Below are 72,089 nucleotides of genomic sequence, written 5' to 3' on the forward strand. Positions count from 1 at the left end.
CAAGATCTTGAAAAGAGCCTCAAGTATCTCCTCATCTTTATCTCACGGTCCTCATGTATGCCTTATGGCCAAGGGTTCCACGGTACCTCCTACCATGGAACCTAATATGTCTCGTGGTGATAAGGATGGGGATGAATATGAAGAAGAGGATTGGGTTGTCTCTCTACGCGATAAGGGTAAGAGTGTATTCAAGGTTCTTTGCAAAGATAAAATTGCTAGCACTCACTTCTTTGAAATCTTGACTACCGCTATTGAGAGCCAAAAACTTATTTGGATGCATGAGAACACCATTGATAAAATGGGTGCTCTTGAACGTGAGTACGCCAATGATGTGGCATCTCTAAAGGATGAACTTGAAGAAGAACAAACCACCAAGGAAGCTCTTGAGGAAACCTTTGCTCTAGAATTGTCTAGAGAAAAGGAAACCCATGATAAAGCTCTTGAGGTGGCAAATGAACTAAAGCTAAAAAATGATAAGCTTGTGTTTGTTAAGGCTAAACTCCTTGAGGATTTTGAGCAACTCAAAACGGGCTCAAGGGTTATTGAGAGTGCGCTCACCAAACTCACCGAGTCGCATGAGCAACTTAAAGCTTCTTAACTAAAAGAGCATGACAACTTGCCTATTCATAATGATGCTTGTGCTACTAACACTACTTCTTGTGAAGCATCTATCTTGAAGGAGAATGTTGAGCTAAAGGCTCAACTTAAATTGCTAACTAGCAATTATGGGAAATTGGAAGAAAATCATGGAAAGATTTCTAGCTCCTATGAGGATCTTCTAGCCTCTCATGATAGGCTAAAGTTAGCTCATGAGGCTATAATATCTAAGGCAACACCTTATGAGCGTCATGTGGGTACTAGCACTACTACTCAAAATGTTATATTGCCATGTGCTAGTTCTAGTAATTCATCCACTCATAATATTGCTAAATCTTGTGATGAATTATCTTCCTTGCCTTGTTGCTCTAACAATGAAGGTTCTACTTCCTCTAGTACTTGTGTTGTTACTAACCATGTAGAGGAAATAAAAGAGCTCAAGGCCCAAGTCTCTTCTTTGAAGAACGACTTGGTAAAGAGTCATGAAGGGAAATCCAAACTTGACAAGATGTTGAGTGTGCAACAATCCCCCAATGACAAGAGTGGACTTGGATTCAACTCCAACAACAAGAACAAGTCTAAGAACAACAATAAGAAGAAGGGCCAATTACAAGTCAAAGACCCGGCCAAGATTGTTTGCTTCAAGTGCAAAATTGAAGGGCACCATGTTAGATCTTGCCCTTTGAAGAAGAAGAAAAAGGGGAAGCGGCCTCAAGCTCAAACTCATATTCAACCTCAAGTTGAAGAAATGCCACTTCCCAAGAAGAATCAAGCCAATGCTCCCATTGTGGAGAAATCTAGTGAGAAGAAGGAGAAGAAAAGAACTTGCTACATATGCCGTGAGAAGGGTCACATCTCCTCCTTTTGCACTATTGGTACCTCATCCAACTCTATCACCATTGATGATGTTTATTCTCTTCGTAAGGATGAGGGTGGCAATGTGTTTGCCAAATTTGTTGGTGCTCAAAGTGGTGTCAAGAAAAGAACCATTTGGGTTGCCAAGCCTATTGTGAGTAACCTCTTAGGACCCAACTTAGTTGGGGACCAACAATCCAAAACTTGATCAATAGGTGCATGTTGGAGGGCATTGGAGACTTGGCTACATCATGAAGAATTAATGGATCTTCATCATTTGTATTATCTCAAGCCAAGTTTTGGTTATCTTGCTTCTATCATATGATCAATGTTCCTCCTTGCGGTAACATGTGCTCAACTCATTTATATTGAAAGTTACTCGCCCCTTTGCATGTGTTAGTTTTTGTTCCTAACATGTGTTTGTATATGTTGTGCTCCCTAATTGTTTTGCTTGAGAAATCAAGTCTATGCATATTGGGTTGCACACCATGTATTTGTGTTTGTGTTGGAGCCTCTTTGCATCTTGTTGTATCTTATACGGCTCTTATGAGCGATTAATGGACTATCCCATTTTGGGGGAGTGATATTCCTTTGGGAATTTCATGATCCTAAGCAATGTGTGTACATGAGGAATATCACTTAGAATTGATATTGCGAGATTATCTAGTCGCTATGTGATATGTCATCTTCATGAGAAATTCAAATTCTAATGTCCATTAATATCTCTAGTTGGATCTTATTTGCCTCTTGTGAAATAAAATTCCTTATCACATTATGGGGGAGTAATAAGCTTTGTGCATATTACAAGCCTAGAAAATGTGAACATTTGAGGTTGTGTCACATAGAATTGATACCGTAATTTATCTCTCTCCTATGTGGCATGTTTGCTCAAACAAGTTCCAATTTGCTTAAATGGCTTCATTGCTAATATTTTTGTGGATCTTATTTGTGAAAGTTTTTCTTGGCATGGTTTTTCACAACGTGTCCCTCAATACATTTTTGGAAAACCATGTGCTTCAAGTCATACTATTAATTGTAGGGATTCGTTGCATAGAAAACAAAAAAATTCCTACCGCGAACACGCAATCCAAGCCAAGATGCAATCTAGAAGACGGTAGCAACGAGGGGATTATCGAGTCTCACCCTTGAAGAGATTCCAAAGCCTACAAGATGAGGCTCTTGTTGCTGCGGTAGACGTTCACTTGCCGCTTGCAAAAGCGCGTAGAAGATCTTGATCACGGCGCCACGAACGGGCAGCACCTCCGTACTCGGTCACACGTTCGGTTGTTGATGAAGACGACGTCCACCTCCCCGTTCCAGCGAGCAGCGGAAGTAGTAGCTCCTCTTGAATCCGACAGCACGACGGCGTGGTGTCGGTGGTGGTGGAGAATCCCGGCGGAGCTTCGCTAAGCGTGCGGGGAAGAAGGAGTAGTGGGGTGGCTAGGGTTTGGGGAGAGGGGGGCGCCGGCCATCTAGGTGGTGCGGCCACCTTGTGTTGTTGGGGTGGCCGGCCCCCTCCCCTTGGCCCTCATTATATAGGTGGAACACCCAAGAGTTGGTCTACAAGTCTTCGAATAAGACCCCAAACCAAAACCTTCCATATCACATGAAACCTACCCAATCTAGGACTCCCACTAGAGGTGGGATTCCCACCCTTCCTTGGGAGGGGGTGGCCGGCCCCCTTAGGGGAGTCCACTTGGGACTCCTCCCCCTTTAGGGTTGGCCGGCCATGGTGGTGGAGTCCCTTTGGGACTCCGCCTTCCAAAGTGGTTTCTTCCAGACTTTTCTAGAACCTTCTAGAACCTTCCATAGAACCTTCCGGATCATTTTAAATCTTATAAAATGACTTCCTATATATGAATCTTATTCTCCGGACCATTCCGGAACTCCTCGTGATGTCCGGGATCTCATCCGGGACTCCGAACAAATCTTCGAACTCCATTCCATATTCAAGTTCTACCATTTCAACATCCAACCTTAAGTGTGTCACCCTACGGTTCGCGAACTATGTGGACATGATTGAGTACTAACTCCGACCAATAACCAATAGCGGGATCTGGAGATCCATAATGGCTCCCACATATTCAACGATGACTTTAGTGATCGAATGAACCATTCACATACGATACCAATTCCCTTTGTCACGCGATATTTTACTTGTCCGAGGTTTGATCATCGGTATCACTCTATACCTTGTTCAACCTCGTCTCCTGACAAGTACTATTTACTCGTACCGTGGTATGTGGTCTCTTATGAACTTATTCATATGCTTGCAAGACATTAGACGACATTCCACCGAGAGGGCCCAGAGTATATCTATCTGTCATCGGGATGGACAAATCCCACTGTTGATCCATATGCCTCAACTCATAATTTCCGGATACTTAATCCCACCTTTATAACCACCCATTTACGCAGTGGCGTTTGATGTAATCAAAGTACCTTTCCGGTATAAGTGATTTACATGATCTCATGGTCATAAGGACTAGGTAACTATGTATTGAAAGCTTATAGCAAATAACTTAATGACGTGATCTTATGCTACGCTTAATTGGGTGTGTCCATTACATCATTCATACAATGATATAACCTTGCTATTAATAACATCCAATGTTCATGATTATGAAACTAATCATCCATTAATCAACAAGCTAGTTAATAGGCATACTAGGGACTCTTTGTTGTTTACATATCACACATGTATCAATGTTTCGGTTAATACAATTATAGCATGGTATATAAACATTTATCATAAACATAAAGATATATAATAACCACTTTATTATTGCCTCTAGGGCATATCTCCTTCAGTCTCCCACTTGCACTAGAGTCAATAATCTAGATTACATTGTAATATACCTAACACCCATGGCATTCTGGTGTTGGTCATGCTTTGCCCTAGGGAGAGCTTTAGTCAACGGATCTGCTACATTCAGGTCAGTGTGTACTTTGCAAATCTTTACTTCTCCATCTTCGATATACTCTTGAATCGAGTGGTAACGCAGCTTGATATGCTTCAGCCTCTTGTGTGACCTTGGTTCTTGTGCATTGGCGATGGCACCCATGTTGTCACAGTAAATGACTAATGGGTCCAATGCACTAGGAACCACACCGAGCTCTACAATGAACCTCTTCATCCATACCGCTTCTGATGAAGCCTCTGAAGCCGCTATGTACTCTGATTCTGTTGAAGACTTCGCCACCATGCACTGCTTCGAGCTTGCCCAGCTATCGCAGCACCATTCAATATAAACACGTACCCGCATCGTGACTTAGAGTCATCAGGATCAGTGTTCCAACTTGCATCGGTGTAACCGCTTACAACGAGCTCTTGGTCACCTCCATAACAAATAAACATATCCTTAGTTCTTTTCAAGTACTTCAGGATATTCTTGACCGCTGTCCAGTGTTCCATTCCTGGATCACTTTGATATCTGCTAGTCAAACTAACAGCATGTGCTATATCCGGTCTAGTACATAGCATGGCATACATGATAGATCCTATCGCGAGGCATAGGGGATATTACTCATCCTTTCTCTTTCTTCTGCGTAGCCGGTCCTTGAGTCTTACTCAAGACCTTGCACAGTAACATAGGTAAGAACCCTTTCTTACTTTCGTCCATTCTAAACTTCTTTAGAATCTTGTCCAGGTATGTACTCTGTGACAGCCCTATTAGGCGTCTTGATCTATCTCTATAAATCTTGATGCCTAATATATATGATGCTTCACCAAGGTCTTTCATTGAAAAACTATTATTCAAATAACCTTTTACACTGCTTAATAGTTCTATATCATTCCCAATAAATAATATGTCATCTACATATAATATCAGGAATGCTACAGAGCTCCCACTCACTTTCTTGTAAATACAGGCCTCTCCATGACACTGTATAAACCCGAAGTCTTTGATCACCTTATCAAAGCGTCGGTTCCAACTTCTTGATGCTTGCTTCAGTCCATAGATTGAACGCTGAAGTTTGCATACTTTGTCAGCATTTTTAGGATCGACAAAACCTTTGGGTTGTACCATATACAACTCTTCCTCAATGTCTCCATTAAGGAATGCCGTTTTGACATCCATCTGCCAAATCTCATAATCGAAAAATGCAGTTATTGCTAACAAAATCCTCACAGATTTTAGCTTCGCTACAGGTGAGAAAGTCTCATTGTAGTCAACTCCTTGAATTTGTCGGAAACCCTTTGCGACAAGTCGAGCTTTATAGACAGTAATATTACCATCATCATCTGTTTTTCTCGTGAAGATCCATTTATTCTCGACAGCCTTGCCGCTATCAGGTAAGTCTACCAAAGTCCATACTTTGTTATCATACATGGATCCCATTTCGGATTTCATGGCTTCTTGCCATTTGTTGGAATCTGGGCTCATCATCGCTTCTTCATACGTTGCAGGGTCCTCATCATTGTTATCCACAATCATGACATTTAGACAAGGATCATACCAATCAGGAGTGGCACGTTCCCTTGTCGATCTGCGAGGTTCAGTAGTTTCCTCGTTCGAAGTTTCATGATCATTATCATTAGCTTCCTCTGTTGCCGGTGTAGGCGGTGCAGTACAACTTCCGGTCTTGCGCTACTCGATCAACGAGTATAGATTCATCAATCTCATCGAGTTCTACTTTTCTTCCAGTCACTTCTTTAGTGAGAAATTCTTTCTCAAGAAAGGTTCCGTTCTTAGCAACAAAGATTTTGCCTTCGGATCTGTGATAGAAAGTGTACCCTATAGTTTCCTTAGGATATCCTATGAAGACACATTTCTCCGCTTTGGGTTCTAGCTTGTCCTGTTGTAACTTCTTTACATAGGCTTCGCAACCCCAAACTTTAAGGAACGACAGCTTAGGTTTCTTATTAAACCATAATTCATACGGTGTCGTTTCTACGGATTTTGATGGTGCTCTATTTAAAGTGAATGCGGCTGTCTCTAATGCATAACTCCAAAATGATAACGACAAATCAGTAAGAGACATCATAGAACGAACCATATCTAAGAGAGTTCGATTACGACGTTCGGACACACCGTTTCGCTGTGGTGTTCCCGGCGGTGTCAATTGTGAAAGTATTCCGCATTTCTTTAAATGCATGCCAAACTCATAACTCAGATATTCACCTCCGCGATCAGATCGTAGAAATTTAATCTTCTTGTTACGTTGATTCTCTATTTCACTTTGGAATTCCTTAAACTTCTCGAAAGTTTCGGATTTATGTTTCATGAAATAGATATACCCATATCTACTCAGATCATCTGTGAAGGTTAGAACATAACGATAACCACCGCGCGATGCTACACTCATTGGTCCGCACACATCGGTATGTATGATTTCCAATAAGTCAGTAGCTCGCTCCATCATACCAGAAAATGGAGTCTTAGTCATTTTTCCCATTAGACATGCTTCGCATCTATCAAGTGACACAAAGTCAAGTGATTCAAGTAATCCATCGGTATGGAGTTTCTTCATGCGTTTCACTCCAATATGACCAAGACGACAGTGCCACATATAAGTAGAATTATCATTCAATTTAATTCGCTTAGCATCAATGTTATGTATATGCGTATCACTACTATCGAGATCTAACAGAAATAAGCCATTCTTTTCAGCTGCTCGACCATAAAAGATATTATTCATAAAAATAGAACAACCATTATTCTCAGACTTAAATGAATAACCGTCTTGCATTAAACAAGATCCAGATACAATGTTCATGCTCAACGCGGGTACAAAATAACAATTATTTAGGCTTAAAACTAATCCCGAAGGTAGATGTAGAGGAAGTGTGCCGACAGCGATCACATCGACTTTGGATCCGTTTCCAACGCGCATCGTCACTTCATCTTTCAGTAGTCTTCGTTTATTCTTTAGTTCCTGTTTCGAGTTACAAATATGAGCAACCGAACCAGTATCAAATACCCAGGTACTAGAACGAGAACCAGTGAGATAAACATCTATAACATGTATATCGGATATACCTTCTTTCTTCTTCTTGACAAGGCCGCTCTTCAGATCAGCCAGTTACTTGGAGCAATTACGCTTCCAGTGTCCCTTCTCCTTGCAGTAATAGCACTCAGCATCAGGCTTAGGGCCGTTCTTAGGTTTCATAGGAGGCGTGGCAGCTTTCTTGCCACCCTTCTTGAATTTTCCCTTAGACTTGCCCTGTTTCTTGAAACTGGTGGTCTTGTTGACCATCAACACTTGGTGCTCTTTCTTGATCTCAATCTCAGCAGCTTTTAGCATGCCAAAAAATTCAGGTAACTCCTTGTTCATGTTCTGCATATTGTAGTTCATCACAAAGTTCTTGTAACTTGGTGGCAGTGATTGAAGGACACGATTAATCCCCAGTCTATTAGGAATCACTATTCCCAAGTCACTGAGTTTCTTCGCATGCCCGGTCATAACGAGCATGTGCTCACTGACGGAGCTGCCTTCTTCCATCATACAGCTGAAGAAGTGTTTCGATGCTTCATAGCATTCCACGGCCGCATGAGTCTCAAATATAGCTTTCAGCTCATTGACCAACTCATGAGGATCGTGGTGCTCAAAACGTTTTTGAAGATCGGCTTCCAGACTGCACAGGAGGGCACACTGAACTTGAGAGTACCGAGTTTTCCGAGTTGCGTAAACATTCTTTACTTCCTCGGTTTCAGTTTCTGCAGGAGGGTCACCTAGCGGCGCATCAAGCACAAATTGCAGATTTCCGCCAGCGAGGAAGATCCTCACATGACGGAACCAGTCGGTGAAGTTGCTATCGTTGCTTTTAAGCTTTTCTTTCTCTAGGAACTGGTTAAAATTGATTGGGGACGCCATCTCTACAACATATATTTGCAAAAGTTTAGACTAAGTTTATGACAAATTGAGTTCAAATTTTAATTCAACATAATTAAAAATCTAGGTGAACTCCCACTCAAAACAATATCCCTCGCATTGTCTTAGTGATCACACGAACCAAATCCACCACACCTAAGTCCGATCATCACGAGACAAGGTGTAATTTCAATGGCGAACACTCAAAGTGTTCATCATATCAACCATATGATTCATGCTCTACCTTTCGGTATCACGTGTTCCGAGACCATGTCTGTACATGCCAGGCTCGTCAAGGCCACCTTAGTATCCGCATGTGCAAAACTGTCTTGCACCCGTTGTATGCACTTGTTGATTCTATCACACCCGATCATCACGAGATGCTTCGAAACGACAAGTCTTGGCAACGGTGCTACTAAGGATGAACACTTTATTATCTTGAGATTTTAGTGAGGGATCATCTTATAATGCTACCGTCACGATCTAAGCAAAATAAGATGCATAAAAGGATTAACATCACATGCAGTTCATATGTGATATGATATGGCCCTTTTGTCTTTGCGCCTTTGATCTTCATCTCCAAAGCACGGACATGATCTCCATCATCTTCGGGCATGATCTCCATCATCGTCGGCGTAGCGTCAAGGTCAATGACGCCGTCTTCATGATTGTCCTCCATGTAGCAACTATTACAACTACTTTGAAATACTACTCAACATGAAATTTAAAAACAACCATAAGGCTCCTGCCGGTTGCCACAATACAATAATGATCATCTCATACATATTCATCATCACATTATGGCCATATCACATCACCAAACCCTGCAAAAACAAGTTAGACGTCTCTAATTTGGTTTGCATATTTTACGTGGTTTAGGGTTTTCGATAGAGATCTAATCTACCTACGAACATGAACCACAACGTTGATACTAATGTTGTCAATAGAAGAGTAAATTGAATCTTCACTATAGTAGGAGAGACAGACACCCGCAAAGCCTCTTATGCAATACAAGTTGCATGTCGAACGAGGAACAAGTCTCATGAACGCGGTCATGTAAAGTTAGTCCGAGCCGCTTCATCCCACTATGCCACAAAGATGCAAAGTACTCAAACTAAAGATAACAAGAGCATCAACGCCCACAAAACCATTGTGTTCTACTCGTGCAACCATCTATGCATAGACACGGCTCTGATACCACTGTAGGGATTCGTTGCATAGAAAACAAAAAATTTCCTACCGTGAACACGCAATCCAATCCAAGATGCAATCTAGAAGACGGTAGCAACGAGGGGATTATCGAGTCTCACCCTTGAAGAGATTTCAAAGCCTACAAGATGAGGCTCTTGTTGCTGCGGTAGACGTTCATTTGCCGCTTGCAAAAGCGCGTAGAAGATCTTGATCACGGCGCCATAAACGGGCAGCACCTCCGTACTCGGTCACACGTTCGGTTGTTGATGAAGACGACGTCCACCTCCCCGTTCCAGCGAGCAGCGGAAGTAGTAGCTCCTCTTGAATCCGACAGCACGACGGCGTGGTGTCGGTGGTGGTGGAGAATCCCGGCGGAGCTTCGCTAAGCGTGCGGGGAAGAAGGAGTAGTGGGGTGGCTAGGGTTTGGGGAGAGGGGGGCGCCGGCCATCTAGGTGGTGCGGCCACCTTGTGTTGTTGGGGTGGCCGGCCCCCTCCCCTTGGCCCTCATTATATAGGTGGAACACCCAAGAGTTGGTCTACAAGTCTTCGAATAAGACCCCAAACCAAAACCTTCCATATCACATGAAACCTACCCAAGCTCGGTGATACGTCTCCGACGTATCGATAATTTCTTATGTTCCATGCCACATTATTGATGATATCTACATGTTTTATGCATACTTTATGTCATATTTATGCATTTTCTGGAACTAACCTATTAACAAGATGCCGAAGAGCCAGTTGTTGTTTTCTGCTATTTTTGGTTTCAGAAATCCTAGTAAGGAAATATTCTCGGAATTGGACGAAATCAACGCCCAGGGGCCTATTTTCACACGAAGCTTCCAGAAGACCGAAGAGTCAACGAAGTGGGGCCACGAGGTGGCCAGGAGGTAGGGCGGCGCGGCCCAGCCCTTGGCCGCGCCTGCCTGTCTCCTGGGCCCCTCGTGACGCCCCCTGACCTGCCCTTCCGCCTACAAATAACCTTCGTCGCGAAACCCCCAGTACCGAGAGCCACGATACGGAAAACCTTCCAGAGACACCGCCGCCGCCAATCCCATCTCGGGGGATTCAGGAGATCGCCTCCGGCACCCTGCCGGAGAGGGGAATCATCTCCCGGAGGACTCTACGCCGCCATGGTCGCCTCCGGAGTGATGAGTGAGTAGTTCACCCCTGGACTATGGGTCCATAGCAGTAGCTAGATGGTTGTCTTCTCCTCATTATGCTTCATTGTCGGGTCTCGTGAGCTGCCGAACATGATCAAGATCATCTATCTGTAATGCTATATGTTGTGTTTGTTGGGATCCGATGGATAGAGAATACTATGTTATGTTGATTATCAATTCATGTCTATGTGTTGTTTATGATCTTGCATGCTCTCCGTTATTAGTAGAGGCTCTGGCCAAGTTTTTACTCTTAACTCCAAGAGGGAGTATTTATGCTCGATAGTGGGTTCATGTCTCCGTGAATCTGGGGGAGTGACAGAAACCTCTATGGTTATGGATGTGCTGTTGCCACTAGGGATAAAACATTGATGCTATGTCCGAGGATGTAGTTATTGATTACATTACGCGCAATACTTAATGCAATTGTCTGTTGTTAGCAACTTAATACTGGAAGGGGTTCGGATGATAACATGAAGGTGGACTTTTTAGGCATAGATGCATGCTGGATAGCGGTCTATGTACTTTGTCGTAATGCCCAATTAAATCTCACAATACTCATCATAATATGTATGTGCATGGTCATGCCCTCTCTATTTGTCAATTGCCCAACTGTAATTTGTTCACCCAACATGCTATTTATCTTATGGGAGAGACACCTCTAGTGAACTGTGGACCCCGGTCCAATTCTCTATACTGAAATACAATCTACTGCAATACTTGTTCTACTGTTTTCTGCAAACAATCATCTTCCACACTATACATCTAATCCTTTGTTACAGCAAGCCGGTGAGATTGACAACCTCACTGTTTCGTTGGGGCAAAGTACTTGGTTTGTGTTGTGCAGGTTCCACGTTGGCGCCGGAATCCCTGGTGTTGCGCCGCACTACATCTCGCCGCCATCAACCTTCACGTGCTTCTTGACTCCTACTGGTTCGATAAACCTTGGTTTCTTGCGAGGAAACTTGCCGCTGTGCGCATCACACCTTCCTCTTGGGGTTCCCAACGGACGCGTGTCGAACGGAAAGACAATACGTCAACCACGCGCATCAAGCAAATTTCTGGCGCCGTTGCCGGGGAGATCAAGACACGCTGCAAGGGGAGTCTCCACAATCCAATCTCTTAACTTTGTTTTTGTCTTGCTTCATTTTATTTACTACTTTGTTTGCTGCACTAAATCAAAATACAAAAAAATTAGTTGCTAGTTTTACTTTATTTTCTATCTTGTTTGCTATATCAAAAACACAAAAAAATTAGTTACTTATATTTGCTTTACTTGTTTCAACATGTTTCCTTTTAATTTTACCGTAAAAGACATGCCGGTAGGACGTGGGTCTATAATTGGAAGAAATAATATAGAAGAATTTTTCAATCATGTTAGTACCGTTGAAGATTTTGAAGATAGACACTTGGTAGAACTTGCTCCTACTTATGAAATTGCTGCTGCTGCTTTAGTTCGCATGTTGGAAACTAAATTTGTTAATCTCAATCCTATAATCCAACACATGTTTCTTACACTCGGTGATATGGAAGAAGGGGAAAAGAAAGATTTTGTTTTAGAAACCCTTCTTAGAGAATTTGGTGGTATAGCAAGGGAGGCTAGAAAGGTCTTTATTAAATATAAGATGCTTGGTTCTTATACCAATTTTGTTAGTCTCCTTGAAAAGATGGACATGGAGAGAATAAGGTACACTAATAATATTAATGATGGTGGGGAGATCAAAGCACCAATACCATGTAAGCTCCTAGCGATGAATGACGCACTAGAAAATAACTATGCTTGGCTTGTTCCTGAAAATTTGTTTGATGAGAGTAGCAAGCCCAAGACTAATGAAAAGGGAGCCGCTAAAACTTATGTATCCAATATACTATGCATGATTGAGAAAACTCCAAACCCCGCTGTAGATGCACCATCCTTCGATAATACTTGATACACACTTTCTGCGCCTAGCTAAAAGGCGTTAAAGAAAAGCGCTTATGGGAGACAACCCATGTTTTTACTACAGTATTTTGTTTTATATTTGAGTCTTGGAAGTTGTTTACTACTGTAGCAACCTCTCCTTATCTTAGTTTAGTGTTTTGTTGTGCCAAGTAAAGTCGTTGATAGTAAGGTTCATACTAGATTTGGATTACTGCGCAGAAACAGATTTCTTTGCTGTCACGAATCTGGAAAAAATTCTCTGTAGGTAACTCAGAAAATTATGCCAATTTACGTGAGTGATCCTCAGATATGTACCCAACTTTCATTCAATTTTAGCATTTTCATTTGAGCAATTCTGGTGCCTCAATAAAATTCGTCATTACGAACTGTTCTGTTTTGACAGATTCTGCCTTTTATTTCGCATTGCCTGTTTTGATATGCTCGATGGATATTTCGATTCCATTGACTTTCAGTAGCTTTGTGCAATGTCCAGAAGTGTTAAGAATGATTATGTCACCTCTGAACATGTATATTTTGATTGTGCACTAACCCTCTAATGAGTTGTTTTGAGTTTGGTGTGGAGGAAGTTTTCAAGGATCAAGAGAGGGAGATGATACAACATGATCAAAGAGAGTGAAAGCTCTAAGCTTGGGGATGCCCCGGTGGTTCACCCCTGCATATATCAAGAAGACTCAAGCGTCTAAGCTTGGGGATGCCCAAGGCATCCCCTTCTTCATCGACAACATTATCAGGTTCCTCCCCTGAAACTATATTTTTATTCCATCACATCTTATGTACTTTACTTGGAGCGTCGGTTTGTTTTTGTTTTTGTTTTGTTTGAATAAAATGGATCCTAGCATTCTTTGTGTGGGAGAGAGACACGCTCCGCTGTTGCATATGGACAAGTATGTCCTTAGGCTTTACTCATAATATTCATGGCAAAGTTTCTTCTTCGTTAAATTGTTGTATGGTTGGAAACGGGAAATGTTGCATGTGGTAGTGTATAATAAAATACTTGTAGAAAATTGAGCTTTGATAACTTGATTCTTTGCAAATGTTTTGAGGTATTTAGATGGTAAGGCTTGCTGGATAAATAAGTTAAAATTAGTAGTGGATTGTTGTCTTTAAGCTTGTGCCGTACTACAAACTCTATTTAAATAGTTGAAGGCGTAGTTGGACTTGATAGCTTTCCATGTCTGAGAGTTCATCGTAATAACTAAGTTGTGCTGAAGGTCGAGGGAGCTAGCGGGGTACTTGTGCCACCGTGAACGGCCCTCCTTGGAGTAAATTTTAATCATGCTCTTAATGATGAACCTGCTAGTTGTTTGCAATAAGCTTGTGAGTTCTTTTTGACTAATGTTAAGCTACGGTTTTTGGCACTTCCACCATCCAAATTTGCTAGCCTCTTCGGTACTGTGCATTGCCTTTTGCTCACATTGAGAATTGTGCATACTTCGCCGGTACATCCAAACCCGTGGGAGAACTTTCTCTTGTTCTCCTACACATAAGCCCATACATCTCCTCAAAACAGCCACCATACCTGCCTACCACAGCATTTTCATAGCTGTTCCGAGATATATTGCCATGCAACATCCATTTTTACATTACATGCCATGTTGTCATTTATTATTTATATATTGCTTTGCATGATCATATACAGCTGATGTGTGGTTTACCCATGTTACGCTATATCATTGCACATCCTGCTACACTGGCAGAGGCATACAGTTTCATACATCATGTTTCATTCATTATGAGTTACTTGTACCAAAAAGTGTGTTGTCATAATTAGGATGTTGCCCCTAAAAATGAAAAGAGCCGTGGAGGCCATCAAAAAGAAAAAAAAAGAAAAGAGAAAGAAAAAAAAGAAAAGAAAGAAAAAAAAGAAAAAAAAGAAAAAAGGAAAAAAGAGAATAAAGAAAAAGGGGGCAGCATTACTATCTTTTATCCACACTTGTGCTCATGTTTTAGCACCCGCATTATTCATAGTCATCATTTGTGCTCATGTTTAGCACCTACATTCATACGAGAGAGTTTTCATGTTTTACTAGTATAACTATGTGGGGAATTTACACTATAGAACTTGGGTTGTATATTCCAATGATGAGCCTCCTCAAAAGTGCTCTAGGTCTTCGTGAGCAACCAAGTTGGATGCACCCCCACTAGTTCCATTTGAGAGCTTTCATACACATATAGCTCTATGTGCATCCATTGCATGGCAATCACTACTCCTTGCATAGCTTCGATCATAAGGCTTCCTCTTGTCTAATGGTCATTTACAGCTTTGCAAGCCTTTCTTCCATTTGGCCTTCCAAACCCCCATTAACGTTCTTTATGCCATAACATCCTGGTGCTAATACCAAATGCTTGCGCTCACCGGTTGAGTAGACTTCGAAACAGTTGATTCATGACGTTCATGTTTATGTTTACTTGACTGAATCCTTCTTATGTTGTGAAAATTTACTTGATGCTTGGAATGAAGGATAGAACTTCTATGCTGAATACTTAATACATCTTTAATGAACTTTGTACGGTTGCATGTCTTTAAAGCAATAGTTCATGAAAACTTCTAGCTTGTCTAACTCTTGCATTATCATCTCTTATATCAATATAGATACTTGCTTTGAATGATTTGATCTCAGCTCATATGCTTTACAATAGTATGATCAAGGTTATGATGGCATGTCACTCCAGAAATTATCTTTGTTTATCGTTTACCTGCTCGGGACGAGCAGAAACTAAGCTTGGGGATGCTGATACGTCTCCGACGTATCGATAATTTCTTATGTTCCATGCCACATTATTGATGATATCTACATGTTTTATGCATACTTTATGTCATATTTATGCATTTTCTGGAACTAACCTATTAAAAAGATGCCGAAGAGCCGATTCTTTGTTTTCTGCTGTTTTTGGTTTCAGAAATCCTAGTAAGGAAATATTCTCGGAATTGGACGAAATCAACGCCCAGGGGCCTATTTTCACACGAAGCTTCCAGAAGACCGAAGAGTCAACGAAGTGGGGCCACGAGGTGGCCAGGAGGTAGGGCGGCGCGGCCCAGCCCTTGGCCGCGCCGGCCTGTCTCCTGGGCCCCTTGTGACGCCCCCTGACCTGCCCTTCCGCCTACAAATAGCCTTCGTCGCGAAACCCCCAGTACCGAGAGCCACGATATGGAAAACCTTCCAGAGACGCCGCCGCCGCCAATCCCATCTCGGGGGATTCAGGAGATCGCCTCCGGCACCCTGCCGGAGAGGGGAATCATCTCCCGGAGGACTCTACGCCACCATGGTCGCCTCCGGAGTGATGAGTGAGTAGTTCACCCCTGGACTATGGGTCCATAGCAGTAGCTAGATGGTTGTCTTCTCCTCATTATGCTTCATTGTCGAGTCTTGTGAGCTGCCGAACATGATCAAGATCATCTATCTGTAATGCTATATGTTGTGTTTGTTGGGATCCGATGGATAGAGAATACTATGTTATGTTGATTATCAATTCATGTCTATGTGTTGTTTATGATCTTGCATGCTCTCCGTTATTAGTAGAGGCTCTGGCCAAGTTTTTACTCTTAACTCCAAGAGGGAGTATTTATGCTCGATAGTGGGTTCATGTCTCCGTGAATCTGGGGGAGTGACAGAAACCTCTATGGTTATGGATGTGCTGTTGCCACTAGGGATAAAACATTGATGCTATGTCCGAGGATGTAGTTATTGATTACATTACGCGCAATACTTAATGCAATTGTCTGTTGTTAGCAACTTAATACTGGAAGGGGTTCGGATGATAACCTGAAGGTGGACTTTTTAGGCATAGATGCATGCTGGATAGCGGTCTATGTACTTTGTCGTAATGCCCAATTAAATCTCACAATACTCATCATAATATGTATGTGCATGGTCATGCCCTCTCTATTTGTCAATTGCCCAACTGTAATTTGTTCACCCAACATGCTATTTATCTTATGGGAGAGACACCTCTAGTGAACTGTGGACCCCGGTCCAATTCTCTATACTGAAATACAATCTACTGCAATACTTGTTCTACTGTTTTCTGTAAACAATCATCTTCCACACTATACATCTAATCCTTTGTTACAACAAGCCAGTGAGATTGACAACCTCACTGTTTCGTTGGGGCAAAGTACTTGGTTTGTGTTGTGCAGGTTCCACGTTGGCGCCGGAATCCCTGGTGTTGCGCCGCACTACATCTCGCCGCCATCAACCTTCACGTGCTTCTTGACTCCTACTGGTTCGATAAACCTTGGTTTCTTACTGAGGGAAACTTGCCGCTGTGCGCATCACACCTTCCTCTTGGGGTTCCCAACGGACGCGTGTCGAACGGAAAGACAATACGTCAACCACACGCATCACTAGGACTCCCACTAGAGGTGGGATTCCCACCCTTCCTTGGGAGGGGGTGGCCGGCCCCCTTAGGGGATCCCACTTGGGACTCCTCCCCCTTTAGGGTTGGCCGGCCATGGTGGTGGAGTCCCTTTGGGACTCCGCCTTCCAAAGTGGTTTCTTCCGGACTTTTCTAGAACCTTCTAGAACCTTCCATAGAACCTTCCGGATCATTTTAAATCTTATAAAATGACTTCCTATATATGAATCTTATTCGCCGGACCATTCCGGAACTCCTCGTGATGTCCGGGATCTCATCCGGGACTCCGAACAAATCTTCGAACTCCATTCCATATTCAAGTTCTACCATTTCAACATCTAAGTGTGTCACCCTACGGTTCGCGAACTATGTGGACATGATTGAGTACTCACTCCGACCAATAACCAATAGCGGGATCTGGAGATCCATAATGGCTCCCACATATTCAACGATGACTTTAGTGATCGAATGAACCATTCACATACGATACCAATTCCCTTTGTCACGCGATATTTTACTTGTCCGAGGTTTGATCATCGGTATCACTCTATACCTTGTTCAACCTCGTCTCCTGACAAGTACTCTTTACTCCTACCGTGGTATGTGGTCTCTTATGAACTTATTCATATGCTTGCAAGACATTAGACGACATTCCACCGAGAGGGCCCAGAGTATATCTATCCGTCATCGGGATGGACAAATCCCACTGTTGATCCATATGCCTCAACTCATAATTTCCGGATACTTAATCCCACCTTTATAACCACCCATTTACGCAGTGGCGTTTCATGTAATCAAAGTACCTTTCCGGTATAAGTGATTTACATGATCTCATGGTCATAAGGACTAGGTAACTATGTATTGAAAGCTTATAGCAAATAACTTAATGACGTGATCTTATGCTACGCTTAATTGGGTGTGTCCATTACATCATTCATACAATGATATAACCTTGCTATTAATAACATCCAATGTTCATGATTATGAAACTAATCATCCATTAATCAACAAGCTAGTTAACAGGCATACTAGGGACTCTTTGTTGTTTACATATCACACATGTATCAATGTTTCGGTTAATACAATTATAGCATGGTATATAAACATTTATCATAAACATAAAGATATATAATAACCACTTTATTATTGCCTCTAGGGCATATCTCCTTCATTAATTGCTTTGCATGTTGGTATGAATACTATTAATTGCTTTGCATGTTGGTATGAATACTATTAATTGCCTTGCATGTTAGTATGACTAAATGAAGCTATCAAGAAACTATCTTTGCATGATGGTTAACTCTTATCTTTTACCATATGATTTGTTCGTTGTAAATATGATCTTATGTATTGTAACATCCCAAATTTCAATAAAAGAAAGTTAGAAGATTTCTAGAGAGCAAAATTTCAAACCAACAAAAACTTTTTAAATTGCATATAGTGCCATGCATAGGACTTGTGCATTTGATTGATATGCCATGATGATTGTTATTAGGTGTATATGATAAACCCTAAAACCCTAATGTGATCATGAGAAGATCACAAACCAAATAAATTAAAAAGAGGAAGAAAATCAAATAAATGCAAAACCCTAAAAACCCTCACATATGCCCTATGGCATTTTTATAAATTTTGACCCTAGACCAATTTGGTCTTCACCATTAGTTGAATAATGTTTCTAAACACTTATTACAACTTTTGGAATCAAAGAATCACAATTCAAATGAATTTCAAACACAAAACTTGCTCACATATGATAATGGTCAAAACTGCCAATTATAGTCTGATCACTACTTTGAGCCTTTGCAATTCAATTTTCTCAAACCAAACCTTGCCAACTCTTTGCACCACATCAAAGTCAACATCAAGGTGAACACTTTTTGTAAAGATCACCATGCCAAATTCTTTCTTGATCAAAAGCTATGCTCAACCAAAGTTGCAACATTCTAACATATGTAACAATCTCCCACTTATCATTTTTTGCAAATCTTTGAATTAAAATTTTCCACCACCACCTCTCATCATCTCTGGTCAAATACAACTCAACTAAACACACACAATTCAAATTGGTCAACCATTTGAATTAAATCAAATTTGGACAAAATTCACAAATTACAACTATGGAACTATTTGACACTATTTGAAATAGTGATCTACCTCAACCCTAATCTATCCCAACCTATTCTAAATGGCCCCCCTGCCCCCTCTCAACCTTAATGGCACATAGGAACCCTAAGGAGAGAGGCATAGCAAGCTATGGCATGGCCATGCCGGCCCATGCCATCCATGCCGCACCCCCTCTCTTCCCCTTGCTCCCCAACCCTGGCCACCATGCCGTTGCTCGCCACCTCACTCTACTGGATCACCTAGCACAAGCCATTGTCGAGGAGGAGCACTGGACGCGCCAGACCAGCTCGCGCCCATGGCGGCCAGTATGTCGCTCGCGTCGCACGTGTGCGCGCCATGGACGCGCACTGGCCACGCGCCACCTCACCAGTACACGCACGCCCTGGACCACCTAGCGACAGGTTGAGCACCGCCGTGACACCTCAGCCGCGCCAGACACGCTCGGAACCCAGACCCGTGACCGCCGGCGCCGGAGACGACGACCTGCTTCCGTGAACGCCGCGGCAGTACTGGAAGCAATGCGACCAACCTAGCCACCGCCCGACCCCGCTATCGCCGCCAAACGCCTCGCCAGGAACCGCAGAACAGTGCCACGCCCTCGCCTAGCTCGCTAGCTCGCCGGAGACGCCGCGAGCATGTCGACCACCACCCTGCCCCGCAACCCTCACTCGCCTCTATAAATACCGAGCTCCCCTCATCGATCTGAGCACACCACCGCACTCGATACCTCTCACTGCTTCTCAACCACCACACCACTCGCTCGATTCTCGCCGGAGCAAGGCCAATCGGAAGCTCACCGCCGCGGAAGCTCTGCAGCAATCGCCGACGATCCCGACCACCTCAGGCGACGCCACTGCTACCAGGAGACTCGCCGTCGTCCACAACCTCGTCGAGCATACTGCCAACCCTCGCTGGAGCCGCCGTAAGCTCTCCGACCCCCTACCCTCGCCGCCAGACCCTCGGCCTCTCGCCGGAGAAGACGATGCACTGGCACCGTCTGATCCTGTTCTAATCCTATGCCTCTGGTTAATCCATACCGATTCGGTGTTTAAACGCCGCTGACAGGTGGAGCCCCCTGTCAGGCAGCCCACGCGGGCACAGACGCGTGGTGGGCTGGCCTTGGGCCGTTTTAAACCCTTTCGGCCCACCTAGCTTTCCCGCCGGCCCTTTTAATTCAAATTCCAATTAATCAATTCCAAATGAATTTCAATACTGCCCAAACTTTGAAATTAAATAGATTCAAATTGGCTTAACCAAATTCAATGAATTTTATGTTGTTGGAAAGCTAATGAAAATATCTATACAATGCCACTGGTCCCATGACCAGATTAGTTGTAGAATTAATTTAATAAAAAGAAGAAGGCAGGGACTTTTCCCTATTTAAATAATTATTAAAAATCAACTAAAATAGATATTAAGTTAATTCCAACTCTAATAGTTCACATTTGACTTACACTAATTGATTATGCAATAAAATGGTGTGGTCACTTTGCATGATCATGCCCTAGTTTAATTAATGGATAATATGGCTAGTTTAACTAGTTGATATTGTCCAAAACTATTAAGTAATTCATATGAAGTCTTATACTTCATTTAAACTTTGTCTAAAATGAATTCATGTGATGTTTGGACCCCTGTCCAAACTCTCTTATATGAATTACTTAGAGATTTAAATCATATGAAGTATTATTAAATGATATGAGGTGGTCTACCTCATTTAAATCATTTTCTCAAATGATAATGATGAATGTTTGACTTAGGTCAATAGAAGTTCATATATGATTGTTTGAGAAATTAAATCTTAAGAAGATTTCAATGAGAGGAAATTATTCCTCAAGAACCCTATGGAAACTATCATTTACATATTAAATAAAAAGAAGTAAAATCTCCTCAAGCAACACAACCCATGCACTCTAATTAGATTATTTGTGTGCATAGAATAGTTTGTGTGTTTATATGTGATACATGGAATAGCCATTGAATTAGTGAGTAATTATACTCGTATTCAAATTTAGACGCTAGCACCGGAGAGTACACTGAAGAAGAAGGTTGCTACCAAGAGGAGGAGGAGGAGAATTTTGAGAACTACCAAGGCAAGCTAATATTCCTGCAAAGTGCAAAGCCCTTTGGGGCAAGGCATCATGAATCTTATCTTTTCTTACATAAGCCTATCCCAAGTTTATACAATACAAGTTTTTATTTGTTTTCTCAATAAGTTGCTTTTATAGTTAACTTTGGTCAAAGTAAAGAGGTTTACTAGAGTAGTAAAGTTAGCTTTCATCAAGCAAAGCAAGATAGCACCCCTCATGATTTAGAGCTAGTGCCAATGAATAAAATTTGACTACTCTAGATGGGAACAATGTGAATTGAAATGAATTTGAAACCTTGGAATGATGAAGCATTCCATTGAATGATTTTTGAAGGTGAATATGACCAAGAGAAGATAGTGATTTTTGATAAACATGATGTTGGTTTGAATGCGATACCTTTCCAATTATTAAGTACCCCCACAATACCTGATTATGGGTAGGGCTTAACTGGAAGTTTATGCATCTTAGTATGGGTTCCCTCTGAACACACGCCATAGGGGTTACGCTTGAGGCTGCCTCCGTTGTTGAGAAATGATGTGAAATTGAGGTGAATTGTACGGCCAAGCCCTGTGCAGTTCCCAGGTTGACAGTTGGTCTTCACTGGGAGGCCAAGCTCATGGGGAGAGGTGCTCATACTAGGATTTGTAAGTGAAATGTTATGGTTGATGATCTGCGTACTGTGTTACGATGATTCGGGGTAATCCCGACGGATGAAATCAAATGTTGTGGCACAAGTGTGCAACCTCTGCAGAGTGTAAACCTATTCGAATAGCCGCGTCCACGGTTACGGACGGTTGGAAAGGCCATACAGTTTCCGATGTCATATCTTTGAAAATGAAGTTGAAAGAAGATGGTGAAATGACTTGTGGTGAATTGAATTGAAATCACCACTTGAATGGTGGGAATGACACTAATGTTCCCACTTGAGTTAGTTAGCATTTGAATAAGCTTTTCTCAATTACTTGTGAACTAAAACTGGCTTTATGCAAATAAACTAGAGCTTAGCAAACCTTACTAGAATGTCTAGCACTTACATTAGTATTAGTTTGCGAGTACTTAAAGTACTCACGGCTTTGTCCCTGGCTATTCAAATGGCCAGAGTATGAAGCTGAACAAGGAGATGACCAGCAGGACGCCTACGACAACTAGGAGTCTTCCGACGTCAAGCGTTGGCCTGTGGACTAGAGAGTCCTTATATCTTACGCTTCCGCTATGAACTTGTGTTTGTTCGTTGATCAATAGATCAACTATTTGTGTAATATGGATGATGTGATTCCAAGTTGTAAGACATTATGGTTTGTAATGAATGATGACTGTGATACTTAACTATTATGCCTCGCAACAACAATATTCCTGGGATTGCGATGTATGACATAATAGGCATTCGGACTTAAAAATCCGGGTGTTGACAAGTTGGTATCAGAGCCATTATTTGACCTTAGAAGACCTTAGTTAGAATGGGCGTTCTGAAAAACTTAACTTTGAAATCAAATGAAGAAAGTGTTTGTGAAAACTTACTTACACTCTTGTCTTTGAGACTTTGCCAAAATTTGATGAATCATGTTCTATCTTATTTGAATCTACTTAAAATTTTGCCACACTTTGCACTCTCTAACTTACTCATCCAATTCTCTTTCAGATGGAGCCGAATGAACCCATCAACACCAAGTTTTACTAGCTTGGGAACAGAGGGAGCTTGATCTTCGAGCACGACCTCAACGCCGTCTCTGACTTCCTTGGGCGCCCACACCCCGAGTTTCACGGGGTTCAGTTGGACGACACGCCCGGAGGAGAGTTGCAGTGGGTGATCACTGCCGACTTGAGGGGCAAGATGGAGCCTCCCACCTCGGAGAGGATCCTCTTCTCCTTCCGCGAGAGCAACTGGCTCGACGGACTCGCACGTGGCCTGCAGGAGGCACTTGCGCGCCTCTGTGGACAGAACGTGGTGCGCATCCTCGCTTCACGCTACGCGCATCTCGTGAGGCGTGATGCCATGGGAGTGCCCATGGAGCTGCAGCCGCACCCGGAGTTGAGGCACCATGCTGAGCACCTGGACTTCATGCTCTATCAGACGCAGAAGGACCTCGACGCCACTCGCGCTTACGCGAACCAGACCCATGCTCACATCATCAAGCAGGGTGAGGCGATCAAGCTACTCAACAACGACCGCAAGAGCCTTCGCCAGCAGCGTGCCAAAAAGGACGCTACGATTGTGCGCCTTCGCGCCAAGATCGCGTCACTCGAGGCCACTGTCAAGGCCCAGGTGGATCAGATTCGTGAGCTGGAGGATGAATACGGAGGCATCGACCTTCAGGGAGGAGGAGCCTTCCTGAGCGACGATGATGACTTTGAGGAGGACGAGTTCACCGAGGAGGAGGACTACGAGTTCCTGGAGGCAGGACCTGACGACTACGTCCCGATCGACGTCGAGGATGAGGAGTAGTTGCACTAGTTTCACTTATGTAGGTGTGAGTTGTATCCCGTCCTTTGTATCGTAGCATGAGAATGGTTCTTAAAACCATTGGAGTATGAGTGTGTTAGTTTGTACTATGTGTTGAATGAATGAATGAATGTGATGTTTGTCATGAAAAGATTGCAAATTTCAAATGTTTTCAAACTTACCCAAAATAAACCATAGAATGTTCCCTCTTATCTCATGACCTTCTATATCTTCAGATGGCCCCTCCCAATCGCACCAACGACGCGATGATGCAACTGTTGCAAACCTTGCTTGCCGACAGGGAGACAGAAAGAGCTGAATGCCAAGCCAACCTCAACGCTTTGCAGAACATTGCCAATCAAGGCCATGGAAATCATGACCACCCTGGATCCAAGCTCAAGAACTTCCAGAACACCAACCCTCCGGTGTTTAGCAAGACCGAGGAACCCCTCGACGCCGACGATTGGCTCCAGACTATGGAGAACAACCTGGAAGTAGCTGGAGTGGAAGCCAACGAGAAAGTCTTGTTTGCAACCCACTATCTCGCTGGACCAGCCCGCGCTTGGTGGACAAGCACCCGTGCCATGAACGGAGGTCAGTTCATGACTTGGGAGGATTTCAAGCTAAAGTTCAGCAAGTACCATGTACCCCCGGGTCTTATCAAAAAGATGAGGGATGAGTTCCGTGAACTGAAACAAGGTCGCATGACGGTGGTAGAATACCACGACAAGTTTCTCACACTGTCGAGGTATGCCCCTGATGAGACCGACACCGTTGAGAAGAGGAAGGAGAGATTCCTGAACGGACTGCATGATGAGATGCAGACTGTCCTCGTCAACATCCCCTTCGCCGACCTCGAAGCCCTTGTGAAAGGATACAGATGTCGCCTAGAGGGGGGGTGAATAGGCGGTTTAAAATTTTTACGAGATGGGCTTAACAAATGCGGAATAAAACTAGCGTTTACTTTGTCAAGCCCAAAGCCTATATACTATGGTTCACCTATGTGCACCAACAACTTATTCTAAGCAAAGGTTCACCTAAGTGCACCAACAACTTATGCTAAGCAATACAAGCAAGAATGTGATAGCAAGATATATATAACTTCAAGCACAATGGCTATCACAAGGTAAAGTGCATAAGTAAAGAGCTCGGGTATAGAGATAACCGAGGCACGCGAGAGACGAAGATTTATCCCGAAGTTCACACTCTTGCGAGTGCTAATCTCCGTTGGAGAGGTGCGGTGGCTTAGTGCTCCCGAACGCCACAAGAGGCTCACCTTGAGGTGTGGTTGCTCGATGCACACCAACGCCACAAAGGCCTCACCCCAAGATGCGGTACTCACACCACACACCGAACGCCACGAAGGCGCCTCACCTAAATCTCCGGTGACCCTCGCCACAAAGGCCTAGGTCACGGTTCCACTAAGGGATTTCCTTCGAGGCGGAAACCGGGCCTTACACAAAGATTGGGGCACACATCCACAACTTAATTGGAGGCTCCCAACAAACCGCCACAAAGGCCTAGAATCCGTCTAGGGTTCCAAGAACCCAAGAGTAACAACCTTCTTGCTTTCACCACCACGAATCACCGTGGAGAACTCAAACCGATGCACCAAATGCAATGGCAAGAACACCACAAAGATGTTCAAGTCCTTCTCTCTCAAATTCCAACAAAGCTACAAAAGCTATTGGGGGAATAAGAGAGGAAGAACAAAGGAATTCACAAAGAACACCAAGATCAAGATCTAGAGAGTTCCACTCACAAAGAGATGGATTTGATTGGTAGAAATGTAGATCTAGATCTCCTCTCTCTTTTCCCTCAAATGGGGGGCAAGAATCATGGAGGGATTGAGAGATAGAGCAAGCTTCTCTAGTTCAACAATGGAGGAGAGAGAGAGTGAGAGAAGCTACAGCCCAAGGAGGAAGAAGGGGGTATTTATACCCCCCAAGAAAATCGAGCCGTTGGGCAAAACCAGGGCCGGATAATCCGGCCTAAGTAAGGGCCGGATTATCCGGCCTCAGGGACAAAACCTGGTCAAAATCCGGCCAAAATTCCGGCCGCTATCCAGAGCTGCTTTTCTTCCGGTCCTTAGCCGATTTCGGGGGGGGGGGGGGGCGGATATTTCCGAAATATCCGGCCCGAATAATCCGGCCCGGATATTTCTGAAAAATCCGGCCTGGCAAAACTGCAGAAACACCAAAACTAAAACGGGCATAACTTTAGCATCCGGACTCCGATTTTGATGATCTTGGGCTTGTTTTGAAGCTAGGAACAAGCTCTACAAGATCATGCAGGAAACCATCATAGTCCAACAAGGGAGGATAGAAACAAATGATGAAAGGTTTGACCTATCTAAAAAAGACATACCGGTAAAACCTCCAATCTCGAAAATGCAACAAGTTGCCCGTGCAAAAACCATTCTTGATGAACTAGAGCTTGTCATGAGAATAAGCACAAGCTCTAAATTATCACATGTATAAGATCCAAATAACAACCAAGAAAGATGATGAATCAAACTCGAAAACGCAACAAGTGATCTATGTGAAATCCGTTTTCGATGAACTAGAGCTTGTCATGAGAATAAGCACAAGCTCTAAAACATCACATGGATAAGGTCCAAATAACAACCAAGAAAGATGATGCAAGGATGCAAAGGTTTGAGCTCTCTCCGAACGATACGATCGAGTTACTCACTCGAGAGCCCTCTTGATAGTACGGCAACTAAACTATAAACCGGTCTCCAACTACACTATGAAACCGGTGAGAAAGAAACCCTATCAAGAGCAAACCTTATACTTGCGCATTCCACTTGAGCTCGATGACGACAATCTTGACCTCAACAAGATGGAATGCCTTTCTTGCTTGTGCTTGCTTGACAAAGTCTTGTGGATTGCTCCCCCATAATCCACCATGGAAGAGCTTCTTCTTCGGCGCATCTTCACATAACCATGAACACCATGTGGATTGCTCCCCCATAATCCACCATGGGAGAGCTTCTTCTTCGGTGCATCTTCACATATCCATGATCACCATATGGATGGCAAGACTCAAGCAAAGGATCTCTTCGAGATGGCTCATCTTGAACTTGCACTTCATTTCTCCATGGAAAGCTTCAAGCTTATGAACTCTTCGAGTTGGCTCATCTTGAACTTGCACTTCATTCTTCATTCTTCATCATATTGATGTCTTGAAGTAACTTGAGGGCTCACTTCATCTTCATTGTCGTCGTGGTGAACGAGCAGATGCCATAGGATGGCTTAGATTGGGGCCGAATGGACGCAAGAGGATTCGGGGGAGGGTTTGCGATCAGGTGGGAAGAGATTCCGGATGGTTTCCTCAAGAACTTGGCCAAGGCCAGAGGTTGAAGAAGAAAGACACAAGGAAGAACTCCCTCTAGATCACCATGTTCATAGATTCACACAAGTTACAGGCTCTGCCTTCCTACATACACACGTACATACTTGCCCGTGAAGATGGGCTGCCCCCTCTCCTTATATAGGGGAGAGGGTGGCTTACACTGCAAGAAACCCTAATGGCATCTTTGACTGGACAAACTACTTTACAGAGTTACTGTACAAAGCTACTTTAACTGGCTACTGTACAAAGCTACTTTAATCATAGATGACACCGGGGCCTTCTTTTATCATAGAAGCTGACGTCCCCCGGCTTCTTTCTCCGTCACCTCTCTCTTTGGCGCCAGGGCTCTGAATAAAGTTACTTGGCTTGGCTCATCCTTGTCTTCTTGCTCTGAAGAGAATCTTTGACCAGTCCTGCCGACAGGCTCTCCTTTCCGGTATCTTTTATACCGGGTCCCGGCATACCCCTTTGGGGATACCGGCTTAGCCTTGCTCTTCCGGATTCCTACTAGGCTTCCGGCAAGAACATTAAACCGGTATCTCGATGGCTCAAACCATCCGGTTTGGCATGCCTTTGGCATACCGGGGGTTATCCCCCCAACATTAGTCCCCGAAGCTGGTATAGCCTGGAGGATTCTATCCTACAGACCATGCCAGGTTTTCATCTTTCTAAGATACCGGTTTAGCCACTCATCCCTTGAGCTTAGTTCCGGCACCTTTACCCTTGTTCCTTTTCTTCTCTTCGCAAGGCTCGTTCCGGCATTTCTTTTTTCCGGCACCACGCGTCTCTGCTCCTTCCTCGGCGAAGTCGAGAATATATCGGGCCCCGCGCCTGTCAGTGACATGCGCACTGTAACTGACGCGCCAGTGCCCGCTGTCACATCGTTTCGACTCCCGCGCACGCATTTAATGCACCGCAGCGGATCCCACTACCTCTTCGGGATCCCGCGTGCGCCTCCGTGTGGCTTCCGTTTTCGCGCGTGTATCCGTTCGCCACGTGGCGGCCCAAGGTGCGAACCGTCGCGGGCCGCGAGGCGAACCGCCGCGGCCCAGCGGTTCGCTGCCCACTTTCTCTCTCTTATATAAGCACAACTGCCCGTTCCCCTTCATCTTCTTCGCATTCTCCTCCTTCGCGCACAGAGCTCCACGCCTCTGCGCCTCCGCCGCTCTCCGTCCGCCGTCGCCCGTTCAAGCTCCGGCGCCCGGCGAACTTACGCCGCCCCTCCGCCGAACTTCGCCGTGCGGAGTTCTTTGGCAGCACCTTCCTCGCGTCCGCCGCATTTGTGCTTCTTCGCGAGCTTTTCCGCTTCGCCATCGACGGAGCTCGCCGGCGACCGCAGAGCCGCTCCACCGCCAGCAAACACTCCCCTCAGCGTCCGCGCCGCTCAAGGTTGGTATCAATTTTGCTTTACTCGCCGTTCGCTTGCTTTCCAGATCTTGAGCCTTTGGTGTTCTTATTTGCTCCTTTTCTTTGGTTTTCTTCTTACTCGTAGATCTTCACACGGGGTTGAAGTTTGGGATTCCTGTTTCTCCGCCCATCCTTGCGATGTCTGACGAGGGATCTTCCTCTGCATCCTCTTCTTCTCTTTCTCTCAAGCGCCGTAGACCTTCTCCCGGTGAATCTACGGCCTCAGATCCAATGGAAACCGATTCCGGCAACCAGCAGGAATCCGGTGACCCCCAAGAGTCCGGCGGCCACCTAGAATCCGGTAGCTTTAGCCAAGCTTCCGGTAGCCAAGAGGCCAGTGGCTCTGGTCAAGCCTCTAGCAGCTCCAGCCAATCTTCCGGCGAGGAGCCTTCCCCAACCACCCGCGGAGCCTGGATGGGCTCCTACGTTACTGAGTTTGAGATCGATTGGCTGTACCGGTCTCGGAGGATTCCGGAAGGAGTTGCCTGCCGGATTCCGGATAACGAGATCGAACCGGATCCGGAAGACGACGAGCATGTTGTTTTTCTCGCTCACTTTGAGCGCGGCTTCGGCCTTCCTGCCTCTACTTTTTTCCGGGATTTCCTGGATTTCTACGGTCTCCAACCTCACCACCTTCCTGGCAACGCCCTTTTCTATCTTTCTTGTTATGCCACCTTCATGGAGGCTTACATCGGCATTCGTCCCACTCGTGAGACGTTTGCCCGTTTCTTCAACCTGCGGATCAACTCCGTCCAGGGCAAGGAGATCCCCAAGCCCAAGCCGCCCGTGCAGTGCGGCTCCTGCATCGTCGGCTCCCGCCAAGGGAGCACTTTTCTCAAGCTTACCGGCCTCGAGTCTTGCCGCACCTGGCAAGGAACTTTCTTTTACGTGAAGAACACCGGCCGCGCTGATCGCATCAATCTTCCTCCATATCAAGCGGGGCCCCCCAGTAGAACCAACTGGAGCTACAACCCAAGGACGGAACACGCCGAAACCAACCGGGTAGTGCGTTTCTTGGCCTCTCTGAAGAAGGAGACCAACATCTGTTCTGACGATATCATCCGGACTTTCATATCGCGCCGGGTGCTTCCTCTGAAGCGCCGCGCACATAGGATGAGCGAGATGTATGGCCCAGGCGATCCTACCAAGATCACAGGCCGCGCTCTCAGCAAGAAAGACGTTGTTCTCAAGGCCAAGCAGATTTGTCAAACTGCTATGCCTTTTGCGTGGGAATGGGGCCTCCTTCCCCTCAGTTTCTCTAACCGTCCGACCCAAGAAGTAAGAGATTGCGCAATTTGGGGTTGTCTTTGCCGGTAAGTTTCTGCTTTTGCTAACCATCTTTTTTACCTTGTTTCAGGCCAGGGACCGCTTCTCTATCCAGGCAGAGCCGCGAGGACCTCTCCGGAAGCGTGCCTTTGACTCCTTCGACCCGGATCCCTACATCTTTTGGAAGGATCTGAAGATGGGGAAGACTCCGGCTGCGCGCCTTGGCCGGGACCCGCCGGAGCCCACCGGAAATCCGGAGGAGCTGGTTGTGCTCGAGGTATTTTCTTTTCCGGCTTCTTATACTTTGCCATTATCGCTTTCTTGCGAATTGCTTCTTAGCCATATCCAACTCACAGATCCACGAGCGCGTGCCGCCCCTGCGCGCCGAGGCCGGCACTGAGTTTGTGGACAAACTCATGGCCCAGGGCCAGAAGAACAAGCAGCCGGCATCTACTGCCGGCTCCAGCCATGCTCCTCCCTCCAAGCGCTTCCGGACGGAGCCCGTGGGGGAGAAAGAAGTGGGCGTGCGCCGCTACGGGCGCAAAGCGATGCCAACCGCTTCCGGGTAATTTCATTTTCCGGCTTGCCTCCTTTTTTTGCTAAGTTCTTTTTCCGGTTGCTTCTTCTCAACCACTTGTCTTTTTTCTTTTTCTCAGCCCCGCTCTCAAGCTTGGCCCAAGGCCATCGGGCTCTGAGGGATCCGCAAGGACCTCAACCCCTCCTCCTCGTTCAAGCCCGGCACCATCTGGTGCCGGCAACACCTCTGCCTCCCTTTCGGGGGGCACAACAAATTCGGGGCGTGCGGCCCCTTCACTGTCAGATCACCGCACGGAGGAGGATCTTTCCTTCCTCCCGGAACACCAAGACACCGGCGCCAGCAACACCGGCGCCGGAGAAGAAGAAGCTGCCGGGCGGGCGGAGCCTTTTGCTCCTCCCGTCCTTGAAAAGACAACTTCCGCGCCGGAATCTTCCGCGCCGGAAGGCTCCAAGACGGGTGACGCTCCTAGCGCTCCCCCTTCTCCACGCACCATCCTCATGCCTCCGCCTGAGGCTCCTCGCGCCCAGCCCTCCAAGGCCGCTCCTGGCGCGCCGCCGGCTAAGACTTCCGGGGCCTCTTCTACCGCGCCGCCGCCCAAGCCCTCCAAGCTCATCAAGGGGAAGGCGACGGCCTCCAGCGCCCCTTCGGGCGGCCAGCAGCCCTTGGTGCTGCACGTCTCCAAGGCTGCCAAAAGCGCCAGCATGAAGGCCACCGGCCTCCTCGGCCGCATTACGGAGTTCCAGCGCCAAGGCCGGGACCTGGGGCACCTCCTGCCGTATGCCCAAAAGTGGAACGCCGCGGACATCACTCCGGCGACCCGCGGCATGGGCAAGGATCGGCTGCCGGCACCTGATCCTGTCGGGGATCGGTGTTCTGAGGAGCACTTCATGCGGCTCCGGGCTGCCGTAAAAGAGCTTGACAGCGCGTGGTACGATTCCACGAACAATCTGACGGTATGTTCTATTAACTTTCAACCTTTGCCGGTTTCTTCGTTTCCGGTTCTGCTTTATCTTTTCCTTAGTTTCATGCCGGTTTCTCTCTTGTCTATCTTCCCAGTCCCCGAGTTTTGTGGTGAGAGCGCAGCTCTTAGCGCAAAACTTAACTTAAGTTTTTAGCGCAAAACCGGCACTGCCAGTCCCCGAGTTTCGGGTTAAACATCTTCTTCTTAACACATAATTTACCTTAGAAATGCGCAAAACCGGCACTGCCAGTCCCCGAGTTTCGGGTTAAGAACTTGGTTCTTAGCACAAAATTTTACCTTATTTCTTCTTTTTCTTGAACAGGTCACCGCTGACACTCGGAAGGCCCTCTTCGAGGAGCTTTTATGGGAGCACCGGGAGCTCGCTGAGGCACATGACAAGTGCCAAGGTAAGTTTTTCGTTTCACCGGCATCTTTGCTACCGGAAACCTCTTTTCCTTGTGATATTTACAATTTCTGTTCAACAGTGATCCCGGAAGCTTCCATCGATGCTCTCAAGGAGCAGCTCGCCACGGCCCAACGTACTATTTTTTCCTTTCTCCTTTGAACTTGGTTTCTTTTCAGTTTACTAGTGTAGCCTTGCTAACACTCATTTTTCCGGTTACAGGGGAGAAGGATGAGCTCAGCCGGCAGCACCAGGAGGAGCTAAACGCCCTCAAGACCAGCTACCAGGAGCTCAAGTCTCAGTTGATTCAGCTGGGGCTTGACCACGCCAAGGCCCTCAAGGCCGCTGAAGTGACCGCAGCGGCCAAGTTGGACGAGGCTCTGGAGAATGCCTGCAATGCCACTGTGGTGTTGCGGGCAGAGCTGGAGGAGATGACCAAGGCCCGGAAGGGTGCCGAGGAGAAGGCCGCGCGGCTGGAGGAGGGGCACAAGGAGTGCGATCAGCTGATCCTGCAGACCGACACACTTGCCCTCCGTAAGTTGTTTTCTTTTACCCTTTGACTACTGCATACGAGCCTTTTTTCCTTCGACCCCATTTTTGTTTCCGCTATCTTTCCGTCCGGTCTCTCTTCTTCCGGATTCTTTTCTCTCCGGTCTCTTTTTCTTCCGGTCTCTTTTTCTTCCGGTCTCTTTTTCTTCCGGACTCTTTTCCTTCCGGACTCTTTTCCTTAAGCTTTTTCTTTCTTTGCACAGGCCTCTTTCCGGACTCGCAGAGGTATGCCGTCAAGAAGGTCGACGCGCAGCGCAAGGACAAAGGCCAAGCGGATCTTACCGTGCCATGGACGCCCAAGGACCATCTGGTCGCGCTTAACGCGCGGGTGTCCCATATGCGCTGCATAGACCGCAATCTTTCGGACATCCCTGATGTAGCTACCCAGCTATACAGGACTTTATGGCCTGGCGAGGAGGTGCCGGACACCTTCTCCCTCATCAACGACCGTCTGAAAGGTGCCGGCAGGAGGATCCGCGAGTGGCAGTGCTCTGCTGCCCGCGCTGGAGCGGACTCCGCCCTTCGCGTCGCCTGCTCCTGGTACCCGGAGCTCAATCTGGACGCCCTTACTGGCGTGCGCGAAGGCGCAGAAACGGATCTGGACCCGATCCTCTCCGCCAAGCGGCAGGATCGCGCGTACCGCATCGCGGAGTATGCCGACATGCGCACCTTCATTCCTCCCCCTCCTGGCGTCACGGATTATCTCGACGAGGAGGAGGGTGAAGCCGAAGAAGAGGTCCTGGGCGATGCTGGTGCCGGCGATGCTCCTCCGGAAGCCCCTGCTGCATGATGATTTCCTTTGAAGTGTTCGCTCATTTTATCTGTTGGTCCTGTTGCTTTAAGACAATATCTGTTAAATTCTGCCCCGGAATGCCGGGGCTTATGATGTAAAACTTAAGTTTGCCTGTGGTTGTGCTACAACATTTCCTGCCGGTAAGTTATACCGGTAGCTAAGTACTTATGAGTTTGCCTTAGCATATTTTGCTTTTGGTTCCGCTTTTATCCTGCACTGCAAAGATTTCTCAATTGCTTCCGCATCCAATTTGATGCATACTTGGTTCTTTTGCCTTGGCTCTGCCTGCCTTCTCTGGGCGTTCTTTGGCGTATGAGCACAAGGTTCTTTCACCAAACAAGCATCTTCTTGAACTTAGAAATAACTTTGAAATTTTGCAAAAAACCGGTTTAACCGGGGTTAATTAAATTTTTCAGATTGTTCTTTCCTGCTCTCCCTTTTCGCAGTTCATGTGCTTATCCCCTACCGGTTTATCTTGCTTGCCATGAAGCCGGTTTGCGGACAGCAGCAGAGTCGAAGACTCCGGTAGGATTTAGCACACTACTAAACCGGAAAGAAAAAACATTCAATAAGCAACCGGTAAACTGAAAAAATAGACAAGTTACATGCAACTTAAGTTGGGGTAGTCCCCGAGATTCACTCAAGGTTCCGGCATCTTTTATTCATAGCATATAAGGTACAAAAAGGAACTTCTTACACCACCACTTCAAGAGTAGAAAGGACGCAACAGAGCTACGTTCCATGGACGCTTGCTCTCCTCGCCGGACCTGTCCGCCTTTCCTTTCTTCCATTCCTGTGCATCTATCAAGTAGTATGCATCATTGTGAAGCACCTTGCTTACAATGAAGGGACCTTCCCACGGTGGCAAAAGCTTATGCCGGCCTTCAGTGCGCTGCACTGTGCGAAGTACAAGATCTCCTTCCCGGAAAACTCTTGGGTTAACCTTCCGGTTATGATAGCGTCTTAGGTTTTGCTGGTAAATGGCTGTTCTTGCCAAAGCCAGCTCTCTTGCTTCTTCTAGCAAGTCCACATCGTTTTCTCTGGCCTCTTTGACCTCTTGCTCAGTATAGAGCTGTACCCTTGGTGAATCATGGATGATATCGGTTGGTATCACCGCTTCTGCTCCATAAACCATGAAGAAGGGAGTGTATCCGGTAGACCGGTTTGGAGTTGTTCTTATACTCCACAGTACTGATGGTAGCTCATCGAGCCAACATCCCGGTGACTTTTCCACCGCATCAATGAGTCTGGGCTTGATACCGGAAAGCACCAAGGCATTCATTCTTTCTACTTGGCCATTGCCCTGTGGATGTGCCACTGAGCACAAATCCAACCGGATGTTCTTTTCTTCACAGAACCTTTTGAACTCACCTTGAGCAAAGTTGGTTCCGTTATCAGTGATGATGCTGTGCGGGTATCCATATCGCAAAATGACATCTTTCAAGAATTTCACAGCTGTATGCCCATCACACTTTGCGATAGGTTTTACTTCCAGCCACTTGGTGAACTTATCCACCATGACCAAGATGTGAGTCATGCTGCTTCTTGCAGTTTTGAATGGTCCAACCATGTCAAGGCACCAAACAGCGAATGGCCATGTTAGCGGTATTGTCTTTAAACCGGATGCTGGGGTATGGTTTTGCTTGGCGTACCTCTGGCAGCCGTTGCATTTTCTTACCAAATCCTCAGCGTCCTCCAAAGCAGTGGGCCAATAGAACCCATGCCGGAATACTTTTGCTACCAAAGCCCTTGATGAAGCATGATGCCCACATTCTCCTTGGTGAATTTCCTCAAGCATTTCTTTTCCTTCCTCCGGTTCCACACATCTTTGAAGGACACCGGTAACGCTTCTTTTATACACCTCACCATTGATGAACGTGTAAGCTTTGGACCTTCTTTGTATCCTCCTTGATTCATTTTCGTCAGCCGGCAAGGTGCCGCTGATCAGGAATTCCTTAATAGGTTTAACCCATGATGGTATTTCTCGAACCAAAAACACCGGTGCATCTATCTCCATGCTATCTACCAGCATCGTTTCTTCCGGTATGGGTACAGCAGTCCCCGAGCCTACCAGAGCAGTCCCCGAGCTTGCCGGAGCAGTCCCCGAGCTTGCCGGAGCAGTCCCCGGGTTCCCTTCATCGATATCCATGGGTACTACGTGTGACTCTGGTACAAAAATTGATTCTGATTCCGGGCTTGGCTTGATCGATGGCACTCTTAGATGAGCCAAAGCTATTCCGGGAGGAATTTTTTGCCTAGATGAGCCCAGCTTGGACAAAGCATCCGCGGCCTCATTTTCTGCTCGCGGCACATGGTGAAACTCACATCCCTCGAAGAACCCGGCAATCTTTTGCACGTGAAACCGGTACGAGGCCATGTTGGCGTCTTTTGCATCCCAATCTCCTGAGCACTGCTGTACCACAAGGTCTGAATCGCCATAGCAAATGATCCGGTGTGCACCGATTTCTTTTGCGACCTTAAGCCCATGGATCAAAGCTTCATATTCAGCGACATTGTTCGATGCCCTGAAATGTACTTGCAAAACATACCGGAGGTGGTCTCCTTTTGGTGAAGTAAGCACCACACCGGCACCTAGACCTTCCTTGAGCTTAGATCCATCAAAGTGCATCTTCCAGTATTCTATCCTCTGATCTGGCGGTTTGTATTGCATCTCCGCCCAATCAACAAGGAAATCAGCCAAAGCTTGTGATTTTATGGCATCTCTTCTTTCATATACCGGCACGTACGGTGATATCTGGATCGCCCATTTTGCAATCCGGCCGCTGGCATCTTTGTTGCACATGATGTCGGAAATTGGTGCTTCACTCACCACCTTCATGGGGTGTTCCTCAAAGTAGTGCTTGAGTTTTGTGGCGGCCATGTACACGCCATAAGTCATTTTCTGGAAGTGAGGGTAGTTTTGTTTTGAGAGGGAGAGCACCTCGCTCAAGTAGTATACCGGCCTCTGGACGGTTTTTTCTTCCTCTTCTCTTTCAACCACAACCACTACACTCACAACCCGGTTTGTTGCTGCTATGTATAACAGCATAGGCTCCCTTTCTAGAGGTGAAGCCAGTATGGGTGCTGTGGCTAGCATCGTTTTTAGCTCTTTAAACGCTGCGTCTGCCTGAGGGGTCCAGACGAACGTGTCAGATTTCTTCATAAGAGCATAGAGTGGCAGAGCTTTTTCTCCCAACCTGCTTACAAACCGGCTCAGCGATGCCAAGCTTCCGGTAAACTTTTGCACATCTTTTAACTCTCGAGGGATAGCCATTCTTTCTATCGCCCGGATCTTTACCGGATTAACCTCTATGCCCCGGCTTGAAACCAGGAAACCGAGCAGCTTGCCGGCGGGGACACCAAAGGTACATTTTGCCGGATTGAGTTTCATCCGGAACCGCCTTAGGTTATCGAATGTTTGCCGGATGTCATCGATTAAAGTGTTTTTTACCTTAGTTTTTATCACGATGTCATCCACATAGACTTGCACATTTTTTCCAATTTGATCAAACAAGCATTTTTGCATACAATGGTACGTTGCACCAGCGTTGCGCAACCCAAAAGGCATAGTGACATAGCAATAAGCCCCGTGCGGGGTAATGAACGCAGTTTTTATTTGATCTTCCTTTTTTAAGGGAATTTGGTGGAAACCGGAATAGGCATCCAGGAAGGACAACAACTCACACCCAGCAGTTGAATCAATCACTTGATCGATTCGTGGCAAAGGAAAAGGATCTCTTGGGCAAGCCTTGTTCAGGTTGGTGTAGTCGATGCACATGCGCCACACCTTCGGAGCTTTTGCCTCCAGGTTCTCATCCTTCTTCTTTTCAACCATTACCGGATTGGCCAGCCACTCTGTGTGTGTGACCTCCACAATGAACCCGGCAACAAGCAGCTTGGTTACTTCTTCTCCTATGATCTTTCTTCTGTCTTCAGCGAACCGACGCAGTGGTTGCCGCACCGGCTTGGCATCTTTCCGGACGTTTAGAGAGTGCTCAGCCAGCTCCCTCGGAACACCTACCAAATCATCAGTTGACCAGGCAAAGATATTCCGATTCTCACGGAGGAAGCTGACGAGCGCGCTTTCCTATGCTTGATCAAGGCCGGCGCCGATACGAACGGTGCGCTCTGGGTAAGCCGGATCCAGCACAATGTTCTTTGTTTCATTGGTTGGCTTGAATGCCGGTGTGCCCATGTTTTCACTCATTGCCGCCAAACTCATTTGTGAGGATTGAGCCAGCGCAACAGCTGTCTGCATTCTTTTCTTTTCCTCCGCGATCACCAGCGATTCTGCTAGGTTTGATCCGGCAGATGCAGTTTCCAGTGAGATCTTATAGTTTCCCACCACAGTCAATGGCCCACGAGGTGCCGGCATCTTCATCTTGAGGTAAGCCGTATGAGTGGTGGCCATGAAAGCAGCCAACGCCGGTCTCCCCAGCAATGCATGGTAGGGACTGTCCAGATCCACCACCTCAAACTCCAGATTTTCCACCCGGCAATTGTCACGTCCTCCAAATGCCACGTCCACCCGAACTTTTCCTATCGGGGCACAGGACAAGCCAGGGACGATCCCATGGAACGTTGTGCGCGTTGGCTGAAGCATGTTTTCTGTTATGCCCAGCGTTTGCATGGTGTGCTTGTACATGATGTTGATGCTACTGCCATTGTCTATCAGCACCTTGCTGAACTTCACTCGAGTTTGCGGCCCTTTCATGATCGGGTCCACAACAAGAGCATATCCACCCGGATTCGGCATGATCTTTGGGTGATCCTTGGATGACCAGGTAATTTCCTGATTGGACCACATCATGTACTTGGGAACTGCCGGCATCACAAAGCATTGACCTCCATGGAGCGCCGGTGTACACTTTGCCGGTCTGTTGGCTCGATGACAAAGACAACACAGCACGGATGCGGATCTTCGTAAACATTCCGGCCTAAAGGTGCCGGTGGAGGTGGCTGGTTATCATTTTGCTCCACCCGGTTAACTTGCTGGTACTGCTGCCGGTTTGGCTGCACCGGTAAGGCGTTTGCCCCGGTAAGTGGTGGTGGTGGCGGTAGCTGTTGTTGCTGCCGCGGCATGTCTTGCGGTGGCCGCGCATCTTTCACTGTTCCTTTTTGCATCAAGTACTTGGTCCAGGTACAATCCTTCGTCGAGATGGTTTGACGGATGTGCCGGATGCGCCCAGTGCCCCCGGCAAGGTTGATCCAAGGCAGCGTCCATGGTGTATTTCGCGGGTTCGTGACAGTTCTTCTTCCCGGACCCAGGGTTTCTTTTCCACCCATTGTTTCTTAGGACCCGCCCATGGCTGCGATCCGGTTTTTGCCTCTGGCTGTCGCTGGCCTCAAAGTTTTCTGCACAGCAGCAACTTGCTGCGGACCGTACCTTCGATCCGGAAAATCTTCCCTTCTTTTGTTATTCCGGTTGTCCGGTGTTGTTCGTGGCGCAGCTGTTCCGGCTCCGGTTGCCTTTGCCGGTTGCGTTGGGTCTCCCAACGCATAGCTATCCGCCACACGTATCATCTCGCTAACGTTGTCGGCATGTTGCGCAGCAACATTTGCCACAACGGTGAACCTCTTCTCGCATCCACTGCTAAACCAAGCAATGGCTTGTGCCTCGATCACCCCCTCACAGGAGTTCCTTGTGGTGTTCCACCGGGCTAGATAATCCCGGTCTGTTTCGTTCGGGCGCTGCACGCACAGAGCAAGTTGCTGCGGCCTGTTTGGCCTCTGATAGGTGCTGCTGAAATTGCTCACAAAGGCCTCCTCAAAATCCAGCCAGCCATTTATGCTTCCTGCCGGCAAGTTGTTTAGCCAGATTCTTGCCGGTCCAACCAAAAACGATGGTATGATCCTCACGGCCCAACGCCGGTTTCCTCCTCCTGCTACGGTTCCTCCACCGCCTGCAACGTATACCGCGGTCACGTAATCCGCGAGCCAATCTTCCGGCTTCGTGGTGCCGTCATACGTCTTTGTGTCACGGGGCAACATAAAGTTGCGAACTGGTGGTTTTTCTTTCATGATCCTTGGGCCAAAACACTTTGGACCTGGAGGACCTTCCTCCTCGATCATTTCTGACAAGTATACTCTATCCAGACGGTGCCTCGCATCCCGTTCCGGTAAGTATCTCTCTCCCAGGCGTTCTCCCAATGGGTTCCGGTATGCTGCCGGTTTCGTGGAATCGGCTTCATCGTGACATTCCGGTACCGCGGCCCTTGCCTGCCGATACCTTGGGGGATCTATTTCCTCCTCCTCGTACGCTGCCCTTGCAGCTCGATAGTTTTGCCCGGTCTCATATCTACCGGCATGATTGTTTCCGGCATAGCCTCGGCATAGCCCCGCTGCGCCCCTTGGCTTTTTCTACCGGCATCGTGTTGCCCGGCTTGTTGCTTTCCGGCAAGAACCGGATCGTACACAGTCATCTGCTGCGCATTCACTTCTCTTTCTCTCCTTCTATCCGGATGGGGGGACGAAGCCTGCCCATGGGATTTGCTACCGGCATTCTTCGTTGAACGCGCGGATTTTGAGGCCGCTGCCTTGTTCAGCTTAGCCAGCTGCTCAGCATTTTGCTGCTCAATGGTTTCCAGCAGCTCTCTAACACGCTCTTGCTGCCTTACCAAAGCCTCCCCGGAAAGCGACTCGCACAGCTCTACAGCGGCCTTAGCAGCTTTTATAGTTTTATCCGGGCTGCTATACTTAGGCTTTTCCACGATGCTAACAGATGCAGAGGCGCTCTTGCCGGTAAGAATCTCTTTGCGCAAATCTTGATCTAGGTTGCGAGCTTTTAGCCGGTTTTCCGGCATCCTAGCAGCATGCGCGCTAACAGAAGCAAAGCCATGGGCAGCGTTATACTCACGTACGGTTAGGTTCAGCTCGCGCTGCGCCCTGACGATGTCCTTGCCGCTCTCCAGCATCTTCTGGCGCTGCGCCTCCAGCTCCGCCTGAGCCGCTGCCGGATCGATGTTCTGCGCGATGGGGGTGGCGAGGACGTTCATCGCCGCCTGGAGCGGTGTCTCCGGTGGCGCGGATGATGCTCGCGATGCGCCGCGCTCCAGCGGTGGCTTAGCCGCACGGGTCGAAACCGCGCGACCGGCACCTTCAGCCGCAACCTCCTTTCCTGCACCAGCCACACCGGTCATCATTACCTCGACGCTGCCGGCGGCGCGGCCAGCACAGAGCCATCTTGGCGGGTCCGGTGCCACCAGCACCGGCGAGAGGCGCTGGCGCACGGGGACGGTGCCGAAGTAGACGCGATGGCTGCCGAACTCGATGATGCGGCCGTTCTTGGGGAAGACGCCGCCGTTGGCGAAGCAGCCCGCGTTGTCGTTGATGAAGTCCATGGCGTAGATGCTCTGCACCAACGCGGACACCGTACGCTCGCCGGAGATCTCGAGAACGCCCGCCCGAATGTGAACTCCATCAAGCGCCACTTCATGCCCCACGGTGGGCGCCAACTGTCGTCGTGGTGAACGAGCAGATGCCATAGGATGGCTTAGATTGGGGCCGAATGGACGCAAGAGGATTCGGGGGAGGGTTTGCGATCAGGTGGGAAGAGATTCCGGATGGTTTCCTCAAGAACTTGGCCAAGGCCAGAGGTTGAAGAAGAAAGACACAAGGAAGAACTCCCTCTAGATCACCATGTTCATAGATTCACACAAGTTCTGTGCTCGCCTTCCTACATACACACGTACATACTTGCCCGTGAAGATGGGCTGCCCCCTCTCCTTATATAGGGGAGAGGGTGGCTTACACTGCAAGAAACCCTAATGGCATCTTTGACTGGACAAACTACTTTACAGAGTTACTGTACAAAGCTACTTTAGCAGCTCTTGTACAAAGCTACTTTAATCATAGATGACACCGGGGCCTTCTTTTATCATAGAAGCTGACGTCCCCCGGCTTCTTTCTCCGTCACCTCTCTCTTTGGCGCCAGGGCTCTGAATAAAGTTACTTGGCTTGGCTCATCCTTGTCTTCTTGCTCTGAAGAGAATCTTTGACCAGTCCTGCCGACAGGCTCTCCTTTCCGGTATCTTTTATACCGGGTCCCGGCATACCCCTTTGGGGATACCGGCTTAGCCTTGCTCTTCCGGATTCCTACTAGGCTTCCGGCAAGAACATTAAACCGGTATCTCGATGGCTCAAACCATCCGGTTTGGCATGCCTTTGGCATACCGGGGGTTATCCCCCCAACATTCATCTTCAAGACATACTTGACACTTGATATCCTTCATCAATTTCTTCTTATTGCAACCTTGAAGCCAACAAATGGTTCAAGAATTGCCTATGGACAACTCCTACAAATATAACTCAATGCAAACATTAGTCCATAGGGATTGTCATTAATTACCAAAACCACACATGGGGGCTCCATGCACTTTCAATCTCCCCCATTTTGGTAATTGATGACAATCTCTTCGAGAGGGTTTATATAAGGAATTTAAGTAACAAATAAGTTGAATATATAGAGCAAACTCCCCCATAATATATGCATGTGTGAATGATCTTGACTTTCATTGCATATATTGGCATTCAAAGCCTAGTGGAGTTTCCTCTAAATATTCAACTATGCAAAGCAACAAGATGCAATGCAATAAAGGCACATGCTTAAGCACAAAGCAAAGACATAACCAAATTCCCTTAAACCCTCCAAACTTCTCCCCCATTGGCACCAATTGCCAAAATGGGTGAAAAATTTAGAAGGCCAATATAGTGAGAGTTCCTCCATAGCGTGTGCATTTCTCATAATTTGAGTCGAATCAAATGCACATATCCAATGACGAATATTCGGAAGGAATCACACTATAGATAGGATCAAAGATTGCAAAAAGATAACAAAGTCAAGAAGCTTCAACAAATGAAGCAAGCAACCAAATGAACCACTAGGAAGATACCAAAAGAAAGATAGATATTATGATAATATCAAGAAGATTGCTCTAAATAATATGAGGAAGCTCCCCAAGGTTTGTGCACAAAACTAGACAATTTGCATTGGAGTATAAAGTGCACAAACATGGAATCATCACTCCCATAATATCATTTCAATAACAAAAGATACCAAGTGAATCAAACTCTAATGATCGCCACAAGATAGTGTTCTAAATCAAATGAGGAAGCTCCCCAAGGTACATGCATAAAATAAAATGTTCCATTTGAATACAATATGCATAACATGGAATCCTCACTCCCTCATTTAAAACACAAACATTTGTAATAGATCATAGATAGAAAAGTAAGCTAAACACTTGCAACAAACAAATAGTTGAGCAACAAGTAAGAGGCACCATAATAAAAAGGCTCAACCAAGAGGATATGTGAAAGGCATGATAAAGCATATTATAAGACTATTACAAGGATGAGCAAAAAGCATCATCATAGTCTTCAATGAATTATATTGCTTAGCATGACCAATCAACACGCAATAAATAAATAAGATATCAAAATGAGATGTATCATCTCTTATGTGTATAAGTTTCTCTAAGTGGGAAATATCACAAAGATATTTATCCACAAAGAAACATGCACACACACAACAGATACGCAAGAAAAATAGTATGATATCCAAGACGAAGTCATGCAATATACCAATAAGAATTTTTTGCTTAATAGCATGGCCAAAGGCTCAATTTTATCTTATTGTACATTCATGAACTACAACCACAAACAACTAAAATACATCACAAATATCAACAAGGGATAGAAGATAGTTGGGATGCATTTGAGAAAGGGAACAAGTATCACAAACGAGGATACCAAAAGAAGTAACTAAATTTGCACTTTCATCTATATTGCACATGTGAGAGCCTTGAGGAATTGATATGCAATAAAATTGCTAGATAGGCATAGTTGGGATGGATGAATCATGAACATGATTTAAAATACTTCCCAACAAATGCACTCATCTCAAATTACTCACATTCACAATAAAGAGGTTTCATTAAGACTTTTGCAAGAAGCACAACATTTGCAAATCAAGAGATTCATGCCAAGATGCAACCATAAGGTTGGATACAAGAAAAGTATGCATGAGAAGATACTTGTTACCAAGATAGCATTGGTGTGGATGTAGTAGATATGTGTTCGTTGACCATCCTAGCTTGGCTCAAGTTACCATTGAGTCACCACTTCTTTCCAAGAGCGAGACAAGCATCCAATGCATATCCATTGTACCTAACACAAAGGTAAGTACAAAATGGTCCCCAAACTAATTGGGTCCGAAGTAGTTAGACACACTACAACATATAGGACAAACTCCACAATTCTATGTGCATATAGATATGAAATTGAATTTCATGCACATCTTAGCCAAATTAGGATTTGATGGAGTTTACCCTATATATTGGATCAATGAAAGTGACACATGCCATAAGATATACATATATTAAATATGCATTCACAAAACTTTCAAGGACCAAAGGAAGATACAATTTGGACAAAACACCAAATAAATCAAGAGACAATGGTTGCCCAAATTATATCAAAGAATCAAATCAACACAAGATTGACTCCAAAGACTTATCTCATTATAAGAAGCTAATTAAACCTAAACACAAAGGAATGAGATAACCAACTCCCAAGAGAGCAAGGTTCTAACAAATAAACCAAACCCTCGAATTTTTTTATGATGGCACAAAGTACCAAAAAGAAAATTTTATGTCTCCCAAAACCAAATTTTTGATAAAGATCAAGAGATGTTAAGCATTCTAATAAATATAGAAGAGCTCCCCCAAGATTGGTGCATTATCTAGGATTTTTTATATGAATACAAAATGCACAAAACTAGGATCATCACGCTACCTATATCTTCTAACAATGCTAAGAAAGTTTGAATAGACAACTTAGATCCATAAGATGCAAGGAAGACACATGGGAGTCAAAGCACAACAAATTCATGTCAATAAATAAGGCAATATAAATACAAGAGCCAATGTAGATATGATCAATAAATATCTACCTCATAATTGATTACCAATTGTCCTAGGACAAGAGGTATTAGGAAATATTTCCCGGTGGTAGTTTGTAAGTATACATAAGATCATATTTACAACGAACAAAGCATATGGTAAAAGATAAGAGTTAACCATCATGCAAAGAGTTTCTTGATAGCTTCATTTAGTCATACCAACATGCAAGGCAATTAATAGTATTCATACCAACATGTGAAGCAATTAATAGTATTCATACCAACATGCAAAGCAATTAATAGTATGACTTGAAGCACATGGTTTTCCAAAAATGTATTGAGGGACACGTTGTGAAAAACCATGCCAAGAAAAATTTTCACAAATAAGATCCACAAAGATATTAGCAATGAAGCCATTTAAGAAAATTGGAGCTTGTTTGAGCAAACATGCCACATAGGAGAGAGATAATTTACGGTATCAATTCTATGTGACACAACCTCAAATGTTCACATTTTCTAGGCTTGTAATATGCACAAAGCTTATTACTCTCCCATAATGTGATAAGGAATTTATTTTCACAAGAGGCAAATCAGATCCAAGTAGAGATATTAATGGACATTAGAATTTGAATTTCTCATGAAGATGACATACCACATAGCGACTAGATAATCTCGCAATATCAATTCTAAGTGATATTCCTCATGTACACACATTGTTTAGGATCATGAAATTCCCAAAGGAATATCACTCCCCCAAAATGGGATTGTCCATTAATCGCTCATAAGAGCCATATAAGATACAACAAGATGCAAAGAGGCTCCAACACAAACACAAATACATGGTGTGCAACCCAACATGCATAGACTTGATTTCTCAAGCAAAACTATTAGGAAGCACAACATATACAAACACATGTTAGGAACAAAACTAACACATGCAAAGGGGCGAGTAACTTTCAATATAAATGAGTTGAGAACATGTTACCGCAAGGAGGAACATTGGATATATGATAGTAGCAAGATAATCAAAAGACTTGGCTTGATATAATATAAATGATGAATATCCCTTAATTCTTCATGATGTAGCCAAGTCTCCAATGCCCTCCAACAAGCACCTATTGATCAAGTTTTGGATTGTTGGTCCCCAACTAAGTTGGGTCCTAAGAGGTTAGTCACAATAGGCTTGGCAACCCAAATGGTTCTTTTCTTGACACCACTTTGAGCACCAACATATTTGGCGAACACATTGCCACCCTCATCCTTACGAAGAGAATAAACATCATCAATGGAGATAGAGTTGGATGAGGTACCAATAGTGCAAGAAGAGGATATGTGGCCCTTCTCACGGCATATGTAGCAAGTTCTTTTCTTCTCCTTCTTCTCACTAGATTTCTCCATAATGGGAGCATTGGCTTGATTCTTCTTGGGAAGTGGCATTTCTTCAACTTGAGGTTGAATATGAGTTTGAGCTTGAGGCCGCTTCCCTTTCTGCTTCTTCTTCAAAGGGCAAGATCTAACATGATGCCCTTCAATTTTGCACTTGAAGCAAACAATCTTGGCCGGGTCTTTGACTTGTAATTGGCCCTTCTTAATCTTGTTGTTCTTGGACTTGTTCTTGTTGTTGGAGTTGAATCCAAGTCCACTCTTGTCATTGGGGGATTGTTGCACACTTAACATCTTGTCAAGTTTGCATTTCCCTTCATGACCCTTTACCAAGTCGTTCTTCAAAGAAGAGACTTGTGCCTTGAGCTCTTTGATTTCCTCTACATGGTTAGTAACAACACAAGTACTAGAGGAAGTAGAACCTTCATTGTTAGAGCAACAAGGCAAGGAAGATGATTCATCACAAGATTTAGCAATAATATGAGTGGATGAATTACTAGGACTAGCACATGGCAATATAGCATTTTGGGTAGTAGTGCTAGTATCCACATGAGGCTCACAAGGTGTTGCCTTAGATATTATAGCCTCATGAGCTAACTTTAGCCTATCATGAGAGGCTAGAAGATCCTCATGGGAGCTAGAAAGCTTTCCATGATTTTCTTCCAATTTCCCATAATTGCTAGTTAGCAATTTAAGTTGAGCCCTTAGCTCAACTTTCTCCTTCAAGATAGATGCTTCACAAGAAGTAGAGTTAGTAGCACAAGCATCATTATTAATAGCAATGGGAGAAGGCAAGTTGTCATGCTCTTTTAGATAAGAAGCTTTAATTTGCTCATGCGATTCGGTGAGTTTGGTGAGCGCACTCTCAATAACCCTTGAGCCCTTTTTGAGTTGCTCAAAATCCTCAAGGAGTTTAGCATTAACAAACACAAGCTTATCATTTTTTAGCTTTAGTTCATTTGCCACCTCAAGAGCTTTATCATGGGTTTCCTTTTCTCTAGACAATTCTAGAGCAAAGGTTTCCTCAAGAGCTTCCTTGGTGGTTTGTTCTTCTTCAAGTTCATCCTTTAGAGATGCCACATCATTGGCGTACTCACGTTCAAGAGCACCCATTTTATCAATGGTGTTCTCATGCATCCAAATAAGTTTTTGGCTCTCAATAGCGGTAGTCAAGATTTCAAAGAAGTGAGTGCTAGCAATTTTATCTTTGCAAAGAACCTTGAATACACTCTTACCCTTATCGCGTAGAGAGACAACCCAATCCTCTTCTTCATATTCATCCTCATCCTTATCACCACGAGACATATTAGGTTCCATGGTAGGAGGTACCGTGGAACCCTTGGCCATAAGGCATACATGAGGACCGTGAGATAAAGATGATGAGATACTTGAGGCTCTTTTCAAGATCTTGTCTTGACCAATAGAATCTTTGGTTTCCTCTACATTGTTAGACACACAACAACTAGAGGAAATAGAAGCATTTTTATCATGGCCACAAGATAATGCAAGCATATCATCATTAGATTTATTCAAGCAACTTACACATGATATGCAAGGACTATCAACACAGGCATGTAAATCATTTCTAGTGCTAGATGTGTTTGAGTCCGTAGATGAAGCATTGCAATGAGATAGAGATGAAGAATCATCAATAGTAAGCTCAATATCAACATTGCAATTTTCATCACCACTCACCATATCATTACCTTGTCTCTTGACACACTTTGGTGAAGTGGATGAAGATGAGAACTCATCACGGCCGGAAGTGGAAGCAATACAATCATCCTCAATAATATTGGACACATCATATTTGTCTTGAAGCTTTGTCCATAATTCATGAGAGCTCCCAAAAGGCATGATTGACGAAGTAACTACATTGCTCACAACAATGGAAAACACATGAGAAGCAAGAGCATCGAGACAAGAGTTTTTCTCCTCCTCAAGAGATAAATTTTGAGGATCCTTAGGTGAAGAAAAACCCATGCCAAGATATCGCTCCATGTCCGGGGACATTCCCCGTAAGATTTTAAGCACATAAATTTTCCATAGATCATAATTTGTGCCATCAAATATAAACAAGTTATTGTGTGCTAATACCCTAACCGACATCTTTACTCTCAAGGCGGTGAAGCCTAAGAAAGAGAGACCTTGCTCTGATACCAATTGAAAGGATACGGATGTCGCCTAGAGGGGGGGGGGGTGAATAGGCGGTTTAAAACTTTTACGAGATGGGCTTAACAAATGCGGAATAAAACTAGCGTTTACTTTGTCAAGACCAAAGCCTATATACTATGGTTCACCTATGTGCACCAACAACTTATTCTAAGCAAAGGTTCACCTAAGTGCACCAACAACTTATGCTAAGCAATACAAGCAAGCATGTGATAGCAAGATATATATAACTTCAAGCACGATGGCTATCACAAGGTAAAGTGCATAAGTAAAGAGCTCGGGTATAGAGATAACCGAGTCACGCGGGAGACGAAGATTTATCCCGAAGTTCACACTCTTGCAAGTGCTAATCTCCGTTGGAGAGGTGCGGTGGCTTAGTGCTCCCGAACGCCACAAGAGGCTCACCTTGAGGTGTGGTTGCTCGATGCACACCAACGCCACAAAGGCCTCACCCCAAGATGCGGTACTCACACCACACACCGAACGCCACGAAGGCGCCTCACCTAAATCTCCGGTGACCCTCGCCACAAAGGCCTAGGTCACGGTTCCACTAAGGGATTTCCTTCGAGGCAGAAACCGGGCCTTACACAAAGATTGGGGCACACATCCACAACTTAATTGGAGGCTCCCAACAAACCGCCACAAAGGCCTAGAATCCGTCTAGGGTTCCAAGAACCCAAGAGTAACAACCTTCTTGCTTTCACCACCACGAATCACCGTGGAGAACTCAAACCGATGCACCAAATGCAATGGCAAGAACACCACAAAGATGTTCAAGTCCTTCTCTCTCAAATTCCAACAAAGCTACAAAAGCTATTGGGGGAATAAGAGAGGAAGAACAAAGGAATTCACAAAGAACACCAAGATCAAGATCTAGAGAGTTCCACTCACAAAGAGATGGATTTGATTGGTAGAAATGTAGATCTAGATCTCCTCTCTCTTTTCCCTCAAATGGGGGGCAAGAATCATGGAGGGATTGAGAGATAGAGCAAGCTTCTCTAGTTCAACAATGGAGGAGAGAGAGAGTGAGAGAAGCTACAGCCCAAGGAGGAAGAAGGGGGTATTTATACCCCCCAAGAAAATCGAGCCGTTGGGCAAAACCAGGGCCGGATAATCCAGCCTAAGTAAGGGCCGGATTATCCGGGGGGCGGATTATCCGGCCTCAGGGACAAAACCTGGTCAAAATCCGGCCAAAAATCCGGCCCCTATCCAGAGCTGCTTTTCTTCCGGTCCTTAGCCGATTTCGGGGGGGGGGGGGGGGGCGGATATTTCCGAAATATCCGGCCCGGATAATCCGGCCCGGATATTTCTGAAAAATCCGGCCTGGCAAAACTGCAGAAACACCAAAACTAAAACGGGCATAACTTTAGCATCCGGACTCCGATTTTGATGATCTTGGGCTTGTTTTGAAGCTAGGAACAAGCTCTACAAGATCATGCAGGAAACCATCATAGTCCAACAAGAGAGGATAGAAACAAATGATGAAAGGTTTGACCTATCTAAAAAAGACATACCGGTAAAACCTCCAATCTCGAAAATGCAACAAGTTGCCCGTGCAAAAACCATTCTTGATGAACTAGAGCTTGTCATGAGAATAAGCACAAGCTCTAAATTATCACATGGATAAGATCCAAATAACAACCAAGAAGGATGATGAATCAAACTCAAAAACGCAACAAGTGATCTATGTGAAATCCGTTTTCGATGAACTAGAGCTTGTCATGAGAATAAGCAGAAGCTTTAAAATATCACATGGATAAGGTCCAAATAACAACCAAGAAAGATGATGCAAGGATGCAAAGGTTTGAGCTCTCTCCGAACGATATGATCGAGTTACTCACTCGAGAGCCCTCTTGATAGTACGGCAACTAAACTATAAACCGGTCTCCAACTACACTATGAGACCGGTGAGAAAGAAACCCTATCAAGAGCAAACCTTATACTTGCGCATTCCACTTGAGCTCGATGACGACGATCTTGACCTCAACAAGATGGAACGCCTTTCTTGCTTGTGCTTGCTTGACGAAGTCTTGTGGATTGCTCCCCCATAATCCACCATGGAAGAGCTTCTTCTTCGGCGCATCTTCACATAACCATGAACACCATGTGGATTGCTCCCCCATAATCCACCATGGGAGAGCTTCTTCTTCGGTGCATCTTCACATATCCATGATCACCATATGGATGGCAAGACTCAAGCAAAGGATCTCTTCGAGATGGCTCATCTTGAACTTGCACTTCATTTCTCCATGGCAAGCTTCAAGCTTATGAACTCTTCGAGTTGGCTCATCTTGAACTTGCACTTCATTCTTCATTCTTCATCATATTGATGTCTTGAAGTAACTTGAGGGCTCACTTCATCTTCATCTTCAAGACATACTTGACACTTGATATCCTTCATCAATTTCTTCTTATTGCAACCTTGAAGCCAACAAATGGTTCAAGAATTGCCTATGGACAACTCCTACAAATATAACTCAATGCAAACATTAGTCCATAGGGATTGTCATTAATTACCAAAACCACACATGGGGGCTCCATGCACTTTCACCTTGTTGACTCTGCCATCCAGATGGAGGGCAAGTTGAACCAAGCCAATGAGAACCGCAAGTGCCGCATGGCAAATCAAAGTGGGTCTAGCCATACCCAGAAGTTTCGCCCCAGCTCAAGTGGAGGTTTCACTAAGAGGAACAACAAGCCACCGATGCAGAACTCGCGCCCCGGTTATCAGAACCGGAGTGGAGGAAACTCCAAGCCAGGAGGCTACAACAACAACAACTACAACAACAACTACTACTACAACCGCGCTCCGCCCAGAGCCCCCAACAACAACACCAACACCACTCCCAGAACCGGAAGCAACGCCGTCCCCGTTGCGAACAAGCAGGACAAGACCACCATCACTTGCTATGAGTGTGGTGTAGTGGGGCACTACTCCAACGAGTGTCCCAAGCGTCTTGCCAAGCTCGTCGGCAACACCGCAGCACCTGCTCAGCAGCAACGCCGTGTCTCCACCGGCAAGAAGTTCGCCCCCAACAACCCCAACAACCGCAACGGCCGCCTCTACCACATGAACGCCGAAGAAGCCCAGGAAGCACCAGATGTTGTACTGTGTATGTTTTCTGTCAATCACATCCCTGCCAGAGTGTTGTTTGATTCCGGAGCATCTCATTCTTTTGTCACTGAAGACTTTGGATCAACAAGTAAAATTCAACCTCTCAGTTTGAAGCATGTTATGATAGTTCAGATTCCCGGATCAACCACCAAAGCCAGAAAATTTTGCAAAAATGTACCAATCAAAATCCATGATGTAGATTTCTATGCCAATCTAATCATTCTGGGAACCAAAGGTTTGGAAGTTGTCCTAGGAATGGACTGGATGTACAAACATAATGGATTGATAGACTGTGTCAAGAAAGCCATAACCATGACTAGCAGCACCGGTATCGTAGTAGAGCACGTCTCTGAAAAACTACCCAGAAAATTCACCTGCAACCAAAGTGTATCCAAGCCAACTCTGGATCAAATCAGGGTCGTTTGTCGCTACCCTGATGTGTTTCCGGATGATCTACCCGGTATGCCCCCGGATCGGGATATCAAGTTTATCATCGAGTTAATCCCCGGAACTGGACCCATAGCCCAGAGAGCCTACAGCATGAACGCAACCGAGCTTGTGGAGCTGAAGAAACAAATAGATGATATGTTGGCCAAAGGTCTGATTAGACCGAGTGCATCCCCCTGGAGATCACCAGTTTTGTTTGTGGATAAAAATGATGGTGCAAATCGTTTATGTACGGATTATCGTAAGCTTAACGATGTCACCATCAAAAACAAATACCCCTTACCCAAGATAGAAGACTTGTTTGATCAACTCACCGGAGCTAGAGTTTTCTCCAAGATAGATCTTAGAACTGTATATCATCAGCTGAAAATCCGAGCCATCGACATTCCAAAAACTGCCTTCACCACCAGATATGGGTTGTATGAGTACAACGTCATGTCATTTGGACTGACCAATGCCCCCGCTTATTTCATGAATCTCATGAATAAGATCTTCATGAACTTTTTGGACAAGTTTGTCGTTGTCTTCATCGACGACATTCTCGTCTACTCCAAGTCCGAAGAGGAACATGAACAGCACTTGGAGACTGTCCTAGAAACCCTTAGGCATCACCAGTTGTATGCCAAGTTCAGCAAGTGTGAGTTTTGGTTGGAAGAAGTTGGATTCCTGGGACACATCTTGTCTGCAGGAGGAATTGCCGTAGATCCCGCCAAGATAAAGACTGTTATGGAATGGCAAGCCCCAACCACCCAAACCGAGGTCCGCGCTTTTCTTGGATTAGCCGGATATTACCGCAGATTTGTAGAAGGCTTTTCGAGCATCGCTCGACCAATGACCCAATTGTTGAAGAAGGACAGAAAGTTTGAGTGGACCGACAAATGTGAAGAGAGCTTTCAACAGCTCAAGAGTAGACTGACCACCGCCCCAATCCTGATCATGCCCGATATCGCAAAACCCTTTGATGTATATTGCGACGCCTCCAAGACTGGTCTTGGATGTGTACTTATGCAAGAAGGCAAGGTTGTATCCTACCTTTCAAGACAGCTAAAGCAACATGAACAAAACTACCCAACCCATGATCTCGAGCTTGCAGCCGTGGTCCTAGCCTTGAAAGTTTGGCGTCATTACCTCATGGGTAATCGATGCGAGATCTGCTCCGACCACAAGAGCCTCAAATACATATTCACCCAGAAGGAGCTGAACATGAGACAACGCCGATGGATCGAATTGATCAAGGATTACGGCATGGAGATTCACTACCACCCCGGCAAGGCCAATGTGGTAGCGGATGCTTTGAGTCGACTGCCGTGTCAGTTGAATTCCATGCTCGCAACTGAACAGCCCAACTTGCATCAAGAGTTTGAACAGTTCAGACTTGAACTTGTTAGTGAAGGATTCCTAGCCAGCATAGAACTGCAACCCACCCTGGTTAGCCAAATCAAGGAAGCCCAGAAGGACAACGCTAGCATCGACGGAATCAAGAAACAGATAGCCGCAGGAAAAGCCCCTGGATTCATCGTAGACGAAGCCGGAGTTCTTTGGTACAAAGAACGTCTTTGCGTACCATCGGACTCAGACTTGAAGCAAGTCATTCTGCAAGAAGCCCATGACACCCTTTATTCAATCCACCCCGGAGGTACCAAGATGTACCAAGACCTGAAGGAGCAATTTTGGTGGCACGGAATGAAGAGAGAAATCGGCAGCTACATCGCCAAGTGTGACATCTGTCAGAGAGTCAAGGCAGAACATCAACGACCCGCCGGACTGTTACAACCCCTCCAGATTCCAGAATGGAAATGGGACTCCGTAGGAATGGACTTTATCACCGGACTGCCCAAATCCAGCAAAGGCAATGATTTAATATGGGTAGTTGTCGATAGATTGACCAAAGTCGCCCATTTCATCGCCGGCAAGACCACATACCAAGGCCCAAAGTTAGCTGAACTGCACATTTCCAGAATAGTCGCCCTGCACGGAACCCCGAAATCGATAGTGTCAGATAGAGGATCACAGTTCACCTCAAGATTCTGGCAGAAAGTGCATGAAGGACTAGGAACCCGTCTGAATTTCAGCACCGCTTATCACCCTCAGACCGACGGACAAACTGAGAGAGTCAACCAGATACTGGAGGACATGCTGAGAGCATGTGTACTGGAATACGGATCCAAGTGGGAAGACTGCTTACCTTACGCAGAATTCTCTTACAACAACAGCTACCAAGCTAGCCTACAGATGGCCCCCTTTGAAGCCTTGTACGGAAGGAAATGCCGTACCCCCCTGAACTGGTCGGAAGTTGGAGAAAGCCAAGTTTTTGGCCCAGATGTTCTTCGTGAAGCCGAAGATAAAGTCCACAAGATTCCCGAGTATCTCAAGACTGCGCAATCAAGACAGAAGAGCTACGCCGACAAGAGACGTCGGGAGATGACCTTCGAGATCGGAGACTTCGTCTATCTCAAGGTATCTCCTTGAAAGGAATGCAAAGGTTTCAACTGAAAGGAAAGCTCGCACCCCGATATGTCGGACCCTTCAAAGTCCTCAGCCGCCGAGGAGAAGTATCTTATCAACTGGAGCTACCAGAAGAAATGTCGGCTGTGCACGACGTGTTTCATATCTCACTCCTCCGGAAGTGCCTTGAAGTCCCCGAGAAGACCGAAGTGTTCAAGAACATCGATCACCGATCGGTGGATATCAACAAGGATCTGACTTACCGCGAAGTGCCGATTCGCATCCTGGAGGAAGCTTACCGAACCACCCGCACCCGAAGCATCAAGTTTCTAAAGATACAATGGAGCAATCATACCGAGGATGAAGCCACATGGGAACGCGAAGACTTCATGAAGAAGGAGTACCCAGATCTCTTTAGTACCTAACTTTCTTTTCGATCTCGGGACGAGATATTTTGTAAGAGGGAAGGGTTTGTAACATCCCAAATTTCAATAAAAGAAAGTTAGAAGATTTCCAGAGAGCAAAATTTCAAACCAACAAAAACTTTTTAAATTGCATATAGTGCCATGCATAGGACTTGTGCATTTGATTGATATGCCATGATGATTGCTATTAGGTGTATATGATAAACCCTAAAACCCTAATGTGATCATGAGAAGATCACAAACCAAATAAATTAAAAAGAGGAAGAAAATCAAATAAATGCAAAACCCTAAAAACCCTCACATATGCCCTATGGCATTTTTATAAATTTTGATCCTAGACCAATTTGGTCTTCACCATTAGTTGAATAATGTTTCTAAACACTTATTACAACTTTTGGAATCAAAGAATCACAATTCAAATGAATTTCAAACACAAAACTTGCTCACATATGATAATGGTCAAAACTGCCAATTATAGTCTGATCACTACTTTGAGCCTTTGCAATTCAATTTTCTCAAACCAAACCTTGCCAACTCTTTGCACCACATCAAAGTCAACATCAAGGTGAACACTTTTTGTAAAGATCACCATGCCAAATTCTTTCTTGATCAAAAGCTAAGCTCAACCAAAGTTGCAACATTCTAACATACGTAACAATCTCCCACTTATCAATTTTTGCAAATCTTTGAATTAAACTTTTCCACCACCACCTCTCATCATCTCTGGTCAAATACAACTCAACTAAACACACACAATTAAAATTGGTCAACCATTTGAATTAAATCAAATTTGGACAAAATTCACAAATTACAACTATGGAACTATTTGACACTATTTGAAATAGTGATCTACCTCAACCCTAATCTATCCCAACCTATTCTAAATGGTCCCCCTGCCCCCTCTCAACCTTAATGGCACATAGGAACCCTAAGGAGAGAGGCATAGCAAGCTATGGCATGGCCATGCCGGCCCATGCCATCCATGCCGCACCCCCTCTCTTCCTCTTGCTCCCCAACCCTGGCCACCATGCCGTTGCTCGCCACCTCACTCTACTGGATCACCTAGCACAAGCCATTGTCGAGGAGGAGCACTGGACGCGCCAGACCAGCTCGCGCCCATGGCGGCCAGTATGCCGCTCGCGTCGCACGTGTGCGCGCCATGGACGCGCACTGGCCACGCGCCACCTCGCCAGTACACGCACGCCCTGGACCACCTAGCGACAGGTTGAGCACCGCTGTGACACCTCAGCCGCGCCAGACACGCTCGGAACCCAGACCCGTGACCGCCGGCGCCGGAGACGACGACCTGCTTCCGTGAACGCCGCGGCAGTACTGGAAGCAATGCGACCAACCTAGCCACCGCCCGACCCCGCTGTCGCCGCCAAACGCCTCGCCAGGAACCGCAGAACAGCGCCACGCCCTCGCCTAGCTCGCTAGCTCGCCGGAGACGCTGCGAGCATGTCGACCACCACCCTGCCCCGCAACCCTCACTCGCCTCTATAAATACCGAGCTCCCCTCGTCGATCTGAGCACACCACCGCACTCGCCACCTCTCACTGCTTCTCAACCACCACACCACTCGCTCGATTCTCACCGGAGCAAGGCCAATCGGAAGCTCACCGCCGCGGAAGCTCTGCAGCAATCGCCGACGATCCCGACCACCTCAGGCGACGCCACTGCTACCAGGAGACTCGCCGTCGTCCACAACCTCGTCGAGCATACTGCCAACCCTCGCTGGAGCCGCCGTAAGCTCTCCGATCCCCTACCCTCGCCGCCAGACCCTCGGCCTCTCGCTGGAGAAGACGATGCACTGGCACCGTCCGATCCTGTTCTAATCCTACGCCTCTGGTTAATCCATACCGATTCGGTGTTTAAACGCCGCTGACAGGTGGAGCCCCCTGTCAGGCAGCCCACGCGGGCACAGACGCATGGTGGGCTGGCCTTGGGCCGTTTTAAACCCTTTCGGCCCACCTAGCTTTCCCGCCGGCCCTTTTAATTCAAATTCCAATTAATCAATTCCAAATGAATTTCAATACTGCCCAAACTTTGAAATTAAATAGATTCAAATTGGCTTAACCAAATTCAATGAATTTTATGTTGTTGGAAAGCTAATAAAAATATCTATACAATGCCACTGGTCCCATGACCAGATTAGTTGTAGAATTAATTTAATAAAAAGAAGAAGGTAGGGACTTTTCCCTATTTAAATAATTATTAAAAATCAACTAAAATAGATATTAAGTTATTTCCAACTCTAATAGTTCACATTTGACTTACACTAATTGATTATGCAATAAAATGGTGTGGTCACTTTGCATGATCATGCCCTAGTTTAATTAATGGATAATATGGCTAGTTTAACTAGTTGATATTGTCCAAAACTATTAAGTAATTCATATGAAGTCTTATACTTCATTTAAACTTTGTCTCAAATGAATTCATGTGATGTTTGGACCCCTGGCCAAACTCTCTTATATGAATTACTTAGAGATTTAAATCATATGAAGTATTATTAAATGATATGAGGTGGTCTACCTCATTTAAATCATTTTCTCAAATGATAATGATGAATGTTTGACTTAGGTCAATAGAAGTTCATATATGATTGTTTGAGAAATTAAATCTTAAGAAGATTTCAATGAGAGGAAATTATTCCTCAAGAACCCTATGGAAACTATCATTTACATATTAAATAAAAAGAAGTAAAATCTCCTCAAGCAACACAACCCATGCACTCTAATTAGATTATTTGTGTGCATAGAATAGTTTGTGTGTTTATATGTGATACATGGAATAGCCATTGAATTAGTGAGTAATTATACTCGTATTCAAATTTAGACGCTAGCACCGGAGAGTACACTGAAGAAGAAGGTTGCTACCAAGAGGAGGAGGAGGAGAATTTTGAGAACTACCAAGGCAAGCTAATATTCCTGCAAAGTGCAAAGCCCTTTGGGGCAAGGCACCATGAATCTTATCTTTTCTTACATAAGCCTATCCCAAGTTTATACAATACAAGTTTTTATTTGTTTTCTCAATAATTTGCTTTTATAGTTAACTTTGGTCAAAGTAAAGAGGTTTACTAGAGTAGTAAAGTTAGCTTTCATCAAGCAAAGCAAGATAGCACCCCTCATGATTTAGAGCTAGTGCTAATGAATAAAATTTGACTACTCTAGATGGGAACAATGTGAATTGAAATGAATTTGAAACCTTGGAATGATGAAGCATTCCATTGAATGATTTTTGAAGGTGAATATGACCAAGAGAAGATAGTGATTTTTGATAAACATGATGTTGGTTTGAATGCGATACCTTTCCAATTATTAAGTACCCCCACAATTCCTGATTATGGGTAGGGCTTAACTGGAAGTTTATGCATCTTAGTATGGGTTCCCTCTGAACACACGTCATAGGGGTTACGCTTGAGGTTGCCTCCGTTGTTGAGAAATGATGTGAAATTGAGGTGAATTGTACGGCCAAGCCCTGTGCAGTTCCCAGGTTGACAGTTGGTCTTCACTGGGAGGCCAAGCTCATGGGGAGAGGTGCTCATACTAGGATTTGTAAGTGAAAGGTTATGGTTGATGATCCGCATACTGTGTTACGATGATTCGGGGTAATCCTGACGGATGAAATCCAATGTTGTGGCACAAGTGTGCAACCTCTGCAGAGTGTAAACCTATTCGAATAGCCGCGTCCACGGTTACGGACGGTTGGAAAGGCCATACAGTTTCCGATGTCATATCTTTGAAAATGAAGTTGAAAGAAGATGGTGAAATGACTTGTGGTGAATTGAATTGAAATCACCACTTGAATGGTGGGAATGACACTAATGTTCCCACTTGAGTTAGTTAGCATTTGAATAAGCTTTTCTCAATTACTTGTGAACTAAAACTGGCTTTATGCAAATAAACTAGAGCTTAGCAAACCTTACTAGAATGTCTAGCACTTACATTAGTATTAGTTTGCGAGTACTTAAAGTACTCACGGCTTTGTCCCTGGCTATTCAAATGGCCAGAGTATGAAGATGAACAAGGAGATGACCAGCAGGACGCCTACGACAACTAGGAGTCTTCCGACGTCAAGCGTTGGCCTGTGGACTAGAGAGTCCTTGTATCTTACGCTTCCGCTATGAACTTGTGTTTGTTCGTTGATCAATAGATCAACTATTTGTGTAATATGGATGATGTGATTCCAAGTTGTAAGACATTATGGTTTGTAATGAATGATGACTGTGATACTTAACTATTATGCCTCGCAACAACAATATTCCTGGGATTGCGATGTATGACATAATAGGCATTCGGACTTAAAAATCGGGGTGTTGACATGTATACTTACAAACTACCACCGGGAAATATTTCCTAATACCTCTTGTCCTAGGACAATTGGTAATCAATTATGAGGTAGATATTTATTGATCATATCTACATTGGCTCTTGTGTTTAATTGCCTTATTTATTGCCATGAATTTGTTGTGCTTTGACTCCCATGTGTCTTCCTTGCATCTCATGGATCTAATTTGTCTATTCAAACTTTCTTAGCATTTTTAGTAGATATAGGTAGCGTGATGATCCTAGTTTTGTGCATTTTGTATCCATATTCTAAATCCTAGATAATGCACTAATCTTGGGGGATCTCTCCTATATTTGTTATAATGCTTAAACTTCTCTTGATCATTATCAAAAATTTGGTTTTGGGAGACATAAATTTTCTTTTTGGTACTTTGTGCCATCATAAAAAGTGTCGAGGGTTTGGTTTATTTGTTGGAACCTTGCTCTCTTGGGAGTTGGTTATCTCATTCCTTTGTGCTTAGGCTTAATTAGCTTCTTATAATGAGATAAGTCTTTGGAGTCAATCTCGTGTTGATTTGATTCTTTGATATAATTTGGGCAACCATTGTCTCTTGATTTATTTGGTGTTTTGTCCAAATTGTATCTTCCTTTGGTCCTTGAAAGTATTGTGCATGCATATTTAATATATGTATACCTTATGGCATGTGTCACTTTCTTTGATCCAATATATAGGGTAAACTCCATCAAATCCTAATTTGGCTAAGATGTGCATGAAATTCAATTTCATATATATATGCACATATAATTGTGGAGTTTGTCCTATATGTTGTAGTGTGTCTAACTACTTCGGACCCAATTAGTTTGGGGACCATTTTGTACTTACCTTTGTGTTAGGTACAATGGATATGCATTGAATGCTTGTCTCACTCTTGGAAAGAAGTGGTGACTCAATGGTAACTTAAGGCAAGCTAGGATGGTCAACGAACACATATCTACTACATCCACACCAATGCTATCTTGGTAACAAGTATCTTCTCATGCATACTTTTCTTGTATCCAACCTTATGGTTGCATCTTGGCATGAATCTCTTGATTTGCAAATGTTGTGCTTCTTGCAAAAGTCTTAATGAAACCTCTTTATTGTGAATGTGAGTAATTTGAGATGAGTGCATTTGTTGGGAAGTATTTTAAATCATGCTCATGATTCATCCATCCCGACTATGCCTATCTAGCAATTTTATTGCATATCAATTCCTCAAGGCTCTCACATGTGCAATATAGATGAAAGTGCAAATTTAGCTACTTCTTTTGGTATCCTCGTTTGTGATACTTGTTGCCTTTCTCAAATGCATCCCAACTATTTTCTATCCCTTGTTGATATTTGTGATGTATTTTTAGTTGCTTGTGGTTGAAGTTCATGAATGTACAATAAGATAAAATTGAGCCTTTGGCCATGCTATTAAGCAAAAATTCTTATTGGTATATTGCATGACTTCGTCTTGGATATCATGCTATATTTGTTGCGTATCTATTTTGTGTGTGCATGTTTCTTTGTGGATAAATATCTTTGTGATATTGCCCACTTAGAGAAACTTATACACATAAGAGATGATACATCTCCTTTTGATATCTTATTTATTTATTGCGTGTTGATTGGTCATGCTAATCAATATAATTCATTGAAGACTATGATGATGCTTTTTTCTCATCCTTGTAATAGTCTTATAATATGCTTTATCATGCCTTTCACGTATCCTCTTGGTTGAGCCTTTTTATTATGGTGCCTCTTACTTGTTGCTCAACTATTTGTTTGTTGCAAGTGTTTAGCTTACTTTTCTATCTATGATCTATTACAAATGTTTGTGTTTTAAATGAGGGAGTGAGGATTCCATGTTATGCATATTGTATTCAAATGCAACATTTTATTTTATGCATGTACCTTGGGGAGCTTCCTCATTTGAGTTAGAACACTATCTTGTGGTGATCATTAGAGTTTGATTCACTTGGCATTTTTTAATGATATTATGGGAGTGATGATTACATGTTTGTGCACTTTATACTCCAATGCAAGTTGTCTAGTTTTGTGGACAAACCTTGGGGAGCTTCCTCATATTGTTTAGAGTAATCTTCTTGATCTTATCATAATATCTATCTTTCTTTTGGTATCTTCCTTGTGGTTCATTTGGTTGCTTGCTTCATTTGTTGAAGCTTCTTGACTTTGTTATCTTTTTGCAATCTTTGATCCTATCTATAGTGTGATTCCTTCCGAATATTCGGCATTGGATATGTGCATTTGATTCGACTCAAATTATGAGAAATGCACACGCTATGGAGGAACTCTCACTATATTGGACTTCTAAATTTTTCACCCATTTCGGCAATTGGTGCCAATGGGGGAGAAGTTTGGAGGGTTTAAGGGAATTTGGTTATGTCTTTGCTTTGTGCTTAAGCATGTGCCTTTATTGCATTGCATCTTCTTGCTTTGCATAGTTGAATAGTTAGAGGAAACTCCACTAGGCTTTGAATGCCAATATATGCAATGAAAGTCAAGATCATTCACACACGCATATATTATGGGGGAGTTTGCTCTATATATTCAACTTGCTTGCTACTTCAATTCCTCATATAAACCCTCTCAAAGAGATTGTCATCAATTACCAAAATGGGGGAGATTGAAAGTGCATGGAGCCCCCATGTGTGGTTTTGGTAATTAATGACAATCCCTATGGACTAATGTTTGCATTGAGTTATATTTGTAGGAGTTGTCCATAGGAAATTCTTGAACCATATGTTGGCTTCAAGGTTGCAATAAGAAGAATTTGATGAAGGATATCAAGTGTCAAGTATGTCTTGAAGATGAAGATGAAGTGAGCCCTCAAGTTACTTCAAGACATCAACATGATGAAGAACGAAGAAATGAAGTGCAAGTTCAAGATGAGCCATCTCGAAGAGATCCTTTGCTTGAGTCTTGCCATCCATATGGTGATCATGGTTATGTGAAGATGCGCCGAAGAAGAAGCTCTCCCATGGTGGATTATGGGGGAGCAATCCACAAGACTTCGTCAAGCAAGCACAAGCAAGAAAGGCGTTCCATCTTGTTGAGGTCAAGATCGTCGTCATCGAGCTCAAGTGGAATGTGCAAGTATAAGGTTTGCTCTTGATAGGGTTTCTTTCTCACCGGTCTCATAGTGTAGTTGGAGACCGGTTTATAGTTTAGTTGCCGTACTATCAAGAGGGCTCTCGAGTGAGTAACTCGATCGTATCGTTCGGAGAGAGCTCAAACCTTTGCATCATTGCATCATCTTTCTTGGTTGTTATTTGGACCTTATCCATGTGATGTTTTAGAGCTTGTGCTTATTCTCATGACAAACTCTAGTTCATCGAAAACAGATTTCGCATAGATCACTTGTTGCGTTTTCAAGTTTGGTTCATCATCTTTCTTGGTTGATATTTGGATCTTATCCATGTGATGATTTAGAGCTTGTGCTTATTCTCATGACAAGCTCTAGTTCATCAAGAATGGTTTTTGCACGGGCAACTTGTTGCATTTTCGAGATTGGAGGTTTTACCGGTATGTCTTTTTTAGATGGGTCAAACCTTTCATCATTTGTTTCTATCCTCCCTTGTTGGACTATGATGGTTTCCTGCATGATCTTGTAGAGCTTGTTCCTAGCTTCAAAATAAGCCCAAGATCATCAAAATCGGAGTCCGGATGCTAAAGTTATGCCCGTTTTAGTTTTGGTGTTTCTGCAGTTTGCCAGGCCGGATTTCCCGGGCCGGATTATCCGGGCCGGATATTTCGGAAATATCCGGCCACCTCGAAATCGGCTAAGGACCAGAAGAAAAGCAGCTCTGGACAGGGGCCGGACTTTTGGCCGGATTTTTACCAGTTTTTGTCCCTGAGGCCGGATAATCCGCCCCCCGGATAATCCGGCCCTTACTTAGGCCGAATTATCCGGCCCTGGTTTTGCCCAACGGCTCGATTTTCTTGGGGGGTATAAATACCCCCTTCTTCCTCCTTGGGCTGTGGCTTCTCTTACTCTCTCTCTCCTCCATTGTTGAACTAGAGAAGCTTGCTCTATCTCTCAATCCCTCCATGATTCTTGCCCCCATTTGAGGGAAAAGAGAGAGGAGATCTAGATCTACATTTCTACCAATCAAATCCATCTCTTTGTGAGTGGAACTCTCTAGATCTTGATCTTGGTGTTCTTTGTGAATTCCTTTGTTCTTCCTCTCTTATTCCCCCAATAGCTTTTGTAGCTTTGTTGGAATTTGAGAGAGAAGGACTTGAGCATCTTTGTGGTGTTCTTGCCATTGCATTTGGTGCATCGGTTTGAGTTCCCCACGGTGATTCGTGGTGGTGAAAGCAAGAAGGTTGTTACTCTTGGGTTCTTGGAACCCTAGACGGATTCTAGGCCTTTGTGGTGGTTTGTTGGGAGCCTCCAATTAAGTTGTGGATGTGTGCCCCAATCTTTGTGTAAGGCCCGGTTTCCGCCTCGAAGGAAATCCCTTAGTGGAACCGTGACCTAGGCCTTTGTGGCGAGGGTCACCGGAGATTTAGGTGAGGCGCCTTCGTGGCGTTCGGTGTGTGGTGTGAGTACCGCATCTTGGGGTGAGGCCTTTGTGGCGTTGGTGTGCATCGAGCAACCACACCTCAAGGTGAGCCTCTTGTGGCGTTCGGGAGCACTAAGCCACCGCACCTCTCCAACGGAGATTAGCACTCGCAAGAGTGTGAACTTTGGGATAAATCTTCGTCTCCCGTGTGCCTCGGTTATCTCTATACCCGAGCTCTTTACTTATGCACTTTACCTTGTGATAGCCATCGTGCTTGAAGTTATATATATCTTGCTATCACATACTTGCTTGTATTGCTTAGCATAAGTTGTTGGTGCACATAGGTGAACCTTTGCTTAGAATAAGTTGTTGGTGCACATAGGTGAACCATAGTATATAGGCTTTGGGCTTGACAAAGTAAACGCTAGTTTTATTCCGCATTTGTTAAGCCCATCTCGTAAAAGTTTTTAAACCGCCTATTCACCCCCCCCCCCCCTCTAGGCGACATCTGTGTCCTTTCAGTTACGTCCTTGTAGCCTGATGCCATCTGTGCGAGATCGTTGGCCTCGGTATTTTGTGACCTTGGGATCCAATTGAAGTTTATGTACCTAAATTGTGCCATCAACTCACGGCATTGTATCCATAATGGGAAGAGCGACTCGCTCTCACACTTGTAGTCCTCCGTGAGTTGGGAAATCACCAATTTAGATTCTCCAAAAAGTTCCACTGCTTCTGCCCCGGCTTCTATAAGCAATTCCATTCCCTTGCGTATTGCTTCATACTCAGCAACATTGTTGGTGCAAGGGGTAGACAACCTGATGGAGAAGGAATATGTTGCCCCCCGGGGTGACACGAGTAGAATACCGATGCCGCAACCATCGTCACAAGCCGATCCATCGAAAAACATGGCCCATGCACGTACCGATAGTGCTGCTATATCCGTGTTGATTCGTTCAGCAATAAGATCGGCCAACGCTTCTCCCTTGACTGCCTTCGCAGGCTGATACCGGAGATCAAATTCCGATAATGCAAACATCCACTTACCGAGTCGGCCTTTCAGCACAGGAGCCGACAGCATATGTTTGACGACGTCTGACTTGCATATGATGACAATTTCTGCTGACAGCAAGACGTGACGAAGCTTGGTGCAGGTAAAGAATAGGCAGAGGCACAACTTTTCGATCTCAGGGTACCTAGTCTCTGCATCCAGCATCCTCCTGCTGAGGTAGAAAACAACTCTCTCCAGACCATCATACAGTTGCACCACTACTGAGGCGATGGAAGTGTCAGCCACTGACAAGTATATATAGAATGGTCTGTCTTGCTGGGGCGGAACCAACACAGGTGGCTTCGTCAGATATTCTTTGATCTCGTCAAACGCCCGCTGTTGCTCTGCCCCCCAGTGAAACTCGTCATCAGATTTAATTTTCACTAGTCCCATGAATGGCTCGATTCGTCCTGACAGATTGGAAATGAACCGTCTGACGAAGTTGATTTTGCCGATGAGAGACTGTAGCTCTTTCTTCGTGGTAGGTGGCTGCATTGTTTGCACTGCCTCCTGACTTTTCAGGCCGATCTCAATTCCACGTTCATGAACCAAGAAACCCAATAACTGACCGGTCGTTACACCAAAAGCACACTTCTTTGGATTCATTCTTAGCCCGAATTTTCTAGTTCGGTCCAGGATGCGTCGTAAATCCTCCAAGTGTCCTTCTACAGAGACAGACTTGACCACCACGTCATCGATGTAAATTTCCACCAACTTGCCGATCAGATCATGAAAGATGTAATTCATGGCTCTTTGGTACGTTGCGCCGGCATTCTTCAGTCCAAAAGTCATGACTACATATTCAAACAAGCCCACTGAACCTGGTACTCTGAATGCAGTCTTGTGTATATCTTCTGGAGCCATGAAAATTTGGTTGTAGCCGGCATTGCCATCCATGAAACTTAACACCTTATGACCAGCAGCTGCATTGATCAATATTCCGCTACTGGCATTGGATACTCATCCTTTGGAGTAGCTCTATTGAGATCTCGAAAATCTATGGCGACGCGCCATCGGCCGTCCTTTTTCTGTACAGGTACGATACTAGAAATCCATTCAGCATACCTGCATGGCCTGATGAACCCGGCGTCCAACATCTTCTCGATCTCTTTCTTGACTTCTTCTAGAATATCGGCCTTCATCTGACGTGCACGTTGCTGGAACGGCCGAAATCCTTTCTTGAGAGGGAGCCGATGCTCAATGATGCTCCTGTCTAACCCAGGCATTTCTGTGTAATCCCATGCAAAGCAATCTGGGTATTCTTTCAACAGAGCTATCATCAGGCTCCTCATATGCGGATCTAACTTTTTGCTGATAAAAGTTGGCCGTGGCTTATCCCCAGGACCAATGTCAACCTCTTCTAGCTCATCAGCCGATGTAAACCCATACCCTAGATTTCCGTCGCCTGCTAGATCGATGTTAAACACAGGCAAAACGTATGGCGAGGATAATATGGGCCGATTGCTGGAATCGGCCCTCATTTTGACTGCATTGCTCAATGAAGGTTTACAACTTGTTCGTGCTCTACTACGGGAAAGAGTCCCGTTACTACGACTACGTGACATGCTTGAGTTGAGATCATTCCTTTTTATTTTTTGGGGCCGATCGCAGGGATCGGCCTCGCCACGTACGTCGCTCGACTTTGCTCTTGCTACTCCGTCAGGCCGGTGGATAAGACCAGCCTCACCACGTTTTTTGTAACTTCGATGCGCTCACAGCCATCCAAACTGACTCCAGAGAGTGGCTCTTGGTCTTCCGCTTCCCAAATGTTCATGCCGGCTGTTGAGATCTCGACTGAATCATCTGCATGGACGACTTCTACTTCATCTCCGTCCCACTGTATCAAGCATTGGTGCAATGTGGACGGAATGCAGCAGTTGGCGTGAATCCAATCCCTCCCTAGCAGGACAGCATAGGTGCTTTTGCTGTTGACGATGAAGAATGACGTAGGGATGGTTTTTCGGCCTACGGTTAGATCCACGCTCAGAACGCCTTGTGCTTCTGATGCTTGGCCGTTGAAGTCGCTTAGTATGACGTTGGTTTTGATCAGATCCGCGCTAGAGCGTCCCAGACGTCGTAACATAGAGTATGGCATTATATTGACTGCCGCTCCCGTGTCAACCAACATCTTGTTCACAGGCTGCCCGTTGATATAACCTCTTAAGTACAGGGCCTTCAGATGTTTGTAGCTCTTCTCTCGCGGCTTTTCAAAGATAACTGGCCGTGGGCCGCAGTCAAACTGTGCTACAGGTGCTTCTTCTGTTCTTGGAGCACAAAACTCTGACGGAAGTATGAACACCATGTTTGTGCCAGCCGATGCCTTATCGTCGGCTTTCTTTTGCTTGGGGCGCCATTCTTTCTTCTGTGGACGACCCTCCTCATCCAAAGTTTGCTGAATTTTCACGGCCAGATCGGGCCGCGCTTTCCTCAACGTGTGCAGGTATTGTCTCTCGGCTTCCTCCAAGCTACCTAGTCGCTGAACCCTACGCTTTTGAGAGTGACTGAGTCCATCAGGGCACCACCTTGGCCGGTGGTATCTATCTTCTTCTTCTTCATCTTCATCTTCTAACTCCTCGAGATCTTCCACCCGAGAGGACTCAGCTTGCTTGTTCCGAGATGGGAGAGGCCCTAGACGTTTGAACACTGACACGTCACCTGTGTCCTTCTTCTTCTGTCTACATTCCAGGCAGTTGTCGACTGTAGGCAATCGGCTCATTCCTAAGTCCCAGCAATGCTTGAAGAAGGGACAATCCCAGTGTCTGTCCATGTCCTCCTGCTCTCTTGAATTTCCCTTAGCGCGGCGCTCATATCCTTCGCCGTCTCTATCATACCGACGATATTTTCTGTTGTCTACCCTAGACCGACGATCTCCTTCGTCCTACATCGTATCGCCGGCGTCGGTCGTACTGACTCTCATATTTGTTAAGGAGATGCTCGGAGAGTGGTCATTGGTACCGCACGTTTCTCACTTGCTCCTCTGAGATGTACCGTCTATCATCATATCGGGGCCGGTCGCGTGGGCTGGCCTCCTCCTTTTCCTTGCCACGAGAACGACTGCTCTCTTCTTTCTCCCTGCCAGGGTGGTATACAGGCCCTGCCATGTTAACACTGAACAAGAAATCTGGCTGGCGCCTCACGGAGTGATTGCACTCCACCATGTTGACGGCAGGAAACGGGTGCGTGTCCACTTTCATGGCATACTGACCAAAGATCAGACGGCCTTGTTCTATCGCCGATTGGATCTGCTGATGTAACACTTTGCAGTCGCTGGTGGTATGGGTGAATGAGTTATGCCACTTGCAGTACGGTCTTCCGTTCAGCTCTTGCACCGTAGGGATCTTATGGCCTTCGGGTAACTTCAGCTGTTTCTCCTTAAGCAGTAAATCAAATATCTGCTCAGCCTTGCTTACGTCGAAGTCAAACCCTTTTGCAGGCCCTGGTTGCTTCACCCATTTGCAGGACACGGGGTTTGCCCCCCGAGCCCATTCAGCCACAGCTACTTCCTGGTCTCCTGCAGAGTCTTCAACTTCTTCTGTATCAACCAGACCTATCGAGCATTTGAACTTGTCTTGGTAAAATTCTGGGTGGCGCTGCTCATACAATGATAATTTCTGAACCATATGCGCCAGTGAAGTGTATTCCGCTTGGAAAGCCAGATCCTTGATCGGCGCCGCAAGGCCCAACACTGCCAGATCGACTGCTTCTTTCTCATGCAAACGAGCCGAATAACATTGGTTCCTAACAGTCCTGAAATGCTGAATGTATTCCGACACCGTTTCTCCACGCTTATGTCGCACTTGTGCCAGATCGGCAATGCTAGCCTCGGTCGCTTCTGAGTGATATTGCATGTGGAACTGCTCTTCCATCTGCTTCCACGTCCGGATTGAATCTGGTGGCAACGAGGTGTACCACCCAAAAGCCGATCCTGTGAGACATTGCGCAAAAAACCTCACACGTAACTGGTCTGACGCTGAAATCATGCCCAACTGTACCAAATATCGGCTCACATGCTCAATTGAACTAGAGCCTTCTGACCCACTAAACTTTGAGAACTCAGGGAGCCGATACTTGGGCGGCAGTGGAATCAAATCATACTCGTTGGGGTACGGCTTGGAATAGCCGATTGCCCTCCTTTTTGGCACCATGCCGAACTGGTCTCTCAAGATTGCACTGATTTGGTCCACTGTAGGAGCTGTAGGGGCCGAGCTTTGTTGACTAGTTCCGGTGGCATATTTGGCCAGCCACGCCTGTTTATCGGCGTCTACTCCAGAGATCCCTCCTGCTGTTCCAGAAATCCCTCCTGTTGTACCCTGATTCGTGCGCACCAAGTTATTGCAGTCCGGCACGTACGTGCACATGTATCCGTGCGGGATTTCCTTAGGTGGTTCACACAAGAACTGGTAATCACCAGGATCGCCCCCAATCTTGTGGACGACGTACGCCGGTGAACCCGGCGGCTCTGGAGCTGCTAGCGAGAATGGCAGCTGCGGTCTGGTCTGGAACGGTATTTCTCCTTGGTGAGTTCCTAGGGTAGGTCCTGACGGAGAGTACTGATGCTTCATGATTTCCTGGACCACGCGAACCGCAACGCGCTCGAAAGCGTTTACCAGGCTCTCAGAATGACGGTGTAGCGAATGAGCCACCATGTAGTTAACTTCCTGACGCAGAGCTCTGGTGCGTTCTTCTGAAGCGGTAGACAGATCCACCTCATCGAGAGCGCCTTCGGCTGAGAACCCTTTCCACCTAATGCCATGTGTACGGGTCCTCTCGAAAGAGCCGATGAGGTCGGCTTCGAAGAGAGCTTTAAGCTCATCGTATTTCTTCTTGTGCTCCTCAGTCAGATCTTCGTATGTGACTAGTGCGTCCGCCATCTCAGCTGCAGATGTTGACGTAGTTGCTGAAGAATGTCCCACTGGGCGTGCCAGAATGTGTTGCCTGCCAAAACCCACCGGCGAGCAGCGACGGGCAACACGGAGAGCCGGGAGGCTCCCAGGACTGCTGGTGGGCCCTGGTCCCTCGGGCGACGGCCCGCAATGCTCCGGCACACGTCCTAGCTGGTGCAAGGGCGTGCCACCTGACCTATACCTGGTCAGGAAGGTGATGGATTGCTTCGACTAGTTTCCTGCATGGCATACACGTAAACATTAAATACGAGCCTCGGTCGGCTCTCAGGTTATCCTGTGAATCGGCTCAAGGAGCCGATCCACCCATGATTCGTATCGGATCTACGATAACATGGTGGTCCTGCTTGATCAATACTAAGTTAAAACGATCTACGACGATTTAGGGTTTTCACCACATAACCGGAACGTCCTACACGTAGTTGAGCCTGGCAGATATGAAAGATAATAGAAAACCAGCCCTAGACAAGGCCTAAAAATCAACGTAGAGTTGATTCCCGGAACATCCCCTCTAAGACCAGCAAACTACACCTTACGCACTACTGGATCATTCAACCCGTTTGCAAGGCCTAACCATATGGATATCAAACTAATCCTTGAAGAACAAGGAACAACCATAACAGATCGACTCTACTAAATAAAGACTAAGCAAGGTGCTGTCCTTACACCTAAGATAGGTGTAAAGGTAGCTAGATATCTAGGGATAGCATAACTAAACGAATACATCAAGAAAGTATCGATGCTAGCCCTAACATATCTATGGTAACGGCGTTGCTCGCCATCAACAAGGCTTCAGTACGAGCAACACATAAACAACGAATAAACTTGATGCTGCTTAGATCGCAAGATGCGATCTAGGCAGCATGGCGCTTACCCGGAAGAAACCCTCGAAACAAGGGGTGGCGATGCGCCTAGATTGGTTTGTTGTGAACGTGATCGTCGTTTTTCTCAATAACCCTAGATACATATTTATAGTCCGTAGACTTTCTAACTTGGGAATAAACCCAACTGCGTACGAGCTAAACTATATCTCTTAATTCTAACCGACACGTAACCTACTATAATTTACAGATACACGGGCAATCTAGCCCAAACTCTTGTACGAGGCCGATTCAGAATATTTCTCGTGCATATTCTCTAAGCCCATTTAATCACGGCCCATCTCCGGACTTGGTTAAAATCTGGCGATAACACATACTAATATCATTGCTACTAGCATGCAAATAAGGTTCCATAGGTTTTTTAATTTTCGCATCAAACAATCCATGTCTTAACTCAGGAAATAGATTAAAAAGCTCACTGTTACTTTCCATTATGCCTAACTAGTGAAAAATAAAAACAAGAAACAATAAGATGCAATTGCAGGATCTAAAGGAAATAGCTTCGAGCACTCACACACCGGCAACAGTGCTAGGAAATAGCTTAGTAGTCGGAGGATGTGAATACCTTTTACCTTACCTCCCGGCAACGGCGCCAGAAAATAGCTTGCTGCCTACTACTGGCGCGCAGTTGACGTGGGAGGTAGGAATCTCTTGTGGTGTAGCTTTTCTTCGTTCCCCGGCAACGGCGCCAAAAAATAGCTTGATGTCTACGCACGCTTCTATTCCTGTAGACAGTGTTGGGCCTCCAAGAGCAGAGGTTTGTAGAATAGCAGCAAGTTTCCCTTAAGTGAATCACCCAAGGTTTATCGAACTCAGGGAGGTAGAGGTCAAAGATATCCCTCTCAAGCAACCCTGCAATTACGATACAAGAAGTCTCTTGTGTCCCCAACACACCTAATACACTTGTCAGATGTATAGGTGCACTAGTTCGGCGAAGAGATAGTGAAATACAAGTAATATGGATGGTTGTAAGTAGTAATTGCAATCTGAAATAAAAATGGCAGCAAGCAAACATGTAGCAGAACTTGTTGGAAACGGTGTTTCAATGCTTAGAAACAAGGCCTAGGGATCATACTTTCACTAGTGGACACTCTCAACATTGATCACATAATAAAACTACTCTACACTCTCTTGTTGGATGCCAAACACCATTCATTGTGTAGGGCTACAAGAGCTCCCTCAAGCCGGAGTTAACAAGCTCCACAACATCCGGTGTTCATATTTAAGTAACCTTAGAGTTCATAATAGACCATTGCAATTTAGACCGAGTACTAACATAGCATGCACACTGTCACCATCAGGCTATGAAAGGGGGAATAGATCGCATCAATACTATTATAGTAATAGTTAACTTCATAATCTACAAGAGATTACAATCATAACCTATGCCAAGTACTACATGATGCACACACTATCAACATTACATCATGGAGGAATAGAGTACTTTAATAACATCACTAGAGTAGCACATAGATTAATAGTGATACAAAGCTCATCATATGAATCTCAATCATGTAAGGCAGCTCATGAGATCATTGTATTGAAGTACATGGGAGAGAGATGAACCACATAGCTACCGGTACAGCCCTTAGCCTCGAGGGAGAACTACTCCCTCCTCATCATGGGAGACAGCGATGGCGATGAAGATGGCGGTGGTGTCGATGGAGATGCCTTCCGGGGGCAATTCCCCGTCCCGGCGGCGTGCCGGAACAGAGACTTCTGTCCCCCGAATCTTGGCTTCGCGATGGCGGCGGCTCTGGAAGGTTTTCCGTCTCGTGGCTTATTGGTTTAGGGTTTTCGCGACGGAGGCTTTAAGTAGGTGTTTGGTACCTTACAATGTAATCTAGATTATTGACTCTAGTGCAAGTGGGAGACTGTTGGAGATATGCCCAAGAGGCAATAATAAAAGTGGTTATTATATATATCTTTATGTTTATGATAAATATTTATATACCATGCTATAATTGTATTAACCGAAACATTGATACATGTGTGATATGTAAACAACAAAGAGTCCCTAGTAAGCCTCTTAACTAGCTTGTTGATTAATAGATGATTAGTTTCATAATCATGAACATTGGATGTTATTAATAACAAGGTTATATCATTGTATGAATGATGTAATGGACACACCCAATTAAGCGTAGCATAAGATCACGTCATTATGTTATTTGCTATAAGCTTTCAATACATAGTTACCTAGTCCTTATGACCATGAGATCATGTAAATCACTTATACCGGAAAGGTACTTTGATTACATCAAACGCCACTGCGTAAATGGGTGGTTATAAAGGTGGGATTAAGTATCCGGAAAGTATGAGTTGAGGCATATGGATCAACAGTGGGATTTGTCCATCCCGATGACGGATAGATATACTCTAGGCCCTCTCGGTGGAATGTCGTCTAATGTCTTGCAAGCATAAGTATAAGTTCATAAGAGACCACATACCACGGTACGAGTAAAGAGTACTTGTCAGGAGACGAGGTTGAACAAGGTATAGAGTGATACCGATGATCAAACCTCGGACAAGTAAAATATCGCGTGACAAAGGGAATTGGTATCGTATGTGAATGGTTCATTCGATCACTAAGTCATCGTTGAATATGTGGGAGCCATTATGGATCTCCAGATCCCGCTATTGGTTATTGGTCGGAGAGAGTTCTCACCCATGTCCACATA

At 45.2% G+C, this 72,089-nt stretch overlaps 1 protein-coding gene across 2 annotated transcripts; it reads left to right on the top strand.

Moving 5' to 3' along the window:
- The first annotated feature begins 29,715 nt into the window (after positions 1-29,715).
- On the top strand, positions 29,716-33,738 carry LOC139832931 (uncharacterized). Of its 2 annotated transcripts, XM_071822944.1 has the most exons (6): positions 29,716-29,881; positions 29,961-31,095; positions 31,426-31,510; positions 31,589-31,642; positions 31,729-32,040; positions 32,259-33,738. In XM_071822944.1, exons 2-6 carry the CDS (start codon positions 30,640-30,642, stop codon positions 32,843-32,845), a joined length of 1,494 nt encoding a protein of 497 aa, XP_071679045.1. In that variant the 5' UTR covers positions 29,716-29,881; positions 29,961-30,639; the 3' UTR covers positions 32,846-33,738. The 2 variants fall into 2 exon arrangements, with proteins under 2 accessions (XP_071679045.1, XP_071679044.1); XM_071822943.1 differs by having other exon boundaries at positions 29,716-31,095.
- The last annotated feature ends 38,351 nt before the right edge of the window (positions 33,739-72,089 follow it).

The sequence above is a fragment of the Lolium perenne genome, chromosome 6 (genome assembly GCF_019359855.2).
Source record: "Lolium perenne isolate Kyuss_39 chromosome 6, Kyuss_2.0, whole genome shotgun sequence".
Lineage (NCBI taxonomy): Eukaryota > Viridiplantae > Streptophyta > Magnoliopsida > Poales > Poaceae > Lolium > Lolium perenne.

Excerpts from the sequence above, each read along its gene's own strand:
- LOC139832931 (XM_071822943.1), top strand. The coding sequence starts at position 30,640 with ATGCCTCCGCCTGAGGCTCCTCGCGCCCAGCCCTCCAAGGCCGCTCCT. Across the intron at positions 31,096-31,425 it reads ATTCCACGAACAATCTGACG|GTCACCGCTGACACTCGGAA; the intron begins GTATGTTCTATT and ends TTTCTTGAACAG. Across the intron at positions 31,643-31,728 it reads GCAGCTCGCCACGGCCCAAC|GGGAGAAGGATGAGCTCAGC; the intron begins GTACTATTTTTT and ends TTCCGGTTACAG.